The sequence below is a fragment of the Silene latifolia genome, chromosome 2, assembly GCF_048544455.1.
Source record: "Silene latifolia isolate original U9 population chromosome 2, ASM4854445v1, whole genome shotgun sequence".
In the NCBI taxonomy this organism is placed as follows: domain Eukaryota; kingdom Viridiplantae; phylum Streptophyta; class Magnoliopsida; order Caryophyllales; family Caryophyllaceae; genus Silene; species Silene latifolia.
The window spans coordinates 7785967-7858055 of record NC_133527.1 but is presented as its reverse complement, the minus strand read 5'-3'; the positions used below and the strand labels follow the sequence as shown (position 1 = coordinate 7858055).

Here is a 72089-nt window from a genome sequence, read left to right as displayed (position 1 = left end):
ATTTCTTACAAGTAAAGCAAATGAAACAATATTCCAATGCTCTTATGTCATGAAGTATGTCAAATTCAAATCCAAATTAAATCGAATAATGTTTAAAAAAGAAAAAGTTTTTCTAATGCACATCCTAAAAACATACATTAATAACCTAAATATGCAGCAAATTAAATATTAACCTGAATAAGTCTCTACAAGTTGAAAATTAAACATTACCTTGGTGAAATAGGGTGACTAAAGCAAGCAACAAACAAAGATATTTGAGAGAAAATGTCATTTGGAAGGAGATAATGTAAGCACTAAAACTTTGGAAATACGGTCACTCACTAAAATTAGTGTTTAATCTTTGTGTTTATGTTTTTTGAGTGTTATGTGTGTGTTTAAATACAATTAGAAGGAGAATCTTAAGTGCATATAGTCTGAATATATTAACTTATAACTAAGGCTAATATTGATTGATTCTAATACGTTTACTCTTGAAAAAAACATATGGTGTCCTGCATTGATTGTAGTCAAATATTGTTGTCCTTACCCCCTACAGTTAATAGTTTACGTTTAATTTATTCATTTACTTTATTCTGTGAGATGAAAATAAAGAATCGTAAACTATTAACGGGACGTAATATTTATGGCATAATATAGATTCTAATTTTATTTTGAATCTTGAAAATAAAAGTTTCATAGTAGTGGTAGAATAATTTATTTAATACGAGTATATATTTATATAAATATCAAAATTTATTTAATCCATAATTTATTTAGATATGTGTGACATTTTCAACTCTCCACAATCTTTTAATGTATCTACACCATAGTTGAACGCATGTAATGTCTAGGTATTCCTCACTAAAAATGTGTCAAATACCATCTTAAATGTAATGTATTGTTACCCAGGAAATTTATTTGTGAATTTCATTTGCAAATTCATTGTATAGATCAGAAATACACATTAACTATATAGTATATGCACTGATATTTCATAAAGTGAATGTCCCTCAAAGTCCCGTTGATTGTGTTGGATCATTTAAACTAAATGCCATGAAATTTTTGGACTCACAACATGTTCTAGAATCGATTAACGTTTTTTCTAACCTGTGCTCCAATTTCTAAGCGCTACGCATTGATATTATATAGGGATTAATTAAGGAATTGGAACATTTTACAAAATTCAAAGTTGATAAGGAATAAGTTTTACATAATCCAGCCGAGAAAAGGGAAACAAACCGAAGACAAAACGACTGATAATAAAACAATAACATTTTTTTTCATCTCGAATCATTTCAATAAAGAGTAGACAGTTTGATTCCACTTATAGAGCGGGAGTAAGGATCCTCTCCAAGAGGTTCATTACTTTTCAATGGGCCGGATTCAACTTTATTTGAAAACGAAAAGATAAATGAGTGAGAATGAAATATATAAAAGTAATGGAGATGATCTTTTTCCGAGCAGGAGGCTTTATTTTCTCTTTCTTTTACTTCACCTTGACTCGATTTTGTTGATCAAACATAAGATAATTGTTTAAGATTTAATTCCGTCTTCCTCCGTTTCATTCCTTTCAAGTCTCCCAATCCAAACAAAATAATTAAAATAAAATTATAAAAGTTCAGAAATATATTGGACTTTAGATTATGTTGGGATACTAATACAATAAAAAAAATGACTTTAAATTAAGAGAAGAGCCACAAAACACATACATATCTAAATAAAAAATAGTTCTCTAATTATTCATGATGTTTAGGAAATCGAACACATTCAAATCGATAAGGGTTAGACCGTTCAACTTTAGGTAAAAACAAGATAAGAAATAACATGAAATTCGTCTCTATAGTCGTAACGAAAACAAACCCTAAATACTAACTTTCCTTCTATTAATCTAGACGGAGGGAGTATCATGTCCTTAATGACAAAGGGCAGTAGCCCCCGCCACTTTAAAGAAAAATGACGTGGTCCAAACATAATTAAAACTAATAGACTCATGAGGGTTGATAGGTAACCCGTTGTTTACCGAACCATAAATGCCTTTAAAATCAAATAGAGCCGGGTCGACGGGCTCCGTCGACTGGAATCCATAAACTGATAATACGATTTGGCCCATTTTGCATGCGCAATTGTTCAAAACTGTCACCTTTAGTTCGGGTTTTCCATCGAAACGCTCTCCGGTTTCATCTTGAAAAACTCTTATATCCGCTGTTGAGCAGTCACTAGCGCCTGTAAATATGAGAATGTTTTATATAAAACCGTTTTACATGTAAAACCAGTAAATAAAAGGTATCAATATTAGTTACTTTAGAAATGTTTAAGTCTATTGTCTACCGGTTTTGCCCTAATCCTTATGTAAAACCGTTTTATACAGATAATTTATAAGTAATAATATATAAAGAAAATAATAATATTCGTCGTAAATACTATATATGAAAATATGAAATTAACATAAAATCGCTTGGTTAAGATTAGTCGTATGACTCATATGACTTGCACTAGTAAAAACAATAATAAGACTTGTTTACGCTCGAGAAATTATTGTTTTGATGACTCTACATGTTCTATGTGAGAGTTTGATATTGAGATTCAGTACACTTAAATCGGAGACCTCATATTATTTTTGTTGTGATATAAGATAGCCATCCACTTGTATTTCAATGCCCTAGTCTTATGTCATTATTAAGGATGCCAAATCCAAATACAATAATTTTTAAAAAATCGATTTTTCTAATGTGTACCCAAACCTAAATGAGAAGCGATAATTAATATAAATACAAATAAGTCTATAAGTTTAAAATTAAACGATACCTTGGTGAACTAGAGTGACTAAAGCTAGAAACAAGCAAAGAAATTTGAGGGAAAATGCCATTTGGAAGGAGAAAATGAAAGAATAATAGTGTATGTTTGTTTAATTTGATGTTATGTTTTTCAACGAGTGTTATGTGCGAGTTTAAATACAATTAGGAGGAGAATCTTACATGCATGTCCAAATATTTTTTTTCCTATAATTATGGCTAATATTGATTCATTCTAATTTTGAAAATAAACAGTTTCCTGCATTAAAAGTAGTAGAATCTTACATGCTTCAAATATTGTTATTCTGTGAAACGGTATACAGAGGAAAGATTGGAAAAGCTTGATTATTATTATTATTATTATTATTATTATTATTATTATTATTATTATTATTATTATTATTATTATTAGTGATATAATGTTGAAAATCTTTCCCCACTTAGCTTCTTATCATGTGCCCTTAGGGCACATGTTAGAAAAACCCTTATTATTATTATTATTATTATTATTATTATTTTATTTTTTTATTTTTAAAAAAAGGATTATTATTATTATTATTATTATTATTATATATAACAACTTATATATACCAAATAAACCCTAGAGATACATATCTTCACTAGGAGGCTAAGTATAAAGCAATTATACTCTAAATGCACACCAAATATTTCAAGAATATCCTAATTATTCTTACATATTTTATTTTATTTTATATTATAATTATGACTAATATTGATTCTATCGGGTTGTTTGGTTGACACATGAAAAACACAGGAATTGGAAAATCCCATGAATTGCAAAAATATGGGTTGTTTGGTTGCCATATTTTTTGGAAAATGGGGGAATTAGAAGTTCCCAGGAACTTCCAATGCCTACATGATGTAGGAATTGGCTTACCTACTCCCCCCTGGTCATTGGAAGTTCCCATGGAATTTAATTCCTACATGGCAACCAAACACTTTTGTCAAATTCACCCGAATTGGATGCAGGAACTTAATTCCCATGAAATTGAAGTTCCTAGGAAAATTAAGTTCCTGCACTAATAGTACTTGTAGAATAAATTTATAAAGTGGCCCATAAAAAGTTATCATAAATGAAAATAAATAACACCTCAAAATAGAAATAGGTAACAATTCATTTGACAGGACGGGGGGAGTATCACATTTACTAAAATATTAATCACGACACGTTGGTCATAAATTCATGGAAAAAAAATACTCATAATGATTAGTTAATTTGAAAAACACAAATCAACTTTAGAACTCATTCTAAAAATAGAGTAAGCCTCAAATAAAACGGTCTAACAATAAAAGTATAAAATATTGTAAAATCATATAATAAAGGCCTTGCTTGATGTGCTTATTATAGAAAATGGTGGTCGGTAAAAGTTACACATAGTGATTAGTTAATTTTGTAAAACGTCTTAATACAAGGATTATTGTTAAGAATAAGAATTAGACGACCTTACATAAATTGGATATGTGATACGGTCTTGTACCTATTTCTACCGACAAGTTATTAAGGGTCTGTTTGGCAAACAACAGAAGCATAATCATAATAATAAATAACGTTAGTAAAATACGGTTTGCAGAATTTAGTAGCAAGTTTAACTATCAAATTAAGTTAACAGAATTAGAAATGATGTTTGATAATTAGCAGATTATAAGATAATTAGAATGATTTCATATATAAATTGAGTATGCTAATTCAATATGTTGCTATTAGCAGCATTTATAAAAAATAGATTTCGACCAATATGCTATCAGAACATATTGTTTACCTTTACCAAATATATAAAAATAGTAGAAGTAGATTGATTGATCACTCTACTAATAAAGCCGAAATCCACTAATTTAACTCAATATAATCTTTACCAAACAAAGCCTAAGTTAAATATCGACAAACTTAGCCTAATGGGCTGGCTCGAGCAATTAGTGCAGCAAGTTCAGGACTCGGAGATATGGGCTTCTATTTCTCAGGAGTTTAAACATGGGTCCTGCTATACGTCGTCGACAAATTACTAAATATCGTCGACAATTAACGTAAAATTCCAAGTTTGCCCTCCATATCATGACTCCATATTGGTCTCACCAAAATGCAATTTCCGTCTCAAAACAGAAATGAAATTACCGTCTCACTAAAACACAAGTCACCGTCTCACTAAAATATTTCAAACAAAAAAAAAAAAGTCGGGTTTTGTAATTAACAACATGAACGGGAACGATTTTAACAACGATTTCAACAATGAAGATAGTAACGAGGTTAGTTTACGATTTAGTTTTGTTAAAAATTTATGTTTTATTATCGTTTGAATCCCGAATTAGGATAGATGCCATGAATGTAGACGGAATTATGATAGAATTTGTGACGGATTTATATGAAAAAGCAATTGAAAAAAAAAAAAAAAGAAAGAAAGAACACGGAACTGGGCTGAGACGTGGGGGTTCTTCGTCCCAGGCCCAGTCCAGACGAAGAAATTTTTCGTCTCATGTTGGGCTTGGACGAAGGTTTCCTTCGTCTGGGCTTGGTGTTGGACGAAGGATTCCTTCGTCTGGCCCATTGTTGTTTGGTTATTTTTTTTTTTTTTTTTTTTTTTTGTTTTAGAGTTTCTCGTTACTTTTTTTTTTTTTTTTTCTTTGTTTTTTTTTTTTGTTTCCGACTCGTTTTGTATAAAATAATTAATTTCCGTCTTTGTATTAAAATTTTTTATTTTTTATAGTTTCCGACAATTCAAATAATTATAATTAATTTCCGTTATTTCCGACTCGTTGTGTACAAAATAATTAAATGCCGTTTTTGTATTATAAAACAATTGAATTAATTAATTACCGTCTTTATATGAAATTTTTATCTTTAACATTTCCGACTGGTTTTGTAAAAAATAACTTATTACCGTGTTTGTATTAATTTTATATTATTTTATATTTACTTCGACTAGTCCCGTAGGAAAAAAATTGAATTAATAACTAACTTGTTGAAATGCGTGCGCAGGTGATTAACGATGGAGACGGTGTTGATTACTCAGATCATTTTACGACAACCAGATTTTTTGCATCTAGTATTGAAGCGTTTAATTGGGCATATGAGATCGGGGTCCGACTCGGGTTTGGTATAAAAAAAGCAAGCAACAAGAAAGTAGGTCGTAACACGAATTTGAGACAACGTTATTTTGTTTGTCGGATGGGTGGAAAAGGTCCCGTAAATAAGGATGCCGATTCTTTAACGAGGGGTAACACCGCTACCGCGTGGTGCAATTGCAAATTTGCAATGAAAGTTGTTGAATTAGAAGAGAATAAGTGGCAGCTTGTGATGAGATCCGGGTTTCATAATCATGGTTTAACGTTGTATTGTGACGGCGACAGATACTTTGCAAAGTTTGATGACGAGGAGTTGGCTTATATCGATGCCCAAGTTAGAGCTCACGTTAGACCGGCAATTATTAGTGCGGGTTTACATCAGCGGAATCCGGAAAAGTCAAGACCTAATCGGCGACAAATCTACAACCGTTCTCAGAAAGTAAGGGTCGAGGAAAGAGATGGGAGAAACCCGGCACAACAGATGTTAGCACTTGCGGTTCAGCATAAGTACGTTCATTATTGGGTCACTGATCAGGAGACCGATGAGCTAACCCACGTGTTCATGGCTCATCCAGAAGCGGTTAAGATGTTTCGATCATACTATTATGTGGTACAGATCGATTCCACGTACAAGACAAATGAATACCGTCTTCCGCTTGTTGAGATGGTTGGAGTCACACCCGTCGGGAAGAGCTTTGTCATCGCGTATGCTCTTGTGACGCATGAGTCGGAGGAGAAATATCTGTGGGTCCTACGGAAACTGAAGGCCCTGCTCAATGATGCCGTTCAACCTAATGCTATTGTTACTGATTGCGAGAGAGGTTTGTTGAACGCGATTCACATTGTTTTTCCGGATTCGTCTCACTTGCTATGTCTTTGGCATATATATTCTAACGTGGAGACGAAAGCACTTGATATCACGAGTCAGGATAAGTGGGCTAAGCACGTAACTTTTAACTTGTTTACTGCGGTTGTCGAGGCGGAGACCGAAGATAAGTTTAATGTTGCGTGGGGCATATTGGCAAGGGAATGGGCGGGAGTGGCGGCTTATATTGAGAGGCAATGGTTCCCGTACTTGGAAAAATGGGCCAAGTATAGAACGAACAACATAACTCATTTTGGCAATACTTCTACATCCCGGGTTGAGTCGGCTCATGCGAATTTGAAGAGATGGCTGAATAGCGCGAAACTGGCAGTTGATAGCATCTGGAGTCGGTTTCATTCTTTGATGGAAACGCAACATGTTGAGATCCGACACTCGTTGGAGTTATCTAGATCGAGGCGGTTGACGGGGATTCAGCGATTATTTTCCAGACTTTCTTGCAAAATATCAAAGAATGCCATCAGTGAATTGCGTAAAGAATTCGAAAGAGGTGCCAAGATGACGGAAGATGCCTTGACGATCGATTGCGGTTGTGTAAAGGCTACTACACTTGGTTTGTTATGTGCTTGTTCACTTCACCGCATTTCTAGAAACGGATCTCGGGTCCCTGTTGATGTGTTACATGCATTTTGGAGGAAGTTGGAGTACGATGGTTCGGAGGCAATGCCGACTTGTGATGATGATCGATTGGAGGAGTTATTCGATGAAATTCGGAATGCAGATCCGAGTATGCGATCATCCATGTTCGATGCCCTTTACTCTCAGATACATCCGCAAGAGGAGGATGTAAACGAGCCTCGGGTGAACGAGAACCCTAGAGGACGTCCGAGTAGGGGAACTCGTAGAGATCCGTCCGCCGTTGAGCATGCACGGGTTCGTGTTCGAGTAGGTACTCCGTCTTCCCAACGTACTCCGTCTAGTACCCCCCGTTCTACTCCGACGGTTCCTGTTACTCCGTCGTCTACTCCCCGTTCTACTCCGTCGGTTCGTTTTACTCCGTATAGAACCCCCCGGTCCACTCAAATGGGCCCCGGTACACCGTCTACCACTGCTACCACGACTACGGGGAGTTTCGGCACAACGTATTGCGCACCTCTTGAGGTCGACTACACCATTGGTGATTTGAGGTATTTTCCTTATCGTGACTTCCTGCCTTCATTTTTTCACGAGTATGTAGAAGCATGGTTTAATCCTTACGGAGACGGTCATTGTGGTTTTCGAGTTATCTCACATGTTGTTCGGGGTGACCAATCTCATTTCACGATGGCTAGAACAGATTTACTTAGGGAAATTCGTAGTCCCGATTACCGTGATCATATCTATGGCCCAGGGAGATTTGATACGGAGGTAGCTAGAATTACATTTATGGATCAGATACCGTGTGGCTCGGGTAATTGGATGGACGGTTTTGATCTATATGGTTATGCTACGATGTACAATTGGGTGATATGTTGTATTTCTGCATTTGACGATCGAGAAGGTCAGCGAAATTGGAATGGTAGTTTTACTTATTTGCCTCTACGAGCCCCTCCCGGAGTACGTGCCCCATATGGTGTCTTATGGGTATTACATGCGGGAAACCACTATTTGCGGCTCCGAGTACGCCCCTTGTCACCTATGCCTCCAATAGCCCATTGTTGGGTACATGATGCAAGCGTAGATCATTATAATGGCCTGTATCGACATCAGATCCGATTATGGCGCGATTTCGCGAGGTGTTCTTAGCTTTTATTTGTCCGATTATTGTACCTTCTATTTTATATATCTGAATATTGTACCTTATATTTTTTTTTATTTAATTATCCGATTATTGTAGTTTATTATCCTCTGCATCCGATTAATTGACTTAAAACGTAATTTAATTAAAACAATCCTTAAAACATAATTTGACATATTTTAATAAAAACATTCCTTAAAACGCGTTTTGACATACTTAAAACCCAAACCCCAAACCCTAAACCCCAAACCCCAAACCCCAAACCCCAAACCCTAAACCCCAAACCCCAAACCCCAAACCCTAAACCCCAAACCCCAAACCCATACCATAAACGATTATTACTTAAAACATAACATAATTAAATAACTACCGAACTTAATTATCTTCCGATGATGAAGATGACGATTCCTCATCTTCTTCATGATCTTGAATCTCAATTTCTTCAGGTTGGGTAGACATATATTGAGTCAATAAATCATTCAAGTAGAGATAAAGAATTCCTTGCCCCGGCACTCTACCAGCACATAAGTCTGATAGTCTTGGGTAATCAATCACGGTGAGAATGCGCTCAAAATATGTAAAGATATCACTTTTCAACCTACGAAACTCCCACATCTTCTCGTTTAGTACTTCATCAGAAACAACCTCATCTCAGAATCGCTGGAGTTAGAACATGATCCGGGTTTCCTTGTAAAATTATACAAAGGGTCCCAATTGGAGGTTCTTCAAGCATGTGCCATACGGTGTCACTTTGGGAACCACCGATTCAAGACGCTCAATTAGAATTGGTAAATTTTGAACAATTAAATCGATTCTTATTTGATAAACTCTGGTTTTTTGAGCATTTGTGAGAACCATTTTGGAATTGGATGTTGTGAGTTAATAATTAGTATTGTAGTGAGTGAAGATGATTTGGATGTTGTGATTGAAATTGACATAGAATGGCCTATTTATAACCTATTAATTATAACGGTTAAATTTGAATTATAACGGTAAAATTTGAATTATAACGGCTGTTTTTGAATTGTAACGGTTAAATTTGAATTATAACGGCTGTTTTTGAATTGTAACGGTTAAATTTGAATTATAACGGCTGTTTTTGAATTGTAACGGTTAAATTTGAATTATAACGGTTAAATTTGAATTATAACGGCTGTTTTTGAATTGTAACGGTAATATTTGAATTATAACGGTAACATTTGAATTATAACGGCTATTTTTGAATTATAACGGTAAAATTTGAATTATAACGGTCACATTTTTCCCTATATAAACATCTACATAATGTTGTAATTTTGCACTCATCTTCAACCTTTTCTATTTTCCAATCATCTTCATCATCTTCCATTTTCTTCTTCAAATCTTTACTTATGTCAACATCATCCTCAATGTGGGGAACCCGACCAATTGAAGGCCTTGATTTTAAGAATCAAATTTGTAATCGTTGTAAAAGAAACGCTATCATCATGATTTCCGGATGACTACTAATCCGAAGAAAGCTTTTTTAAGTGCGTACCTTGCGATCGTTTTGTCTCGTGGTTGACTGAAGATCATTTAACAATAACAAAAAAGTTGAATATACCATGTCAAGATGAAGGTGATGATGCATCAAGTGGAAATGTCATGAAAGAGCAAGTGATAGGTATAAAAATGGAGATTTCGGAAATGACAAGGATGATGAAGTTTTATTTCAAGTGTATCTTGTATTTGTTTGTTTTCATTATGTTGGCCATTGTCATGAAGTAGTTACTATTTCCAGAAATGTATGAATTTGCATCAGTTGTTATGTATTCAAGAAATTTAAGAAATTTAAGAAATTTCAGAATTTAAAACCGTCATGTTTTTTGAAATAAACAACGTTCAAATAGTCAACTAACATAATCATCCAACATAAAAAATGTCTTCAAAACCGTACAACATAAATGAAAACAAACACAAACTAGTTATCATCCTCTTGGTCGCTATCAGTGTACACACCATCGATCTACGCCTGAACAACATCACCGGGTGTTTGACGAGGTCCTCGCCGACGTATGATATCCCCTGACCCTCTCAATCAATGGGCCGACGTTCTTCATCATCTTGCGGAGGAAGGCAAGCTGTTTCTTGTCATCCTTAATTTTTTTGGCCTCGTAAAACTGAAACATTACAGCACGTGCAGTCTGCAAATTGACAAGAACAACTAAAACATTATAAACATTATCGAGGAACAGTAAGAAAATTAAATCGATTATTACAACAACTGTAAGTAATATTATTACCTCAGCAGAATATCAAAATCCTCATGTGGCGGGGGGCATCATGGTGGTCGGGATCAATGATGAACGGGTGAGAATTCCCATTAAACCAAGCCTCATACTCTGGCTCCGTCTCACCTGGGAAGCTAACTGGTCTCGATTTACGAGAAAGCTGAACCACGTGATCCTGCCAGCAATCCCAAAGATGATCAGTCTCCCCAACCCCAACACTAACCTCGTACCCGAAACCCGAAAGCGGGACGACGCGCCATTGTCAATCTCATAATGGGATTGGGTATGATCGCACATACCCAAACCGTCGTAAACACCGATCGGTGGTACGGCTCCGCTATGTCCATGAAACGAATACAACCGGTATACAAAGTACGAGGATGATACTCCTCCTGACGCGGCCCGTACGGATCCCACCTAATGGAAGCACAAGTAAGCCCATCCAACAACCTCCGATACTCCAACAATTTCTCCGCATTTTGAGCGAAAGGACCAACGGATCTCCAAGAACACGACCGAGGTTGAGTAGGGTCAATTGCCGAAGGTGGACCGGGTCTGAACATAGGAAAATACTCATAGATCCACGATTGCAACAAGGTCAAGCAACCACCAATAGTCTTCACACCAAAGACGTGAAGCTACCCCCAATCTGTCGGTACATGAAGGCAAGTACACCGGCTCCCCAAGCGTAGTCGTGTACACCATCAGTATCATACACTAAAGGAAACAAGCGAGGACGTAACCTATCACCACGATTTGTCGACAAAAAGTGTCGACCCCAACACCTGACCAAAAACCCCGAGCAAAAACAACATCACAATTAGCTCTCGCCGTGTCACAAACTGCATCTACCAATATACCCCCACTCTTGTAAATAGGGACCTTCTTAGTAGAGTTTAACGGCAACCTCAACTTCTCTGATGAAATCCCAAAGAAGCCACATACATACATAAGGGGATCCGCCAACGTCCCGTCATTACTCTCCACCTTACAACAAGTTACCAAGAACCCGAACGCCTAAGATCTCGCGCAACATCGTGAAGGAGTATGGACATCTCCCAAAAGGCATGTGAAAGCTGTTGGTGTCGGGTTGCCATCTCTCAACAAAAGCAGAAATAAGGGGCATGTTATAATTCTCGGCCATGGAATCTAATAGGTGAGAAAGACCAGTACCGTCATAAATAGTCTTAACGGCCGGAGGGAGTGGCCAACAACTCAACAACCTCGTCTTACCAAACCGGTGGTAACCCGTCAAAACTGGTCGACCAACCTCATTAGGAGTCGACCATATGGTGTTGGCAATGTGGCCCCCGAAGCTAGGAATCACGTGGGGAAAGTCAGGACCACCAGGAACACGATGATCGATCAACCAAGAGACATCCTTACCCGACTTCTTCTTCGGAGCCACCACACTACTAGAACTACCATCCGACCTCCGCTCGAAACGCCCCTCCTCAGTCCGTCTACGTGGCACCCTACGCACTCGCTCAATACCCGCCTCCTCCTCACCTATCACATCACCAGACCGAACCTGCTCCTCCTCCACCCGCTCATCAGTCCATGAATCGGTACTACCATCTCCAACCTCAGACTCAAACTGGAGCCCCTTTCGAGCTCGAACTTGACGGTCATTTCCTCCACCGGCCATCTATTCAAAAAATAAAACAAAGAATTTATAAATATAAGTTTAAGTAAATTAAAAATTAAAAAAAAAAACAAAATAATCCGGAACGGGGTTTATTAATAATAATTAATTAATATTTTACGTAAACTAAACGAGACGCAACAAAAATTATTTTACAACATTACTTAAATTAATAAAACAAAGAATTTACAAATATAAGTTTAAGTAAATTAAAAAATAAATATAAAAACAAAATATCACCAAAAGAAGTTTATTAGTAATAATTAATTTATATTTTACATCGACAAAACGAGACGGAAAAAATATAACAAAACAAGACGAGATATTCTAAAACAAAAAGAAAAAAAAAAAAAAAAAAAACGAAAAAGGGCCAGGACGAAGGAATTCTTCGTCAACATCCAAACCAGGACGAGAACTTCCTTCGTCCGAGCCCATATGAGACGAGATCTTCTTTTCGTCGGGCCTGGTCTTGGACGAAGAAGTTCCTCGTCCCGACCAAATCTTTTCTTTTTTTTTTTTTTTTTTTTTTCGATTAATTGTTACGATAATTGCGTTTGATTTTCGCTTAACACGCCTAAATCCGATTGAAATCAAAGCATCTATCCTAATTCCGTCACTAATTTGGCATCTATCCTAATTCCGTCACACATTTACAAACTAAGCAAAATACTACAAAAAAAAATTTAATCCCGAATCACATACCTTGTTGAATGTTTGAATTCGTGACGGAAAAGATGCGGTCGATACGTTTGTGTCGGGTTTTTTTCTTCAAAATCTGACTCGGGTTGTTTTTTTTCAAAAATTGGAATGTGATAGGTAGTTTTTGAATAAAAAGGAAAATATTAGGGGGAGTGTGAGGGAGGGGCAAATTAGGAAGTTCATTAAAATTGTCGACGATATTTAGTAATTTGTCGACGACCTTTAGCAGCCAGGTTAAACATTCCATAAGTTGTATGCAATGGGCTCTAAAGTGGCCCAAGACAATTGTATTGGGTCACATTAAATGTGGTGAACGTGTCTGACTAACCCACCTTGTTCTATAATGGATTTACGATTTCTCTTAGTGTGCACAATTTATTAACCGAAATTATTTTAAAGTTTTAACGGTTAAGATAAAGGTAGTGGTTATTAACTTGTTAGATTAACTTACAAGTGGTCAGGGGTTCGATTCCTGATTCTTGCGAATTAAAAAGTCAAACTTGGGAGGGGTCAACCCATTAAATTGCCTTCAGTATTCCGAAGGAGATTGCCCCAGCTGTCGGTAGGGGATACTCCTGGTCAACACCAAAAAAAACTTGTTAGATTAACTTGCAGTTTCTTAAAATTACAAGCTAGTTGCTACACTATTGGAGATAATCATGTAGCATGGCTTTATTTAAACAACTAGTTTATTGAAGCTTACCATTGGACATGCTCTTGTATATCTGGTTTAAAACCTTTTTTTTTTTATGGATTGAGGCTCATTTCTTTTTTGGACTTAATTTCTATTCTTATAAGTTCAATCACTTCAATTCAGGTCAATTCAGTTAAATGCAGTTGAGATTAGGTTACTTAAGTTCAAGTCCATTCAAATCGATTCAGTTCAATTTAGTTTAGTTCATTTCATCAAGTTTTAGTCCAAAAGAACAAGACCTAAGTTGTTACGACACATTTGACAAAAAAAAAGTGTTATATTTTTGTTAAAAACTAGCTTATATATACACCTAATCGTATTAATATTAGTATTTTATTTGGTTACCTTTGTGTTCTTTTATCTGCTCGATAACTACATATACTAAGACTAGCGAGATTTAAGAGTCAATTATCCGTGCATTGACCTATATCACATGCTTGGAGTAGGGCTAGACACTAGGACGGGTCAGTGCGACACTAGGTCGGGCCAGCGCGGGCTGGGTGGGTGCGGCACTGACCCAACACTAAATGAGGATCGAGTTGGGTCGGGCCAGTGCTGGGCCAGTTTTGTCTGGCACGAAACCGGCCCACTCAGTAACGGGCTAGTGCCGGGCCGGGCTGAGCCTCTCTATTTTTTTTCGTGTGTTTGGACCGGGTCGGGCTGAGGAAGTTGTGGCACTAGCCCGACACTAAGGGATGATCAGGCTGGACCGTGTCCTGACCGAGCCACCTTTTTTAGGCCCACATACCCAGGCTGGGCTAGACCGCCATGTTGTACACCTCTAGGCTGGGTTGTGGTGTTGCAGCCCAAGCACAACACTAAAGAGAGGTGGGGTGGACTCGGTTGTGCTGGGCCTCCTATTTTCTAGCCAAGGCTCAACTCGTGTAGGGTTTATTTATGTACTTTTTTTTTTTTTTTTTACCGAGCTAGGAGGGTTGGGCTAGAAATCTTTAGCCCCGGTCCAATTCGTGTAGGCTGATACATGGGCTGGCCCGCACTTTGGTCCAACTCTAGCTTGGAGTATGCTTTTTCATGACTTTTTTTCTTTTTTTTTTTTTCCATATCACTTTACTATAAATACGTCCTTAAATAAATGCTAGTAAAACCAATACGATAATAGCTATCATATATGTAAATTTACAACATTTAGTGGAGTTGTGCTATTGGCCTAGGACTAGTGCGGTGCAAATTGACCATGGTAGTCCCCTTCCAACCAAAAATAATTGCGAGCAAACTAGGGGAAGCAAATATAGTGGAAGGTTCTCAATTTAAAAAAGCAATAAAAAGGAATGAGCATAGAAGATCAATAAAGTCTAATTGGTAAATTGGTATACAACTTTTGGGGCCCAATGTCACATGTTAGGTTTGATCTTTTAACCCTACACATTGTTGGGACACTAATTTTGGGTTACAAAGTCTACATTTTGGACCAATTATTTCATAATTAGGCTCCCTCATATTGATTATGATAATAAATTGATGAGCATTAACAAAACTTAAAGTATCTACTATTGTTTTGTGGAAAATATTACATCAAGGTACCAAGTTGGTTTGGCTTCTATATCTTTGATTGAACATTATTATTACAATGATATATCATAGGTCCCAAATAAGCAATAATATGAATTGAGTATGTTATTTAAAGTGTCGGTTTGAATCGAATATTCATCTTCTTAAACTGGATAAAATATATTTGAGAAAGGAAGAAATGAAGAGGATTCTAATTGGTATTTGAGACCTAATGTAAACAATAGGTTACAACTTGGTTTGTAGAACTTATCACACACCAACCCTAACTCCCTAACGCTAGCATGTCCAATATTTATTTATAAACTATATATATTACTCAAACTCGACAATTTTATAAAAAGTATCAAGTTTTTGTCTCAATTTAATAATTATAATGTTATATTAATGTTCAAAGTGTCAAGTGTCAAACACAATCGATACACGAGCACATAAAAGTGTTGTGTGTTAGGGCAAATGAACATCCAAATGCCCATAGTATATGGACTAGTTAGCAAGAGGTTGGACTATTTGAGACCTTGAGACTACCAAGTGTTGTATTTGTAATCAGTTGGTCTTCTTAAGACAGTTATATTCATCTTAAGGGTCAAACAGGTTAAGTACTATTCCAGATAAATAGACGAGACAGGATTTTTGTCACTCTTTAGACATTCCACTTTTTGTCTCATCTGTTTATTTGACCTCTTTCTTCTTTAAGATGGAAGATGGATATGTTGCTGACGAGAACTGAATACATGTCATGAGTACCAATTCTCATGACTTTACCAGTTACGTTAGCTGATATATGCATATATCCTCTTAGATATAAACATATAGAGTCTTACCCGTCATAAACCTAGATAAATTTTAATCAATCTCCCGTAAAACTGTAACATGACTATATAACGGTTTTATTTGAAAACTTGCGAATTAGATTAGGTAAATGGTGTACTTGCAAAAATTAAAACATCCAAAAAGACATAGAATGTGAGAAGATCAGATTAGGATGCTGATTTGTTACATATGCCAGTTATGGTCCTAGCAGAAGGCAGATAACTTTAACACATAAATATTATATATGCAGTTTGGTAAAAGAAACAGTCATTACAATTCTTTTGTTTGCTTTTGTGAATGAATGGGGACGTATGTCGTTCAAATAATTGACAACTTATTGTCTTATTTTCTGCTCATTTTTGTCTAAAAAGTTGTCTTATATATAACCCTACCTTCTTGTATATTGGTACCACCTTCCTAATATAACTTGTAGGAGACCATTTCTGGATTTCATGGCATGGATTCATTAGTCCACCTTGTTAGTTTAAACCGAAAACATTGTCCACAATGCTTCTGTCTTAACCAACAAGTTAAGACAGGTTGAATCGGTACTTCTATTATAACTCATGGAAACAAGGGTTACAATTGTGAAAACATTTTGATTTTGCACTGTTTTTAACGGTCACTGTTTGAATATAAAACCGATACTGGGATTCCAACCATAGGATTATACGGTGCATACAAATGGAGCTTGTATGTAGTTTGTAATTGAGCTTTGATAGATATCTATGTTTTGAGTTGAACGTATGAATTATTATCCAAAATATACATGTTTTCATTATTGGCATGCACCTTTTTCACCATTATTTTAGATATATAAAAAAGACGGGGCTGATCTGATACACAAAACATTTACTTCGACGATTTAATATCTTACTTTTAGCATGTCAGATTGATCCTCTAAAGTAATGACAGATAATTTCATATCTAAATCGAGTTAGAAAACATGAAAGTCGATAGCTTACTTAAGCAAAATCACATGTTAAACAAGATTACTTAAGCATCTACCACAATTAGTATACTTGCAATCGAGGTTATATATAGACTATAGTACATGCACATTAATTCTAGAAATAATGTTAGACCTCACATATAATTATATAACACGTACACTAAACGTCCAAAGTTTGGCATAGTACAAATAATAAACTATAAATTAGATGATAGTGAGATTTGTTAACAAGATCTAATTATATCACAAATCAATTAATACAATTTGGTAAGATATACACATGTCAGACATACATAGTAATCTTAAACCTTCAAAAGTCTTAATTAAGAATTAATTAATTAGATAATGTATGAATTAATGATGACGATTATTAACTACTTTAATTGATGAAAGTAAAGTTGTTGTGTTTGCTTTTGATTTGACGATTTGTAAGTTGATCTTTTGTAGATATTTACAAGTATCACAACGTACACTTTTACATTCTTTTTCTAGTGTTTTTTATTCTCCAATTATTCTTTGATTCGTGTTAATCGGTTTGAGTGAACGTTAAGGTTTATGATTTTTACTAAATTACCTTACAATTATACTCTAAATAGTTATAGCTAGTAAGTATATGAAAGTTAGATGAACTCGCTTTTGGGGCGATATATCGAACATGCATTTCTTTTATATATACATCGTCTTATTATAAGATCGTACGCAATATAATTAAATAAGAATTTCAAATATCAATTAAAACTTAGGTTGATCATATGATACAGACATGATGCTAGGGCCCGACTCAGTGTCCGGTGACATCAAGTCTCGACATTCATCTTCTCACATTCTTTATGCATGTAGGGTCAATAGTTTTAATTGTGCCTATATTTTAAATGTGAACAAGTAATACTGCAATTCTATATTATTACAGTAGCGTTATCTCATTTTCTATACAGAAAATTGGACGGAATTTAAACCACAAACCAAGGAGAAAAGAATCCCTCATTATGTTGATTATTAGATGATCATATGTACTAGTAGTAGACAAGCATTTTACACCCATAATGAATGCATAAAGATTAAAGACTTATAAGAAGAAATGCACAATTGCACAAACTCCTATTTTAATCCCCACAAAATATTCTCATATTCCACAATCCCATACCATGTACAATTCTTCTTGCATATACCATTCTTTTCCATACAAAATATTAAAATTTAAAAACATAAAAAGATCAAATTTAAAACATCTTAATATACCATAAATTAGCCAATTATCTTAGGGAAAAAAACCTCTAATTAATCCCCCTAAAAAAGCTTAATTAAAATAATTAAGCTAATTAACTAAATTTTTTCCCTAATCCCCCTACCCCCACCACTCAATTTATGCATTTTTTAATGCATATTTTAAAAAAAAAAATTATTAAAATGCTTCACATAAATCTAGCAATAAGTTCTTGGTATCTTCTATATGACTCAATTTTTTCCAACCTAAATTTCTCATGACAATCAGCAATAAACATATCAGCAAGCTTATCAATTTCATTTTTATTATTTTCTTCACCATCTTTCAAATTTCCATGCTTTGCACCTTTCTCCTCTAACCATTGAAGATAACTCGAGAGCTCACTAGCATCATCTTCATCACCAACATTGCAATCGTCTTGACCGCGATTTTTGTCATCAGTCGAGTAGACTGAATTCCATGTAGAATCATAGTATATATGACTTGTACTACTATTAGGGTTTGTACTAATACCTTCAAACATAGGTGAAGGAATAGGTAAAACATGAGATGAAGAAGAACACCAATTATAATGAAGCCGAAATGACCCGAATAGTATTTTTTTTCGATATTTGTTTTTTCTCTTGCTTTGTTTTAAGTACATTAGTTGGTTCTCCCGGAAAACCTCTAGGATGACGGATTTGGCCTTGGATAGGGCTCGAATAATGCGACAAATATGCGAAAATATTAGGTTATGAATGACGGATTTTATTTTCATTGTAGTAATAGATGAAGAAGAAGATGAAGTAGAAGTAGAAGAAGTTGTAGGAGATGTTTTGTTCATAGTTAAGAAAATGTGAAGAGAAGAAAGAGGGTTTTTATGGTGAGATGGATTAACCATAATATTATTATGTTTTTTTTATGATATTTTTGTGTTATGGGGTACTAGTCCAAAATGAGATATATAAAGGGTCTCGTTTACCAATATGTTGGTAATAATTTTTAATTTAATTTAATTTTGGTTGGGAGTTGCTTTATTGTATGAGGTATTGTACATATCCACTTTTCTACCTTTGTGTTTTTATTTTTTAATTTTAATTTTCCCTCCAACTTTGTTTTGATATTGAGGGTGACATGTACATTAGATTCTTATATATTTTGAAAGTTTATACTTATCTATTAGAAGTATAGAATAATAGCTAGATTAGATTGTGTTACGTCTAAGTCTAACATTAGTACGATACCGGATTATCGGTTAATAGTTTGTGGAAAATTTTGAAACAGAATATGAGAATATTAAAATTCCAATTTTATTATCTTCGATCATAGTTATAGTATTTTGGTGTCGACCATTTGATTAAGTTCCCCGTCATGAGTTTTAACATTGTTGTATTTCCAGGGCTTGAACACAAGACCTCTGGTTGAGCTAAAATAAATTCCTTACTAGTTGATCTAAATGTTCATGAGTTCGATCATATTTATAATATGAGCTGTTAAGTTGAGACTGGTTTATCGACATTAAATACAAACTTTACATTATTTGATTACCACAAAATGAAAATAAGTAAAAAAGTATTGCTTATAATAAATGTATGAATGAATTAATAATTAGTTAGCCAACCAATAATTCTTCAAGAACATTTAAACTTGACTTAAACTCAAATAAGACTTGCATAATCCTATTCGATATTATACATCCTACTCCCATATTTAACAATTTCAATAGTAATTATCATATATACCGTGCCATATCTAACATCAGTTTTACATGAGATCAACTGTATTAAGGCGGTCTTAGGCCCTGTTCTTTCTGACTCAATTTCGGCTCATTTCAGTTCAGTTTAACTTTATTCAATTCAGTTCAACTTCATTCAGTTCAATTCAATTCTATTATATTCAGCTCAATTCAATTTAGCTTCTTTCAACCGGGAAAAATAGGAGCTATTAGACAAATTTTAACTTGGTTAACATTAATTATGTCAATAAATGTTACCCATTTGTGTTTCCTTTGGTGTAACGCTGAAGTTTTAGGACAGTAATTAAAGGCAAAGCGTATCCCAATGCAATTATAACAAGAGGGAGTAAAAAAAGTGCTATGTACTTTGATCTTGTTTAGTGATCTGACACAGTGACACTTGATTTTACAGTTTTGTTGATTTATTTTAATCTAGTGAGGGTATTTTGGTAATTTAGTATCGTGCTGATGCGCAGCCGTTTCATACATGCAATTCTTGCTTAAAAACTCTACAAAGACCAAGTCATGCTAACAACTTCAATTCAGTACACATTGGTAAGTCTTCGATGCTAAATAAGTGGAGTTGAAACTATAAAGTATTCATCAAGTCATGCATGTATGTAATTATGTATTAAGGAGTCAATTGGGTCACTAGTTAAGTTAAATGAGGTTTAATTTTGACTTAAGGACCTTCTTGTTTAACTCGATTACGAAGATTGGATAAACGGGTCAATTGATCTGGATTTGTTGTTAGGTTGGCTTAGATTTGGTTAGTTTGAGTATGAACATGACCAAGACATTTCAAATACGGACGCTTCAAGTCAAGTTATTTCGTGTATGAGTATTAATAAACTTAACAAATGAAACTTGATCCCCAAAAAAACAAATAACTGCAATAAATTTGATATGATATTTGATGAAAAATTCAAAATAAGTAACTTTAACTTACCATACACCTCAATTAACCTGATTTAAATAAAATATGAATTGAAAACATGCATACTTTAATAAAATCACACTCATGAGTCATGAATTTGAACTAGTTTTTATTTGAAACCATCTTACCGAAATATAATCATTTAAACTCATCGAATCAGTTGGATATGTTTTTTCTATATATGTTTTTCTATAGAAAATATATGAATGTATATGCATTCTGTTAAAAATTAATCAATAGTATTGCAGCTCGAATTTCATTCAATCCCACATTGACCCGCGCCATCTTATCCCGCCACAACAGCCTAAAAAATTTCCCTCGAACAATGAGTGGTCGAAATAAACTCGAATAGAGTCGAGCCAAGATTGAAATGAAGGCACATTGAGTAGGCGTATACTATCGCTTCAATTTGACTTGAGCTGATGAGTTATTTTGTGGTCTGGTTACAAGAACGTTTAAAATATGAGTCACTTTTAATCGAGCTATTTTTGGCCAATACTTACGAGTGGGTGAATAAGGTGTGACTCGGATCATTCCTTCTAACTCGAATCGGACGAATCAAGCTCGACTCCACCCAAATGCCCTTGTGATAGAAGTTGTATGCACCAACCGGCCTCATTGAGTAATCGATTAGGGCAGCTACATGCCTACATAGATGTTATTATTACTCGTAACTAGCAAGTATTGAACGTGTAGAAACGGGGTGATAATTATTCTATGCAATTCGTTACATGATCCAAACAAACAGTAAACTGACTGGTATATTTGTTTCCTCATTTTAATCAAATCAACAAGGACAATCACTAATTCACTAGCAAGTGGCAATAAATAAATCCAAATTATACACTCCTACACAAAAAAGCACGACAATAATAATATAAGTAATCAATTCGAAAAACTAGATAGAAAGTACAAAAGTGATGAATAAAATGAATTTTATCTAACAAATAACATAAATCATACAACATGACAATCTTAGAACGTAAGACGATCCTTTTATTGGCTAAATTCTCATTTATCACTAGACTGGGTAAGATTGACCTGTCCCAGTGACCCGACTCGAAATCCGACACTACAAGAAAAACTAAAACAGGCGACCGAAATTTGGCGACTGATAGATGTAGTCGCCAAATTGGCGACTGATTTTCAAATTGGCGACTGAAATCAGTCGCCAATCTGGCGACTGTCTTTTTTAAAAAGGGAATCAAACGTGGCGACCGAGGTTTTAAATTTGGCGACTGATTAGTGGGTAGTCGCCAATTTGGCGACTGAAATTCAGTCGCCAAAATGAATTTCAGTCGCCAAAATTTTTAATAGAAACCAGCGTCTCTCCTACTTTACTCTTTACGAAAAAAAAAAAAAAGGGAGAGCGACGAAACAGCGGCGACGACACAACCAACGAACAACACCACACAACCACCCTTCCACCGCCATTTCCACCGCCACATCCACCCTCTTCAATTAGGTTAGTTGTTTTTGTTTAATTTCAGTTTAATTAGTTTAATTTGTTAGATTAATTTGTAGTTAGTTTGATTAATTTGTGGTTAGTTGGTTAGATTTATTTGTAGTTAGTATGTTTGATTAATTTGTAGTTAGATTTAGTTTAATTTGTAGTTAGATTTAGTTTAATTTGTAGTTAGATTTAGTTTAATTTGTGTTTCAATTAAAAGGGAATGATTAAGGGGGTTTTTGTCTTGGTTTAGGGTTATGGGTGGGGGTGGTTTGGTGGGTGGCGGTCGGCCGGCGATCGGCCGTGGTGGGCGTGGTTGGGGTGGGTCGTGGGGTGGTGTTTGGTGTTGGTAGCTAAGTGAAACCGTCTCATTATCATTAGTATTAAGCTAAGTGGAACCGTCTTAATTATTATTATTATTATTATTATTATTACTAAGTTAAGTGAAACCGTCGTATTATTATTAATATTAAGCTAAGTGGAACCGTCTTTTGCATTAATGGAATTAGCTAAGTGGAACCGTCTTTTGGATTAAGAGAAATTAGCTATTAGCTAAGTGAAACCTTCTTTAGAACTTGATTTTGATAAATTTAGTTTGATAATTCATGTTATTGATGAATTGAGGTTGAATAACCTTATTTTTTTTATTTTTCTTTTCTCTTTTCAGGGTTGTCACCGCGGTAGCTGTTGCTTCTTGTTTTCTTTTGATTTTTGCTTTTACTTGATTAGGTAACCTCCTCTTACCAGTTACCTTTTAAATTTACTAATTTTAGTTCAAATTATGCTACGGACTTTAGGATAGAAACCTTTATTATGTGGTTGAATTGTGCTATTGATTGACTTAATTAATTTAGTACTTGATTGTGTTGTTGTTTGATTTGATGTTGACTTAGTACCCGTTCAAGAATTACTCATTAGGATTAATTCTTGAATAGTCCCCATTTTGGGACTGTCTTTGTACGTTTCAAGTCATTTAGGTAGTAAACACGTACTTGTGATTTATTAATGAGGAATGAGTTTGGTGGCGATCCCTTTAATGTTCTCCGAATACATGTATATGTGGAGTAATTAGTTATTCTACATAGATGTGTATTTGGAGAACTGAAGGGAATTGCTGCCGAATTTTTTCCTCTAATAAATTACAAGTGTGTTTGCTAGTGACTTGAAACGTACATTGACGGGTTTAGGTTGGAGTGATAAGGACCCCATTCGAAGATGGATTACTTATTGACAATATTTATATATTGTTTTCATATGTTTATTGTATAATTTGGAGTATAATGTTTATTGTATGTAATATTATTGTTATTTTTTAAAAATGTTTAAATTATTGTGGGGTCTTCTTTAGATTAAAATGAAGAGATTGGAACGTTCATGGATGTATGAAGGAAGATTAAACCATTCCAATAAGAAAAGACGTCCTACCAGTAGATTTATAAAGGGTGCTAGCGAGTTTATTGAATTTGCTAAACAACAAGATGAATATGACTTGGTAGACAAAAAACTTAGGTGTCCTTGTGCCAAATGCAAAAACCTGAAATACCAGCTTGACATTGTAGTAGAAGAACATCTCATTATAAACGGGTTTAAGCCAAATTATTACAATTGGATTTCACATGGAGAAGCATATTCTCCAATTCATGAACAAACTCACACCCATCAAATACAAAATGATGAGAACCCATATAGAGAGATGGTTGTTGATGCTATGGATTCCACTATTTTTAAAAGTGATGACCATACAACCATTTCTGAAGAACAACCGCCACACCCACAAGCAAAAGCCTTTATTGACATGTTAAAAGTCTCAGAAAAACCCTTATATTAATGAAGCAGAATGACATTGTTACAAGCCGCTTCTAGGCTAGTTACCTTGAAATGTGAGTTTAATATGCCATTTGTTAAGATGATTTGATAAGAAGTTTGGCTTTTGGTCCTTCAAAAATGGTAAGAACGTGGAATCGATACTCGGTTAATGGGTTTAATTTTCAAACATTCAACCACGGTAAAGGTAAGGCTAGGTGCAATTCGGGGGTTACTATTTCTTCTCTTGATGACAACGAATACTATGGTATAGTTGAAGATATCTTTGAAATTAGTTATAATGGATGTGACCGAGCTTATAAAACTGTCTTATTCAAGGTTGATTGGAAGGATAATTCGTATTTGGAATGAGAGTACATGAACAATACAAGCTTGTAGAAGCGAATCGTACTAGAACATACTCTAAGTATGATCCATTTATACTTACACATCAGGCTCATCAAGTGTATTTTGCTACTTATCCAAGCACAACAAATGATAGAAATCAAAATGCGTGGTGTGCAATCTTTAAGACAAAGGCACGGTCACAAGTTGATACAACTTTTTTCCAAGAAGAAAACGTTTCAAATGAAACACTTTTGTCTCCACCCGATGAAATCAACTATGAGCATGAGAATAAAGATGGTGAAGACATGGAAGAGGAAGAATATTATGATGTGGAAGAGAGACTGCCGGGGGAGGATGAGGAGGAGGAGGAGAGAATGGAAGAAGAGGAGGAGAGGAGGGGGGAAGAGGAGGTGAGGAGGAGAAAAGGAGAAGGAAGGACGAGGGGTTTGGAGATGAAGATGATTATGATGATGATGATGACGATGATGAGGATGAGGATGAGGAGGAGGACGACGACGACGACGACGATGATGAGTATGATTAAATTGGTATAATTTTGTATTCCTCAAGAGTAAATAATTAAAATTTAGAAGTCCGTATAATTTTCATTTATCATTATTTGTGTTAATTTTTATTTGTATTACTGCAGATGGCGACTGATTAGGGGTAGTCGCCAAAATGGCGACTGAAATTCAGTCGCCAAAACCTTATTCAGTCGCCAAATTTGCTCAGTGATATAGGCTACGTCACCCAAATGTGGGCGACTGATTCCACATTTGGCGACTACATTTCAGTCGCCAATTTGGCGACTACCTAAAATCAGTCGCTAATTTGGCGACTACTATTTCAGTCGCTATTTTTATCATTTGGCGACTGATTTGTCAGTCGCCAAATTTAGCGACCGTCATTAGTCGCCAAAGTTAGAAAAGGCGACTAAGGTCTGCGACTGATGTTTGGCGACTGAAATCAGTCGCCAAATTGATTTTGGCGACTGATTTTAGTCGCCAAAATCGGTCGCCTGTTTCAATTCTTTTTGTAGTGCGAACTAATGAGCCGAGCATGACATGTAACTCAAATTGACCTGACCTGAATGTTTATTATTGCAAAGTGACCATTATCCCTCCCAAAAAAACTTGATAATAACATATCCGTAAATGACCCTAACTCGAAACGAGCCAATCTGACCTGATTTGACCCTAAATTTTTCCAAACCTGAAATAACCCGGTCCGAATTGACCTGACCCGGTTACGACCCGTTTACTGGGTCTAATTTATCTATAGGTGGACCGTTTTATAGTGTAAGTAGACCTGACAATATTGACCCTGACCCGAATAACCTTTCCTGGCACCCGAACTCAAGATTCGAGTTTGACCCGAACTGGAATTGTCCAAACCCAATATAACCCAATCCAAATATTTATTGTTGCAAACTGATTATTATCCATAAATAACATTTTAATAGTCATCCTGAAAATAACCCGAGCTCGAATGACCCCAACCGAACTCCGGTCTCCGGCAAACCTGGACGAACCCAATACGAATCCGACCCAAGCTCCGGCAAACTCAGAATGACCCGATATGAATGTTTATTATCGCAAATTGATTATTATCCATAAATAACTTGATAATAACTGGCCTGAAAATAACCCGACCTTATCCGACCCAAGCTCCGGCAAATTCAGAATGACCCGATACGAATTCGACCCGTTTACCTGGTCTATATGTAAGACATTATTAATTAGAAAAGATAATGAGATCCAAAAAATGAGGGTAAAAAGTACATGTTCCAACAAAGAATCTTGAAGGGGTAACATATTCTCAAAGCATTGGTTAACGAAGAAAATGGGAGAGAGGACAGTAATTGACGTAGTGTGAGGGGTGTAGGAATTAGGATAGTATTATTAGTAGGAAGCGAGTCTCCCGCCTCTTAATACGCCTGAGCCAATACTCGATGAGCTAAATCTGCCCGATTCCTCGCCGATCTTAATCTTTCCATCTTATGTAATGACAAATTGCATGTCTCCCCTATGCTCTTCTCTTCTGTTTTAATTTGCATGTCTTATCTTCACTAATAAGATTATTATTATTATTATTATTATTATTATTATTATTATTATTTATTTTATTATTATTATTATTATTATTATTATTATTTTGCTAATGTAGTGTACTAGCGTGTAGTGTGTATTTAACCTGATCTGAACCTAACTTGTATGGAGTACTAGTCTTTATACCAAAAAAACAAGCCTAATTTGTAGTCTGATTTGAAATATATGTATCCTTAATCGTTACTCTGAGGTGATTTACTAGAGGTATAAAACATTTTTCAATCTAAATTAAATCGATTGAACCGAATGTGTGTTCAAAAAACCAAATTCGAATGAACCTCAATTCTACGTGAACCAACTTGATACGAAATACTCCGTAGACACGACAAAACTAATTACAGATTAGGAGAAAAAATTCTTTTAAAATGCTTTGACTAGAGTTGGGAAACTTCACCCGGCCCGGCCCGACAAACCTGACCGAAACCCGAAAAAGTAGCAACCCGAAACCAAGCTAATACGACCCGTTGCGATCGGATACCTGATATGACCCGATGATCAGTGACATGAACCCAAACGTGACCTGATATGAATCTAACCTAATATTGACCATTGGACTTGATTAAATTGATGACTCAAATGAAAGCGCCTTAATGTTTAGTTTGGTATATTTAACTCAATAACGAAGTAAATAAACCAAATAATGGCCAGAAACTAAACAAACTGATATAAAAACGGTTGGATTGCGATAAAATAACTAGACTTGCTAGTTAATTGCTAATGATTCGACCTAAACCCGCCTCGAACTGGTACATCAATTGATGACCTGAAAATGACCCAACTCGACTCAAAAGAGTAAGATTGACCCGACCCAAACCTAACCCAACTCACCAGCTGATTGCCACCTCTAACTCCGACTCGAGATTGAGCCGACCTCTTACTAGCCTCCCATAGTTCTATGACATAGTTTGAAAGAGATCACAAAAGTTAGGATTAGCGGTTAAAATGAATATACGGGTACACTAATAGGAGTTTATGTCTTTCATTATAAAATAAGGACTAATAATAAACTTATCTTTAGGAACTTTATTGTATGTTTTTCCGCAGCATCGTTGGTAATCATCTGACCGATAATTTTGCAACTTTTTAGGTCATTAAATAAATGTCTCATAAAAGTATGTATTTAAAATTAATCGTAAGATTTAGAAGTGATTAGCACGCGAACTATGTTTATGAAACTTTTGTGCTTGGGATTAATGTAATAAAAGGGACGTATTGACCGTCAAATTAGACCGTGTTAGGCATATGAAATCTTTATAACATCTTTGTGATATAACATTCCTAAGCTAGCTGTTACCTACTCTTCTTGAGAGGGATATATACCAAGTTATTTGTACCATAGTACCAATAATTCTTGTTTTATTTCATAGTGTCGATGGTGTTAATTCTTATTTAAAACCGTTATATATGTACAAGTAGCGGTGTATACAGCTAATCGACAATGAGCTTTAACGAATGTTGAAATTTCATAACATTCGTTTGACTGTATTCACTGTAAGTATAAAACGGTCTTACGTGAGACTTGTTGAAACTCACGTTGACACTATTTTCATTTGAGTTACCTACATAAATAGCCTTTTTAGGCAATACAAATATTAAGGGTTTTTCTAACGTGTGCTCTAAGGGCACACATTAATAATCCATATATGATAAGATTAACAACATATTCTCATTAAATATGGTAAAAATGAGAATCTACTTGAGTATCTCATGTGAATTTGTTGTTAATCTTACCATAAATGGGTTATTAATGTGTGCCCTTAGGGCACACGTTAGAAAAACCCATATTTTAATTCTACCAGGTTTTTAGCGTATTTACACTATCTATTTACACCTTCTTCTTTCTTGCTTAATTTCAGTGCATTTCAATTTACGCCAGCTCTATTCAGTTCAGTTTAACTCAGCTTCATTCAGTTCAGTTCAGCACATGTCTTAACAAATTAACTTTTACTTCAGCTCTACTCAGTTCAGCTTAGCTCCATTCAGTTCCGTTTAATTCAGCTTCTTTCAGCCGAAAAGAACATGGTCATTCTATTGTTTTAAGTAAAATATTAATAAAGCACAACAACGACGACAAAACAAAAAATCCTAAACTTGAAAGTTCAAATTATATCACAGTAATTCATGTATTCGGAACAAAGGAATAAATTAAACTGATGTTACTTCACTACTTCATACGATAAAACAATACATAAGTAATTTTGATTATTTCGTCATATTACAAAATCAGAGAATAATATTGTTTGTTGCGGAGTACTCCGTAATCCGTATCATTTAGTGATTAAATTTTTGAAAATAAAACTGAATGATAAGTGTCTTTGTAAAAAAATTTAGGCAACCGAAAGAGGATTAGAGGACACAATTAGAATTAATAAATTATTACTCAAGAAACTACAAAAGAAATTTCAAAGACAAAGACACAAAGTACATACGTAGTTGTTAGTGTGGAAGGGATAAACATGAATTTGTAGTAATTCCTACCAATAAAATCCATAAATTAAACTAGATGCTATATCCAATCTTTCTTCCATCAACCATATCCGTTTGTGTTCCTTTCAAATTTCAATTCATCACACGAATAAGATGAAAGATGATTGATGTTTTGACAAAAAAAAAAAATTGATTGATGTTACATGTACTTATCTATATGCTCAAAAGCTTTCCGATATGGATTAAGATGTCGTTCTTTTGTGCTTAATTTCAATTTCAGCAAGTTCAGACAGTTCAGTTCAGAAAATTTAAGATAAACTCCGCTCAAAAAAACAGGACCAATGTCATCACTCATCACATTACGAAATCAAATCATTGAAATTTTCAACTTCTGTCCTTGTAACTATAAATCCTAGTTCTGTCACGGTAGTGAATAAATTAGGTCAATTCTGTTCAGAAAATTCAATATAATTTCAGTCTAAAAAAACAGGACCAAAGTCCTATTACAAAATCAAGTTTCAAAAATTTCAATATGTTTATCCTTACATAACTATAAATCCTAGTTCCGTCATAATAGTTAAAAGTCCGTGAATTATCACAAAATCTCATTGAAGACGGCGATATCCGTCACAAACTTGTGACGGATACCGTTTCCTCTCACAAAATACCCATGAGAGGTGAGTGGGGAAGCACATGGGAGTGCCCCCACCTTGTCCCCTCTCCCTTTTTGTGAGAGGTCTTCAAGCAAGACGCTTTGGTTAATTATAAAGGCAGTAAAATCATTGTTATCATCATAAGAAGATTAATTAGTTGGATGATAGTGAATGTTGTTTAGGAAGTGGCCAAGTAACATTCCCAATCCTCTCTGCCGCCCCCTGATGCTCTCCGTGTTCAGCGAAAGTTAGTCACGCACGGTTTTCATCAACATTTTCTAATTTCAATACTTCTCTAGTTTTCATCATTTTATAATTATTCTGTAATATTACTCCGTATTACACCAGGTGCAACAGTTTTCAGTTGGTCTCCCTCAAGACGGTCATGTTCGTCTTAACTATAAAACGGGATACTATTCCATATAGATAGATGAGACAAAAATTTGTCCTTCCGTAAGCATTATGTTTTTTTTATCTTATCAATCTATTTGACCCATTTTATTGTTTAAGACGGATATGTTCGTCTTAAACAAGAATATGTGAGTGACATGTAGAGCCGACCACAGGTCAGGCCGGGCTCAACCTACTAAGCCCTTAACCGGCCCGTAAAAGGGGCATGCTGGGGGATGTTACCCAGACCCGGCCCGTGGTCGGTCTTAGGCGGGCCGGCGGCCTGTTTATTTTTTTTTAATTTTTTTTTTAATTTTGCCTAAAATGGTGGGTTGGGCTCAAAAAATAGAACCTGGGTCCGGCCCGTATATAGGGTGGCTGATTGTGGCCCATGAGGCAGGTCGGGCCGGGCTAGCCGCCTAGCTCGTTGCTTTTGCTAGGTCTAACGGCAGCTATTCTTACTTATGACGGTCACAAGCTTGCAACGTTTCACAAACTCCTCTTCTTTCTAACATTATTCAAAATAGTTGTGACTTGTGAGACGTCACAAGCCTGTGACCGTCTCACGAGTATCAATATACGTACAAGGCAAGTAAATTAAACGAGAGAGACATGAAAATAGTATAATTGGTGCGTACATGACAAGCAAAATTCCAGGGAATATAATATAAGATAGAAAAAACCTTTGTACAATATATAAACTCCGACAGGTCTTGTTTAAGATGGAATATTCGTTTTATAGATAAAGCAAATCTAAGTATCAGCACGGTGATATATAATAGAGAGAAAACTTTTGATATTTTCTAACTTATCATGCTATTTGGTTTATATTTGACCCGTCTTGAGATTTAAGACGGATATTTCGTGTTAAACAAATTTGAATCACCACATAGACTGAACTATCAGTGAAATTGCATGAAGTACATGATAAACGATGATGCATGGGGCCTCTTGATATTATGATCAAAGGAAGCAAAAGGAATCAAAGAACAAAGTGTAAACAAAAGAATATTTATAGAACATGAAATATTGCAGAGAACCACCAAACATGACTTTAGACTATTTACTAAAGTTACCTTGATTGAATTGTATTTTCCAATTTTGAAACTAACTTTATTTGTTACTTAAATATTCGTATAGAATAATCAATCACCATCATAGATTGCCAATATCATTTTACTGACTATGTTCTAAAGTTATAATAAATCGAGTTATTCTCTTACAAGTAAATTCTCTCGGTTTTGATTAAATGGTGAAAGTTATACGGAGTAATCAACTTTAGTATCTGATAACTACTAACTAGGGGTAAAAACTAGACCTGGTAAACAGATTATTCGGGATGTCTTTCGTGATGACAACTAACAAATTCAAGGCATAGTTCAACACGCATTTTAGCCTTATTCATGAGCACCCTATGATCAATACTTTCGACATTGTAACCCTGCCGGTCGAGTTACTAACCCACTGGCTTTTGAAAAGTAAAATGCATTGATATTGAGGAGTTACAGATTCCGAAAACAGAATAGATGTAATTATGATATACAAAACTGCTAGGATATGTAAGGCGAAGATAACCCCATGCTACTCTTTCATAATGAAAACTAACAAATTCAAGGCACAGTCCAACACACATTTTAGCCTCATTCATGAGCACCCTATGATCGATACTTTCGACATTGTAACCCCGCCGGTCGAGTTATTAACCCGCTAGCTTTCGAAAAGGAAAATGCATTGATCCTTTAAAACAATAATTCAATCTCCTAATCTTAAAAACCATATTCTCAATCCCATGGGATTTACAGTACAGAATAGCACAACAGTATCAACATCACATTCACTTTAAACAATGTTGTAAGCCACTTTGGAGCATGCCATATTGCACTACTGACATTTTATGCACCAAGAAAGTAACTTCTCAGCAGTTAAAATTATTTAACTGACATCATTAAAAGGCAAACAATGATGGCAACCCTTCAATGTCCATCTGTGTTTACCTGTTTTAACCTGAGAATTTACTGAGTATACATTAGAGAAACTTGAAGAACTTCATCTGTCATGTTCAGGTAAAAGCAAATTTTCATGAAGACATGAATTCTGAAAAAGCTGGTGTATGTTTATAATGATGTTTTTCTGATTGTTCGACAAAGACAATTGGCACTATCTCCGATTCCGTCTCAAATTTATTGTCTACGACCTATGTTGCGCTGCTCAGACTCGTTTAGAAGTGTCCGATACTGGTGCATGTTTAAGTGTTGGACCCCTCAGCCATTTTAATGAAAAATATGCATATTTTGACTTAAAATGAAGTGTTGAGGTGTCATCGCCTTAACTGAGTATCGAGTGTCTGACACAGATACGACCATTAATTTAAGTATTTAACCTAATCTACATGGAGAACTGGAAATAATACGAGCTAAAACCGTTTATATTTACAAAATATAATTTTCATATCACCGGTTCTCGGCTAAGCAGGCCGAATTCAACTCTAAAATTGATCCGGAATAATGAACTCAAACACAGATAAGAAAAGTCGGAAAATTATTGCACTGAGCGGACGTTAAAAAATTGGCTAACAGGGATGCGAGGGCAAACTATTAATACCCGGTAACATTTACCGTCAATCCAACCGAGTCTTTAGCAAAATGTAGCGACTCAACGACCATTACCGCCAGTCCGCCAACGGCCAACCCAATAAATATTGCCGAGATACAGATACCATGGTTGCGCATCAGATTTCCTGCCAGGAGTTTCCTGGTATATTTGGAGGACCTTACCTAAGCATTCCTGCTAAATACTCGGTATATGCTACAGTAATATTCATGTTTTGTAATGGGGTTAAAGGCAGAATGGAGGAATCAGAACTTCATTCTAAATTCGTTCCGTGTGAATATGGTGTGGAGATAGCATTAATGATGAGGCATGTAGATCAATCCAGCAGCCGTAAAACCTTTACGGAGTAATCACGATAAATCGCGACTATTTTAGCTGTCACGTCTTGACGCAAAATACGAGTACAATAACATTTACAGAACATTGACAGAGTAATCGTGATACGGTATATCATAGGTCAGATTTAATACAATCACCTAACCGATGAGCACGAAATTTCGAGTGACGGGATTCGGTAGAAAGTTTGCTCATGTAGTACTACACAAGACCTCATATTTCATCACTTTCTTGCTAAGCTGTCAAATGATTCAAAGAAACCAGCTTCAGATGAAGCAATTGCAAGCTGGAGCTTACGACACACGAAAATGCAAGCTGGAGCTTACGACACACGAAAATACAATCATTCATAGCAAAGTTAGCAACTCTGGCATACAAGCTATCTAACTCCGACCCTTCACTTCAACATCATATATTCATATATCAATTGTACGACACTCCAATACCTAGACATGACACGACACCTCGACACTTATTTTACAACAACAACAACAGAGCCAAAGTCTCAAAATGATTTGGGGTCGACTGACATGAATCATCATTTGAAACAAACCGTCTAGACAATATACAAGCTTGACACTTCCTTTTACATCAAAGATAAAAAACGGCCGTGTGAGACACTCCTATGCACACCGTGTTTGGGTGCAACACTTGTAGCTGAGTCGAAGTACCGTGATTAGCAAGAAACAAGTTATCAAAAGGGAGTTGAAACAACAATGATTGGCACATGGAGAAAGTAGAAGATTGATGGTAGCATGACATAGTGAAGTTCCTACTTCATTTTGCATACATAAACAGCATCATAATAAATGATTTAGTTACCAGCTTATGACCTAATATGCAAACATCATATTATGCATCTCATCTCACCAAATACTAACAGCTTACTACCACTTTTTACACCAATAATCTGAAAGCTATCGCAACTCTTGTCATCGTAAGAGATGCATTGAATTGCGATTTCTTCTCCAATGACTGTCGTACAAGAAAGCGCGAACTGTTAGATGGAATGGACCCAACCAAAGGTAAACTATTATGTAAACACATGCAAGTAGGTGAGGTACTCGACACTCATTCTCTACGATACTATAGATGGCTAATACGTAAACCATTTACCTTGGGAGCCTTGATATGAGACTAGCTAGGAAACATAACCTGCAGTGCAGACAATCTGGCCAAGTGTTCCCCTAAAAACGACGAGCTTGAGACTAGAGAAAATTGAACAGCGACCCAAAACTGAAACATACTCGAGATCTTTGGATCGGATTTGTTTCTGAATCCAAAGGACCGGGTCTAGGGAGCGCGACTAAGGCTGATTCCCTAGATAGCATGACTACTAAATAGCAGTTGCAGTTACGGAACTCTTTGGCAGCCTTAATTTAGAGCTGTGAAACTTAGCAGAATAGATAATTTGGTAAGTACAGAACATTTGAACATGGACGTTATGCTGGAGGACTTCAGTTCAAGCAAAAACCATAAAAAATATTCGTAAAATACTTTCACACATTTAAACATACATCCATGTTGGAATTACAGTTCTCGTTGCAGTCGTCGAGTGAGCGTAAGATATAAATTGCAAACAAAAGAAAACCTAATCTTCTACTTGTATTGGCCGACTAGTATTGAATAAAACAAATTTATTAGATAAAACAAATTAAGAGAGTGTTTTAGATTAACAAGCATGATTTTATATTGCAGGGTTCATAAGACCTATCCCTAAACCCTCCTAAAACCTTACCATCCTTCAAAAACATTTAACACTTCGTAATTGCTTGATCATCAGGGGAACACCGCACACCAATACAGATATAAACCACATGATATATGAGTAACTAGGCATCCTCATTGGCCCATTTACAGGTATTTCAATTCAGTATTGCTTGGGAGGGTCGGGAGGCATGGCAAATAAGTAAACTGAGGTGGTGGTGCGTATGGTGCTGGCGTAGACGCTATTGGAGGGCTAGCATAGGACGTTGCAGAAGGATATGATGAGACTGATTGGGAATAGGTATAATATGAGCTCAACCGGACAGGTTGGCCTTCTGCTGGCCCAGGTTGTGGAAATGGGTTCACCAGAGGGGGTGGTGTAACCATGGGACTCGTGACTAAAACAAGTGCTTGAGGTTGTGGGTATGGTTTCACCAGAGGGGGTGGTGTAACCATGGGACTCGTGACTAAAACAGGTGCTTGAGGTTGTGGGTATGGGTTCACCAGAGGGGGTGGTGTAACCATGGGAGTCGTGACTAAAACAGGTGCTTCAGGTTGTGGGTATGGGTTCACCAGAGGGGGTGGTGCAACCATGGGACTCGTGACTAAAACAGGTGCTTGAGGTTGCTGATTGGGTGTTGTTCTGCTTTTCGTATCAGCATACTTTACTAGGATGTTGCGGCCCTGTAAGTGATAAAGAAATCTCATTGAGTTCCTAGCAATAACACAAGAAGGCATAAGTGCATAACATGGGCCTGAGCACAAGATAACGGGACAAAACACAGGGTAGGACAAAACGGTTTCTAAACAATGAGGCCAGCAATCTATTGATTGCAAGTATGGCACCAAAAAATACTCCCCTTTCACCTACTGAGCCTCAGAGTCTCAGACTATATCTCCCCTTTACCTATCAAACCTATGACTACATCAAGTCATCAACTTTCTCACTGTCTTTCAACTGTGAAACCATATCACTGCAGCACCGTCTCCCTTTATTTCTCACCCTCTACTTCTATAGAATCTAAGAATTGTGAAGTTTGAGGTGGACACTGGTTAAGAGTGGAAGTGCGAAGATTGTTAGGCGTATGAAAGACCCAAAAAAATAAATAAAAACATGATTGAAAGCGATATAGGTCTACTTGAAAGAAGAAAATATGGCATTAAGAGACCGCAATGGATGGATTGAATTCATACGGATGGATCACAAACAAAATATGGCATTTGTCTTGTTTTATTTTAACTTTTCCATAATTTGTTTTCACCTATTTTTTTAATTTTTTCCACTGTTCTTTCAAACTTCTTTTATGATTTTCTCGACCATTTTGGCCTGTATTAACAACACAGACAAATTAAAATTGATTACAACTGCAGCCATGGCCATTTTTAAAGAGGCAACCTTATGGATCGCATAAATGAATAAAGCAATGAAAGGAAATATCCAAAATCACATACCCCTAGAATTCTGTCTGTATCATCAAGGGCCTTCTTTGTCGCCTCCAACATCTTGTACGTAACAAACCCAAAGCCACTACTCATACAGGTTAGAAAAGCATCAATCATTACGTGGGTATGCTCACATAAGAGATTTAAGGAAACGAAAATGGTTATTACCGAGATCTGTTTGTGTTTTTGTCATATACAACTGAACCCTCTACAATCTCACCATGTCTGCTGAAAAAACTGAGGAACATCTCAGTCGTCGTTTCAGGAGACAAGCCCCAAATATAGAGTTTCCTCTGTGCAGGATCAGGGGTGATGTTTGCACTACTTAAACCTTCACAAGCTAGGTTGCACTCCGTTAAACGACCCTGCAGTAAGTATTGTCAGTGATGGGAAGAGCGGATGTAAACCTTCTATCGAGTGTAGAAAGTAAAATACAAGCACGAGTAAAAATAAATAATTCATTTCACCCTGCAACCATCCGCCGAAGGATCAAAACCACAGTCAAGTTTATCTTATGAGTATCTTCGCAGAATTTGCTCTAAATTACAGTGAATAAAGTTCTACGATAAATATTTCAAGTTATATAACCAATTTGCACAACGATATGCTTCAACAGGGGCTTCTCACAAATTGCAGAAAAGAGTAAATTGCTTGACAGCAACTGATACTATTGTACTTCTTATGATCCTTCAATCGACGTATTATTAGAAACCCAGAGAAATTTCTTTTGAAGTTTTAAATCATGCTCGTGGACCATCCCTGTTGGGAAATCTACGAAAGCAAAAACAAAGCTAAAGTAAAGAGTTCGCAGACGGCGTAAACTGAAATGGAAACTCACATCAATATACTTGCTTGATGCTCCAAGAGCCTCTTGAGCTGACTTCATGTTTCTTGTGCTCACCAGAGGGGGTGGTGCAACCATGGGACTCGTGACTAAAACTGGTGCTTGAGGTTGCTGATTGGGTGTTGTTTTGCTTTTCGTATCAGCATACTTTACTGTGATGTTGCAGCCCTGTAAGTGATAAAGAAAGCTCCTTGAGTTCCTAGCTATAACACATGAAGGCGTAAGTGAATAGCATGGGCCTGAGCACAAGATCGAGCTGGGTGGGGTAAATACAGGTTGAGACGGGACGAAATAAAGGGTAGGACAAAACTGTTTCTAAACATTGAGGCCGGCAATCTATTGATTGCGAGCGTGGCACCAAAAATACTCCCCCGTCACCTACCAAGCCTCAGACTATATCTCCCCATTACCTATCAAACCTATGACTACATCAAGCCATCAACTTTCTCACTGCCTTCCGACTTGAAACCATATTACTGCAGCACAGTCTCCCTTTATTTCTCACCCTCTACTTCTAATATAAGAATTGTGAAGTTTGAGGTGGACACTGGTTAGGAGAGGAAGTGCGAAGGTTGTTAGGGGTATGGAAGACTCAAAAAAAAAAAAAAAAAACATGATTGAAAGCGATATACGTCTACTTGAAAGAAGAAAATACGGCATTAAGAGACCGCAACGGATCGATTGAATTCATGTGGATGATGGTATATGTCTTATTTAATTTTTACTTTTCCATAATTTGTTTTCTCCTATTCGTTTTTCCCATGTTCTTTCAAACTTCTTTTTATGATTTTCTCGAAATCGGAAGTACGCGTTCTTACCATTTTGGCCTGTATTAACAATCACATAAACAAATTAAAATTGATGACCTGCTGCAGCTATGGCCATTTTTAAAGAGGCAACCTTATGGATCACATAAATCAATAAAGCAATGAAAGGAAATATCCAAAATCACATACCCCTAGAATTCTGTCTGTATCATCAAGGGCCTTCTTTGTTGCCTCCAACGTCTTGTACGTAACAAACCCAAAGCAACTACTCGTACGGGTTAAAAAAGCATCAATCATTACGCGGGTATGCTCACATAAGCGATATAAAGAAAGCAAAAAGAAATGAAAATGGCTATTACCGAGATCTGTTTGTGTCTTTGTCGTATAAAACTGAACCTTCTACAATCTCACCATGTCTCCTGAAAAAACTGAGCAAAATCTCAGTCGTCGTTTCCGGTGACAAGCCCCCAATATAGAGTTTCCTCTGTGCTTGATCAGGGGTGATGTTTGCACTACTTAAACCTTCACAAGCTAGGTTACACTCCGTTAAACGACCCTGCAGTAAGTATTGCCAGTGATGAGAAGAGCGGATGTAAACCTTCTATCGATTGTAGAAAGTAATATACAAGCACGACTAAATATAAATAATTCATTTCACCCTGCACAGTCAAGTTTATCTTATGATTATCTTCGCAGAATTTGCTCTAAATTACAGTGAATAAAGTACTACGGTAAATATTTCGAGTTATATAAGCGGTTTGCACAAAGATATGCTTCAACAGGGGCTTCTTACAAATTGCAGAAAAGAATAAATTGCTGGACAGCTACTGATACTATTGTATTTCCTATGAACCTTCAAGTAACGTGTTATTAGATACCCAGAGAAATTTCTTTGAAGTTTTAAATCATGCTCGTGAACCATGAGACCATCCCTGTTGGGAAATCTACAAAAGCAAAAATAAAGCTAAAGTGCAGAGTTCACAGACGGTGTAAACTGAAATTGAAACTCACATCAATATACTTGCTTGATGATTCAAGAGCCTCTTGAGCTGACTTCATGTTTCTTGTGCTCACCAAAGGGGGTGGTGCAACCATGGGACTCGTGACTAAAACTGGGGCTTGGGGTTGCTGATTGGGTGTTGTTCTGCTTTTCTTATCAGCATACTTTACTGTAATGTTGCAGCCCTGTAAGTGATAAAGAAAGCTCATTGAGTTCCTAGCTACAACACATGAAGGCGTAAGTGCATAACATGGGCCCAAGCACAAGATGCGAGCTGGGTGGGGTCAATACAGGTTGAGACGGGACAAAATACGGGGTAGGTCAAAACTGTTTCTAAACAATGAGGCCAGCAAATCTATTGATTGCAAGCATGGCACCAAAATACTCCCCCGTCACCTACCGAGCCTCAGACTATATCTCCCCATTACCTATCAAACATATGACTACATTAATTCATCAACTTTCTTCCGACTGTGAAACCATATCACTGCACTCTCTCCGTCTACCTCTATAGAAAATAAGAATTGTTAAGTTTGAGGTGGACACTGGTTAGGAGGGGAAGTGCGAAGATTGTTAGGGGTATGGAAGACCCAAAAAAAAAAAAACATGATTGAAAGCGATATAGGTCTACTTGAAAGAGAAAATATGGCATTAAGAGACCGCAATGGATGGATTGAATTCATGCCGATGATGGTAATTGTCTTATTTTATTTTTACTTTTCTATAATTTGTTTTCACCTATTTTTTTCCTATCTTCTTTCAAACTTCTTTTATGATTTTCTCGAAATTGGAAGTACACGTTTTTACCATTATGGCCTGTATTAACAACACAAACAAATTAAAATTGATTACGGCTGCAGCTATGGCCATTTTTAAAGAGGCAGCTTTATGAAGCACACAAATCAATAAAGCAGTGAAAGGAAATGTCTAAAATCACATACCCCTAGGATTCTTTCTGTATCATTAAGGGCCTTTTTTGTAGCCTCCAGCGTCTTGTACGTAACAAACCCAAAGCCACTACACATACAGGTTAGAAAAGCATCAATCATTACACGGGAACGCTTATATAAGAGCTATAAAGAAAGCAAAACAGGAATGAAAATGGCTATTACCGACAACTGTTTGTGTCTTTATCATATGCAACTGAACCTTCTAGCAGCTCACCATGTCTGCTGAAAAAACTGAGCAAAATCTCAGTTGTTGTTTCCGGTGACAAGCCCCCAATATAGAGTTTCCTCTGTGCTTGATCAGGGGTGATGGTTGCACTACTAATTCCTTCACAAGCTAGGTTGCACACCGCTAAACGACCCTGCAGTAAGTATTGGCAGTGATGGGTTAGAGCCGAAGTAAACCTTCTATCGAGTAGAAAAAGTAACATACAAACACCAGTAAAAATAGATATTTCATTTCACCCCGCAACAATCCACCGAAGGATCAAAATCACAGGCAAGTTTATCTTATGGGCATGTTCGCAGATTTTGCTCCAAATTACACAGAATAAAGCTCTACAATAAATATTTCGAGTTATATAAGCTGCTTGCACAAAGATATGCTTCGACAGGGGCTTCTTACAAAATGCATAAAAGAGTAAATTGCTAGACAACTACTGATATTATCGTCGTTCCTATGATCCTTCAAGTCAAGTGTTTTTAGCAACCCAGAGAAATTTCTTTGAAGTTTTAAATCATTCTCGCGGACCATCCCATTGGGAAATCTACAGACTACAAATACAAAAATAAAGCTAAAGTGCAGACAGCGTAGACTGAAAAGGAAACTCACATCAATCAACTTGCTTGATTCTCGAAGAGCCTCTTGAGCTGACTTTATGTTTTTGTAAGTAATAAAACCAAAACCACGACAAATTCCAGTGATTTTGTCATGGATCACAGCACCTTCCTCAATTTCTCCATGAACTTCAAAAGCCTGGCAGTAGAACGAAATTTTATAGTTCAACCAAAGAAAAAGCGTAATAATCCATGAATGTGATATACAAAAGTGCTACAAAAAAAATTGCAAATTTCTCTTTAAACAATAGGCATAGTCACAGACAAACAAGCAAAACCAATCAGCAGACAAGCACGCACTCACAGCACACAATTTTTCCGAGGAAGTGTTCCATGCCAACCCACGAACAAATAGCCTTCTGTGTACACGATCACCACTTGCAGTATTCATAATCTCTTCAGCTATATAAGAATATTTGGACCCCCTTCATGCCACAACATGCAGGCAAGCACACACATGCATGAAGTTAATACATTGCACACAACACAAACTCACGAAAAATAAGAATGCTCCTTTACTGGTATTAACATTATAGTCTAGAAGTCACTATGGAAGGAATTAGCAGAACAAATATTTAACATTTGATATAAAAAGCGTATAAACAAAAGAATTTGATTAAGACGATGTTAAAATATGAACAATATTTAACATTTGATTAGGAGTAGAAGCTAACACAAAATTGCACAAGTCAATTCCTTACTCTAGAGCTCCGACAAATGGCTTAACTAAGGGGAAGGTAATAAATGACTTACTCTTGGTGTCACTAACCTCAAATATCAGTAACTATTACTCCCTCATCTCGGTGAGAAGTTATCTACTTCTGTTCTGGGTGTATTATTCAGTAGTAATCTATTTCCATTTTTGACAAGTTTTTGTGGGTCATCTTCCATGTGCAAACGGAGTTAATGTGTTTTGTGTGGTAAAAAATCATTCATCTTCCTTCCCTTGATCTTTGTGCCAAAAGCAATAGATAACTATTGACCGGAGCGGAGGGAGTATAGTAGTATATGAACACAGTAAACTTATAAAGTCATTAAGAAAAGATAGTATGTGTTATCCCTATTGTTGTTTGCTAAATTTCAATTTATAGATTATGTAAGGAAAAGCAATCTTTATGTAAGCAAAAGCGATCTGATGAGCGTTAATCGCAGGAGTTAATAGAGGGGGAAGGGCAAGAGAACGGAGATAGATAACACATAATAGTTTTAGGTTTTGGGAACCCATGCCGGAGAGATTTAGAGGTACATTTAAAGTTAAGAGTGTTGTCTTTCTCAAGACCCAACAAATCTTTGATTCAATATAGTGCAAATCAATTGACCTCCGCCAAACAACCTCTATAGTCTACTGTCTACCCACGCCATTACAAAAAGTTGAGAAACATAAACCAATAACATTTTCGTAACTGTACATCAACTAAATAGAATAAGGAATAGTAGTCGATGTTGTTGTCTTGTACTCCGTATATACTTAAAACCATTTGAACATGCATCAACAGGATAAGCACGATTGCTCATAGCCTCATACTATCACACTCGGTGCTCTCGCACTCCACCAGAAACCAAGTGACAATAAGAGGTGTGACAATCACAATAAGTAATCAAACTAACCAATTTCATTTAATATTGCAAATTTAACTGAAACAGACACCTTAAGTCCATGAGCCTTCTCGCAAATCACGTGCATGAAATAGAACAAGAGTGAGCCCTAGGAAACAACAGTAAAGGCTCACTAGGATTGGAGGCAACCATTACAGTGGTAATTAAATTCAAAATAGAAAAGAAAAGGAATAATGTTAGTGAGGAAGACGCAAGGGAGGATAAAGGGGTGGTGGGGAATTGTACTTCGATAAGAGACTGTAACCTGTAACTACTATCTCCTTTATGGATAACTATTACCCTTTCTTCATCTCCTTCCTCCATTGATCCCCGCCGTTGCCTCCTACTTTATTTTTACATGCATTACTTGCATCACCTTATATAGAGAGGTGATCAGATACGAGCTTAAGTCAGACCCAACGTGCATCATGCGTTCCATGGACAAGCGGGTTAACAATTTGGAGACGGTTCATCAGCTGTACCTTAACTTTTAACAATCCATTGTTCATAAACGGTTTTTTTTGGTGGGTTTACTATGCCAGATCCTATAGGCAGAACAACCAATGAACAACTCTATCCATGTCAATTACACCATTCAATCAACCTCATCACAATAAGTATGGTCTAAGACTGTAAACTCTAAAGAGAGCATCAATGGTTCTTGCTTTCAGCTTTTCCGAAATAGCAAGCAGAGTTCTTCTTCTTCCTCAACAACAACATCAGAGTCTTAATCCCAAAATGATTTGGGGCCGGCTGACATGAATCATCCTTTAGAACCGTCCATGGGTGAACGCACACCTCAAAAATGCGAAATTATAGAATTCCTCGCCAACAATAACAACATTAAATCCAAACTATCCTACGATTGGTGCAGTAGAGAACCCAAAACAACACTTACATTGCATGCAACTCTACAAACGAACATGACCATCAGACAGCTATTACTCACTTATTTACAAACTCGGAAAACCTTAAAACTTGCAATCCACCATAAAAAGATGTAATTATTAGCTCAATTATCCTCAGTAGAATGGAGCTCAAATACCGAGAACACAACCAACCCCTAAATGTAAAAACTAGTTACCAAAAGACCCGTTTTACAATAAACTTGTGCAAGACCGCCTCACACGATAAATAGTTCAATAGCTCTAACAAATTAACAACAAACAGCAATATGAAACATACCCATTAAAGAATAACAATAAATTAACAAATACAATAACAACGAAAATTGTAACAGAAAAAAGGCATACAATTTGGCAAGAAGATCAATTAGCTGGGGTTTAGCGAGAGGTTCAAGCAAAGAACGCAACGTTTCTTCAGAAACGTCACTATTATCAACCTCTTCAAGTTTCCTTTTCTTTAATTCCGCCATCGTTGCTACTTTTTCTGGCGTTGGTAACAGTTACCGGCGCTTTAGAACGAACGTTGGAAAGCGTCAGAACTCGGGAGTGTGAACAGTGTTTGAAAGCAATGGTTTGCACTTTGCAAAGTTTGGGAGGAATTGAATTTTATTTGACCCGTCACAAACTCGTCTTTATTCAATTGAATTCTATTCCGCCATAAGCTCGTCTTTATCCAATTGAATTTTATTTCACTCGTTATAAGCTTGTAACGGATATTGTCTATCACAAATTGTATTTGTGAAATTCACTCCAAGCATTTTATCCGGGCTTTGTTAGCAACTATAAGTAGGTTCGGTTCTTCCGATCGAAACCGACTTATTTGAAGTGAACTGAAATTAAGTTCGGAAAAAATGCCTTCTAGTTTGGCTTTTTTTTTTTTTTTTTTTACTCGTTAGAGCTGATAAACCGGTCAACCGGATCGGCTTTGGGGCTGATAAGTTCGGGTCAGAATATTTCAAGTTTATAAGAAATCGAGTCATGACGGGTTATTTCGGGTTCAAGTTTGCTATCACCAAGTTATTTAATATGAAGCAATGTTTAGTTTGCAACAATAACCATTCAAGTCGGTTCATTGCTTTTGGTCGAGTTGGATTACAATCAATCTTTCGTCCTGGGCCGGGTCAGGTCAGGCCCTTCTTATGATTTGGTTATGAAATGAAATTGGCCCATGGGCTAACCCATTAATGTTCTTGGTTTTGTTACTATTTGTTACTATTGCAAGTTTGCAACTATTGATTGTCAACTCATGTTATCAATTTATGATTGTAAATTTGTTTTCTAATTTTGAGTTGTAATGTTACTCCTCCACTGTAGATTGGTATGATTGTAAATTTGGAGGAGAGTTTCTCTCCATTTTCTAAAAAGAAATAGAGAGGCTATTTCCTTTCGATGGTCCAGATCGTATTCTAGCATCATCGAACGGCTCAAAATTTATGGGTAAAAATAAAGGGATAATGAGGTTTGGTGAGAAAAATATTATTCAATGAAGGTAAGAGAGGAAATGGAGAGAAAAAAATAAAGAGGATCAATTTCCGTAAAATTGTAACTACTCCGTTATACATATTCCGTACCTTAGAAGAAGTCAGTCTTCTTGACAACAAAAGGAACAAGAGAAAAAGCAATAACTTGAAACATTTTCACTTTCAAAATGCTTCCAAAATGTGATTCCATCAAACAATAATTAATCAATTACATTTCTGCATTTAGTATTATTTTTCACTCCCCTTCATTTCCCTCTCTAATATAATCTCGAATAAACCGACTTCATTACACTTTAATGATGATTAAAGTCACTCAACTAAATGTAAGCTATCCATGGTTCTCAATGTCATCTTTGATTGTGCTAGATAAGAAATAAGGGCAATACAATAAAAAGAACCACGGAAATTTGAATCTGCGACCTATTAACTACCTCTGTCTTACCAGTTGTTAGGTTAAGACCTCTTCGACTAGGTACTCCTCTAGTGATCATGAATCATTAAGTGGCTCAGACTCTTTAGTTGTATACCGTAAACCTTCTTGACAACTTGAAACTTCGACACTATATGATGGACCATCATTTGGTGACAAATGATCCGAATTGTGAGTACTGCCAAGACTTTCTTTACCCTTTTGTTGTTGATCAAACATCATTTTCAACTGCCTTCCTTGTTCTTCAATTCTTAGCTGAAGATTACGTTGAATCTGATACACAAACAAGTCCAATTCAAAACGCTACATTAAGATCCAATGTTGTACTGTATATATATTGTACCGTGACAAATGGTCTCTTCTTATATTATTAGGTTTCTTCACAGTCTTAAACAAGAATTTGCGTTAATAGGTAAAGAAATATAATGTACCTCTAGTTGTTCGTGGAGACGCCTTTGGACATCTAGTTGAAGTTGTAACGCCTCTTTAAGTTGAATTCCACTACAAAGCGAATCAAGGAAATAACTTAAATGATCATGAATTACAAGAATTTGCGAGATATAGATCGATATATACGAGAGTATATATATAGTGATTAATCAGATTAATTACGTTTTCATGTCAAGCTGTGTGACATCAGTTAAGCTACCTCTCTTCTGATCTGATTTTCCTGCAACAAACAATGCAAGGTTTTAATAGAGATCAATCGTTAGTAAATCGGATGTATAAGAGTACAATCATATTCGTCTACAAACAATCACACATCAATCGAGAACGTTACTTCTATATCCGGAGGCCTACCGCCTATAACAGGGTTTTAATAGAGACTAAGTAAACCGTTATAAGAGTACCATCTTATTCCCTTATATAAACAACGATAACATTACTTTAGTGACCCGAGGCTCTCAGAGTCTCAGCTTAAATTATAGCGGGTTAAGAAGAGATTAAAGAACGTAAAGACACTCAAAATTTTTGATTTCGGGTAGTATTATTCATTTTTTCTTATAGATCCATGAATCCATCGAAAAATTCCTTTCAATTTATATGCATAATATAAAAAATTAAATAGTTGATGCGTAGAGATGATAATAATTTGGTCAAGTAATCAACTACACTAGTATGTCATGGACTCATGGTCACATGCCTACGTAATTTACCTATCAGGGCTCGAACTGGTCAAACATAAGGGCTGGCTCGTCCCGACCCATCTCTCAGGTCAAAATTGACCTGACCTACACGCATCCCAACCCGACCCGCTATCTATCCTAATCCGGTTATGGATTTAGAAAATTAAACTCGGCCGCCCCCAACCCGGACCCGCGCGCTCTAGGCCCGCCATAAGCCAACCTTAGCCCACCCCTCGGGTCACCTTTGCCCGACCGACCCGTCCTCTATCCCGGATTCCCCAAGCCAAGCCCGGCGCGACCCTAACCCAACCCAACCCCAGTCGCTTATTTGACCAAATTACTCCCTACATTTTTTTTTGGTTTTGTCAAACTTTTGTACTAAAATAACTTAAAATAATCTATATTATATATCGAATATACAAGTAGTTATATGAGGCAGTGTTAATACAACTTTGTAAATCATATGCCAATTCACCCAAATAGCATTATAATTATTCTATGTAGGAGCTTTCACAAGTCAAATAAATATAACACAATTCTACATATAAAACGGCACCAACATTTTTATCGATAAAATCAACATCAAAATTGTTTTAAGTCCACTTACGAGTTATGACACATTCAAAAAACACAAAATACAAATACAAAATGTTATAATTCTGAAAGAGTCTTGAAAGCTTATCTATTAGTGTACATTTTATACTATATATATTATGTTACATATTCATACGTGTTCATTATTAGCTTTCACTTTCTTCAAATAATATAAATATTATAATTATAATAATATAAATATAATAATTGTAGTATTAGACGTATAGGGTTAAGCTAAATTAGGTAATGTGTGAAGCACTAACTGCGCAAGTAGTGCATAATTTATTAATTTTAATGCGTTTATGTCCGACAGCTTAAACTAATTAATTTACTAATTTGACTTTATTAAATATAACCTGCTGACTGTGCTTCCCAACATGCTGCAGCGCGAATCTTTGTTTTCCAGAACACACTTTTATTTTTTGCATTAATAATGTAGACAAATCTCAATAATGACGTGAGGGTTTTACCCTTTATGGTATGGTTATACTTATACATTCCATTTATTGTCATATTACTCGTATTAAATAAGGTGCGTAAATTATTACGAAGTTAAAGTACACGTGAAATTGTGAATAAGTAATAATGTCGAATGTTATACAACGATCTTATAAAATAGAGCACTGGTTAAAGTTTTATATACATATTTTACTTCAAATTATATTTGATGCCAAGACTGTCAAGTCAACATGACCTGGTATTAAGGGATCCACAAATTACAAATAAGGCAGGTCATGTAATATTACCCTTATGTTAACAAAACATAGAAAATACATCCAAAACAATTTGTGTATAAAAAGATGTTAACAAATGATGCAAAACGAAAATTGTACCAAAATTACACCAAATAATTGTTGTTTCACAATTAATAAAAAAGAAAAAAAAGCCTCGTCAGCAAGCTAGTAAGTCATTTTCCTTAATTTAACCGTAATTCAGAATTACTTAGTAGTAAGTATTTAATACGGAGTATCTTAGAAATGGAAAAAATTATTGACATTAACACAAAACTAATAAACGGATTTTTTTTAATATAAAGAGAGTACCTTTTTTTTTCAAAAAAAAATGGCAAATCAAAAGCGACCCAACATAAGGAATACTTCTTCTCTCAAATAAAAAACAAAAAAGAATACGTTATGCATGGATTTAAATAGGAGATGATAGAACAACATGCATTATTTTTTTACGTTAGACAGAGAAAGGTCTTGATTCCCGAAACTTTGAGACTAGTTTTTAAACTCCTGAAACCCCGTAACGGCATAACTATAACTTCTCTAAGATGCAAAAACTCGAACAAGAACATGTTGACTATGCACTACTTCTCTCACACGTAAATTGTAGGCCTATATGAATAGAAAAAGAAAAAAAAATTGTATAATAAAAAATAAAGGGATATAGAAATGGAAAATGAAATATCGTCACCAGGTGATATCGATTCTTGGTAAAAATAACATAATCCTCTCGCATACATCATGTATGATCCATTTTGGAAAATGAAATATCGTCACCAGGTGATATCGATTCTTGGTAAAAATAACATAATCCTCTCGCATACATCATGTATGATCCATTAAAATAATAGGTTGTTCGAGAAGTAGGAAAGATAGTGCCCTAGCACTATCCTCTTGAAATATATGTGAAAAAATAGTATTTACAACTCCGTATTTAATTAATGGGAAATGATAAATACAACTCAATCAATGGGTTGTATTTAAGGAACTAAAAAAGGAAATAAATACTTAATACTGTACCTGCATTAATTGCATTGATTCATGTGTATCAATATGTTGATCTAAAAGAAATTGGATCCTCTTTGTGGGTTTATATGTTAAAAAATTGTAGCACTATTAATATTTTTGTGTGTTTAAAATACGGAGAAAATGTTTTCAAATAATTCGGGATAAGTTTGTTTTGACCAAGTACAAAGGACAAGAAACATACATTAAACATTAGATTATCGAAAATGTTAATACTTTCTTTAATCTATTCCAATCATTTATTTGATTGTTTTATTTCTGTAAGAGATATTTTAATCAAAAGTAAACAAATTAACGAGACTGAATGAATGACGATTTGTTTCCTATAAAACCACTAAGAAAAGAGAGAGGTCACACATTGTTTATACTAAGCATTTTACAAACCAAATCAAAATGCTCAACTTAGTCACTTTCTTCCTAAAGGCTTATTCACTTTATGCATGCATCTAATGGTACTAATAATAGTGCACCATGCATTGTTTTGCATTAGGATAGGGAAAGGTATTCTATGAATTATTAAACAAGGCATATTAATAATTAGTGTGCAGAAATATTCAAAATTAGAGTAAGACATCTTCCAATAACACATCAAATGACAAATAATTTATATGATTATTTGTTTAGTGTACACCATGTAAGTATGTAACTACCTCTAGCAAAGTTTCGAAACTCCTCATGGTTTCGAAACCCCATGACTACTAATTCTTCCATCAATTATTCTATATGTTATAGGTCAAATCCTAGTGAAATTTCACATAAAATAGTTGCAAGTCAAATCACTAATAGTATGAGACGTTTTTTTACAGGATAATACAAGTTTTAGAAATTATATGATAGTACGATAAGTATTCCTTAAATAACTTATAAAGTTACCGAAGAAGCAAAACTCAAGTAGCCACGTGTATCATAATGGCATAGTCCAGAATCGTAGTTATTTATGTATTTTAACACACTTTTATGCAAAATTTGTGTCAACTTGAAAGTTGTAATATTTGCATTATCCGAAGCAAGTGTTAATTATCAAATATATAGGACTAATTCGCTCAATTTACAAAAGGTTAAGATTGTCTTGTTCGAGATTTACTCAGTGAAAATCATTTTGACAACTAACAACATTTAATAATCGGATGCTCAAATATTCCTGCTTATGAAAAAGCAGATTCATTTTACGCAACTTTTGTAAAAATTTAAGCCAATAATAAAAGTATTTTTACCAATATCCGACCTACTCATAATAGGAGGAATCAAAGTCTAATGAGCCATTGGTTTTTTTCATTGTATATGAGTATATCAAAATAAAGAATATTTGAATCTAAAAAAAAGATTATATGAATGCATAACTCATGCAATATTACAAATTTACTAGTAAGTGCTAAGAGAACATACCCATCCGAACCAATGAGAAAACGACGCATGTTTACCAACTAGTCTAAGTGGAAAGCTTTACCAAAGGAACAATTGCTATAGTGACTGTACTATTGCATAAATTCTTGTTCAAATCTTCTTCTTTTTCATTTGTTAGTTAAAAGATCCCAAAATGCCATGTTCAATAATCTTTTAATCTAACCTAATATATATCCGCAACATTTAAGTGGCGCGAAATTAGGATTTGGAGTTAGTGAGGATGACAGAATCTTACTGAGTGCCTACTAGTAATAGCATAAGACGACAAAATAGTATCGAAAATTTTAACTAAAAAGTTTTACGTTATTCAGTTAGGGTGAATGTTTATTATACTTCTTTCAAATCCTACCTAATCCTGAAAAGTGTACACTAGACTATCTATTGTATGACATACAACCCGTATCTTATTTGATTATACATGCCAGTGATTAGGTTATTTCTTTTATAATAAGATGGTTTTATATAAGAATATGCACATACAAATAAAGTAATGGCATAATTCAAAATTTAAAATATATATAATCTAGCCTATAAGAATCTATATATAGTGAAAGTTAAACTTTGATAACTAGCTAGGATTTTTACATCAAGTTGTACTTAATAACATATTATATATTTTTATATAATCCAATAAAAAGCATTGATTCCGTTTTATCTTAATATGTCCGAGCACCAACAACATTGATTTAGACATTTTCCATTTGTCAAATTGCAAACTCAATGCCTTTCTTTTTTCTTTTACTTTTTTGTTTTTGAGTGTCAAGCTATAAACTAAGGATTTTGGAATTTTATATTGATTAAAATCCCTTTATATTTATATTGATTAAAAGGGGTGAAAAAACAACCACCTTTATAATTGTAACGATAGAGATTAGACTGTTACGACTAATTTTGGAAATAAGATATAGTTTGGTATCTTATATTGTTATATTAGCCCTATTGATTAAGTATATGACACCTTTATATCCTACATTGTAAGTTTATTATTATTACATCGTTGCATGACCTAGATAAAAGTTTTCGCTCTAAAAAAGGTAAGGGATTTGGACACGCCATATGCATCATTTACCTTAAGAGGGTATTCTCTAGCGGGCCTTATAGAAAATGAGACAACATAGTGTCGACTAATTTAAATATTGTGAACCCAATGTTCCACATATAAAAACAAGGAACACATAACCTAACACTTAACAATACTTGTAAATTGATTGAAGAACAAAGTTATTACCTTCATTGGAATCATGCATAAGTTTTGCCATCCTATATTTCTGCAAGTAGAAAAGAAAAATAATCATAAATCATGAAATGTAGTAATTACAAAGAAATTTACAAAAACGTAAACAATTCAATGGAACAAAACATATAACAATAATGCAATATTACTAGTATAATTTATACCTGAAGGTGGCTTTTGACATGAAAGATAGTCAATCCATCGGCGTTCATAAGCTTCAAAATAGCCTTAGGGGTCGCCTCTGAAAACCAAAATAACGAACAATAAGTCTTCTGAGAGAATGTAAGACCATTTAACAATTGAAATTAAAATGGAAACACTTACTGTCGGCCCCATTAAGACGATTAACAGATTCTACAAACTTTTCATGAAGTTCAGTGGTCCATCTAATTCGGCCTTTACTTGAATTGGTTGCTCCAGACGATGTAGAATTACCCGAATCTAGTGGATGGCTAACCTCTTGGGTCCTTTGAGCCGGGTTTCCTGGCTGCATCGAGAAGTTCAGCTGACCATGAGCCGATTCATAGGGCTTGTCACAAAACTGTGACAAATAATGATTAATGAACCGAAATAAATTAGAAAATATACTACTTCTATATCCATATACCATTTAGCTCATTTATCAAGTGATATTATTCACGAAATGGGTTCAAATTCATCTAACACGAAAAATGTCCTTAAGGGTCATTTTTCAATAAAAAGCTGTTAAGGGTGATATTCGTGAGTTGGGTTCAAAACCAATCAGCATTAAAACTCGACAAACACAAAAATGTCCTTAAGGTTCATTTTTCAATAAAAAGTTATTGAGGGAAATATTCGTGAGTTGGGTTCAAAACCAATCAGCATTAAAACTCGACACAGAAAACATGTTACACTACTAAGAAAATAATGCTTACCCTGAAATCCTGCTTCTCATTCGTCGAAAATGACAAGTTTCTTCCATCTAAATCAACATAATCAAGAAGCAATTTATTTTGAAGATGTTGATTTTGATCATTTCCTGAATAATCTCCAAATCCTCCAGTCGCGGCTGTACATGGAATATTATCATAGCATTTTTCAGAACCATAGAAATTATTTTGATTGCCATAAAGCAGAGCTTTTGCAGCTGATTGCAGAGTTCCCCGCGACTGAAAATCCGACCCATTTACAGAAAACCCGTCTCTAGAACACGGGTACTGCTGCTGATAACTCGGGTTATTAATATTAATATTATTATAATTCTTGGAGCTTTGTGCTGCTGAGAAAGTTGGGCTGCTAATTTGATGATCATATGCTGGAAGGCATGTATACCGGTCATTTGGACCGATACCAGGAACAACAACCGGTGTAGTAATCCGACTCATATTAGCTCCAGGAACCGGGTTTAAAGCTCCATCACCCATGGACCATGGTTGCCTGATATTGACATAACCCGAATCTCGAGTCGCAAAATCAGTTGTGCAATCAGTGATAATCCCATTCATTTGGTGAACTACATGACTACTAAAGTCAACCCTTTGATGGCTCATTGTTGAATGCCTTTTAAGAAACTGAAACACCCAAATAAGCAATTTTTTTTAAACAAAATTTAAAAAAATCTTAAGAACTCTTATCTATATCGAAATTTCTTAATCAAAAAATCGATTTTGTTTCACTATATAAAATTCAAGGCACTCGAAGAACACGCGTAAAATCGATAAATTGTTATAATGTTTCATGAAAGACAAGTCTTCAAAATTATGTAACAAGAGAGCATATATAACATGAAGGTGTTGGCCAAAAGAGCTATGGTCTTTGACAATGTTTCATGAAAGACAAGTCTTCAAATTAAAATATTTAGCAATTGGGTGATAATATATTGAGAAGAATCATTCTCAAGAATTTAATATGTATAAAGTGTGAATATGTTAAAAATCAGCTAGCCTTCTTTAAGACGGAGGTATCTATCTTAATAATAAAGGGAGTCAAATATCATTTCACATGAACATATAAGATAAATCTTTTGTTTTTACTAATGTAATATGCTAATCTGCTTTTAACATGTCTTAAGCTTAAAACAGATGTACCCGTTTTAAATGAGAATTGTTGGTAAAAATATTTTGTACTCCCTCCGTCCCGGTCAATTGTTATCCTTTTGTTTTGGTATAAAGACCAAGGAAAGAGGAAAGGACCAATGGCTAAATGACAAGTGGAACAAATTGAATGAGAATGATCAAATTACTCATCAAGTCCATTCTTAAAATAGAAAGGACAACAAATGACTGAGACACCCAAAAATGAAAAAGGACAACAAATGACCGGAACAGAGGGAGTAATAAGAAAAGAAATGGAAGATACAGATAAGAAAACACAAGGAATATGGGTGGCAGAGTATAAACATTTTAAAGTCAATTTTTTTTTTTGTTTGGGTGTTGGAAGGTCGAAGAATCTTTTCAGGGGGTAAACATAATTTCTGATAATGGTATGAAAGATACTAGTAGCATTTATTCACTTCTAAATATGACCTTTTGATTATGCCGTTTTTGGAATATGTATCATGTCTTTGCTCCCTAATGCATGGATGAGAATTGGAATGACTAATCTTGACAAAAATGAAGGCTTGGAAAAAGAATTTCAAATTTCTTTTATACGTTTATAGATGACAACTAAGTTGATCGGTAAAGTAATGAGTAATTCGACTCATAATCTGCCGATCTAACTTCAAATTTCATTGTAACATATTGACCTTAGCTTGTGGCTCCATGTTAAGCCAAGTAAGTTTTTTTTTTGTACTCATACATAATAGTCTCTATCTAGATAAAGTTATTTGATTAACTTTTAATTTGATTAAAAAAAAAAAAAAAACTACTCTCGGCGTTGTGGAGCTTGTATTGTTGCCCCCACGAGAGAAACATATAAGGGTAAGCAAAAAGACAGCCATAAATGAAGGAATTTCTCATGGATAATGCCTTATTTAGTTTATGTGTAATCAAGGACCATACTTTCGAATAATGCCTTGAATTTGATAGTTTCCGCTTCAAATGAACCTAAACAATTTCCGATTAAGGCTTTCCTAATCTGTTTGGGTTTGTTCTTATGGGCTTTACCATAATTCTGATTAGATTTTAGGGAGTACTCGCGTTACCTCATCCTATTAGTTCTACATATCATAACTTATGTCATCCGGATCCAAAATCTGTAACTCCTCAATATCAATAAATATCTCACTTCTGCCGGTGGACGTAATTATCACATCTATAGTGACCCACGTAAAGTAGCTATCACATCCATAGTTAATTAAGTAAATCCGTTTGTCTGTTTCTTGTTTGTTTTTTACGTTTATTTATCTTTCTCGTATCTAACCTATACCAACCACCAAAAGTACAATACAATCTCCATTTTTTTTTTTAAGGAAAGGAAACTAAGGATTAACCTATAACATCCTCGCGGATGAAACGGTAAAAGAAAGCCGACGACTTTCGAATTACCAAGAGAGTCGAGACAACAAAGGGCAAAGAAATGACTTTCTCGAAGAAAGTCTGGAAACAAGAAACTGCCCAAAAAGAAGGAAAAAAAACTCACACAAAGAGAGGAAGAATAAAAGCAAGATTCAGGCCTCAAAGAAAGCAAATTAGGTACACTAACTAAAATTTGTCAAAAAGACAAGGAACTAACAAGTAACAGCATTAGAGATCCAAAGAAAGGAAATTAATTCCAGATCTCAAATTTGGAAAATTCAAGAAAATAACATTTTTAATGTCAAAACTTCCGTCTTGACCATTATTAGTAACAAAAAGTTGAAACCAATCAAGCAAATCAACACCGTGGTTTGCATTATTTTGCTACAATTCATACATGAGAATAAATCTAAAAAAAAAATATATATATATCTTACAACTTCATAAATCAACAATGTTTTGGTCGATTTATGAGGTTCATTGTTGAATATTGCTAATAATTCCTTGATTTAAACCTCCCTTAACTAAGACATTAGACTGAAAAAGCTCTCCTAGGCTAAAATGGAGAGCAATTTAAAGTCGAGTCATTAAGAAGGAAAAAAATCAAGAAATAAGACTGGAAATTTTTCTTTTAAAGGACTAAAGATCTACCTAATCATGAAGAATCTAGAAGAATATGATCATGATAAATGATAGTTGAAGAAAAAGGCGGAGTGTTGGAAATATGGGCTTGTTATTGATGAGTCATATTATATACATATTTATGTCTCCCCTTAATTACTTTTGATACGGTTTTCGTGCTAGTTTATATCATTTACATGCCTTTTATGTTAGAATGTTGATACTTCCGCCTTTTGATGTTTAATGCATGAATGATTGAGGAGCAAATGAATGAAATGGTCATCGCGGAGTGAGCATGAAGGGATACACGAAGCATGGCACGAGAATCCATAAGAATGAAGGAAGAGAAGTTAAGAAGAAAACACGAAGAAAAGAGCTTCTTATTACAAGTGCCTACTTTGAAGAACCATATCTCGAGTTCTAAAACAGATTTTCAGGTGATTCTAATTTGAGGTGAAAGCTTATCTTCTTAGCTTTCCAACGCCGCAAAAATCGCTTATTTCTGACAAGTAACGAAGAAATGGCGGTCGTTTGAAGTTCAGTGCGCGAAGCAGGAAATTGGTGCCTCGATCGAGTCAACCTTGGCTCGATCGAGGAACTTCATGCTCGATCGAGTCACCTCTCGACTCGATCTAGGAACCAACCTAATCAATAAACTTTGCAATGTCGAGAGTTGGGGTATCTGGGAATTGGTGCCTCGATCTAGTGCACCTTGGCTCGATCGAGGAACCACTAGTTTCCGCAATATTCCGCAAATTTCCTTAAGTCGGTTATGACTACTATAAATACCAAAACTCGTACTGTAGGTTAGATTATGCCTTTTTACATAGGTTTAGTATAGCTACCTTAGAAAACTCTCTCAAATACTTAGTTTAGTTTAATTATTGTTCGGATCTATTGCCTTTAATTACGGTATTGTTCTAATCTTTTTTCAATTATTATTTCAATTACTTGTTTATCTTTATTATTGTTCATCATGTTTTCTATTACTATTATTGTTATTCTTTCTATTATACGTAGCTAATTTTCTCATCTAGGATGAAGGGGATCTAGGTTAATTAAAAGGGGAAAATTGATTAATTGCTAGGGAAATCATATAAGTTGTCGTTTGATTATTGTTCTTATTCTTGTTAATTAACTTAGGCCTGAGTTGTTAATTAGTGTAGTGAATTAATCCTTTCACCGACCGGGTTAGAATTAATATAGGCTGCGATAATCAAATAGATTGTATCTAATTATAGCGACCGCATGTTAGAATCGATCTAAAGGGCATAATAGAGTCGACCGATCTTATGACCTTAGACAGCTTGACAGATCTAGCAATTGATTAATAGACCCCATATAATTGACCTAGTGAACCGGAAATCCTAGACCTTTAATATTATTGTTATTTGCTCTTTAAATTACTTGCAATTAGTTGGTTAGCATACAAACAAAACAAACCCCCACAATTGGTTACTTTAAGACAGATTTAAATATAAACAAACTAGATAATCACCGCCTCCCTCTGGATTCGACCCTGACTTACCGCTAGCTATTTTGTTAGTAGTAGTTTAGGTTTACTTTGATTAAGGTGATACGACTTTAGCCTTATCAGTTATGCCTTTGTAGTTTTTCTAATTTGTCCCACATTGGTAGAATATAGTTGTTGTCATGTGTTTATATATGACCACACTCCTTACCATATCACTAGTGGGTCATGGGAGGCTTTTGTGGAAGCTTTGCGAGGTGCTTAATTAAGCTCGCACACGCGCGCGTGCCCGGCCCGACCGGATCGGGATTCGGGATTTGGCAATCGCCTGCGGCGGGCTGTGCCTATCTTTTTGGGCCAGAGCTGCGTGTTTTGTTTGGATGAACTGACCTGGTACATTCATAGAGAAGTGTCCAGGTACACAGTCAATATTCTGTAATTAAGAGCTGTTAATACTCTTAATTGTGTAATTAAGAGTGCTCTTAATTGCGCCTTTGACTGTGCTGCCATTTTGGCTCTTCTGCTCCTCTCGTTTTCCTATAAAAGGAGCTCTCTTCCTCACTTCAGAAACATAACACAAAAACTCTTTCTTCCTCTCTTCTATTCTCTATAATTTCTGGGTAAAGATATATTCTATCGTTCCAATGCTCTCAGTCTCGAGTGGGCGTGCCTGAGTGCAGTAGTGTAAATCCTTGGGGAACTACCGGTCAATTGCTGATCGCCACCACGGTCGTACCGGAAATAAAGTTTTCAAGGCAGTGGCTCTCATACCACGTCACTACGAATCGGTTATCTATTTCCTTTTACATTGTTACTGCTATTTTATTCAAACACGCAGAAGAGAGCTTGGGAAGGAGAAAAGAAAAAAAAAATCAGATCCCCTAATTTTCTGATAAATGCAAAACCATTTTCTCTCTAAAAAACATTAAAGGGGTTGTTTGGTTGACACTTGAATAATACAGGAATTGAAAAATCCCATGAATTGCAAAAACATGGGTTGTTTGGTTGCCATATTTTATGGGAATTGGAGGAATTAGAAGTTCCCAGGAACTTCCAATGCCTACATGATGTAGGAATTGTCTTACCTGCTCCCCCCTTGGTCATTGGAAGTTCCCATGGAATTTAATTCCTACATGAACAACTGATGACCGGGTTTTGCCGTCACTTCCGGTACCAAAAACAATTTATAAAGAACCCAAATAAAAGTAGTATTTAGTCGGGTGTCGAACACAAAGATGGCGGGGGTTAGATGCTTAGTCCGTTTTAGTCCCAATTTAGCCTAATAATGAAAGAGGTTTGATTTATGATAAACTAAGATGCAAATAAGGAATAAAATTAAACTAAATGCAATTGTAATTGATCAATATGAGAAAGACTAGAGCTTTCGGGTTCACTCGGGTCATTGGGCATGAAACAAGGCAAATATGGGGAATAGGTGATTCAATTAGTCAAGAAATTATGCCTAATGTCTTAGGGCACCTAGAATTCGTTAACCCACTTTCATGTGATTAACTAAAACCCGTCACACACATACACAAAGATCATCCAATAGTCTACACACCAAGATTGTTCATCCACTAGTATAGACACCAAGACAACTAAACATGTGAGAAAATACTCAAACTTTCATAGGAGCAATTCTACAAACACTTCATGTGCAAGAAAGTGACAACCAATAAAACACTCAATTCCTTATAATTCTAACCCAAAATCGTACCCATAATAGACCCGAGATCTCCCTAGGCCCTAGAGGAGAATTACTCACACATGTTCATGGGTGAGAAATTAACAATAACATGGAACAATACACACACAAACATGCTAAACATAATAAAGATAGAAACTTTGAATGAAAACATTAAGTAAAGAACATAAATGTAAACAAATGAAAATAAATGTAAATAAAAGATGAGAATTGTACCAACAAAGAGGAAAGTAACAATCTTGGGCAACAATGGAAGAATGAATTTCTTCTAATCTTCAAATACAACCCAAAATACTAATAGTATACTAATGAGAAAGGAAGAACTTGCATAAACAAAAGAAAAATTAAACTAATAATTAAAGAAAGATTACAACTTTTTATTGAATGAAAATGAGGGAGGAAATATTAGGGTTCTACAATATTTGAGAGGAGAGAATTAACTAGTCTAATTCTATTCTAGGCTTAGGTAGTGGTGGTATTGTGTAAACTAATGAGTCCTTTATATACTAGGCTAATAATAATCCAACTAATAATAATAATAATAATAATAATAATAATAATAATAATAATAATAAATAATAATAAAACTCTCCTCCTCACAACATTACACGACTCAATACATACACACAATATAACAAATCAAACAAAACAACAAAAAAGGGAAAAGGGCAAACGACGACAAACGCAAATCGCAGCAACAGGGGTCTGTGCCGGCTCACCGGCGGCCGGGGCTTGTCACCGGTAGCGAGTAGCGTCAAAAAAAAGGAGGAATTAAATGGGCTGTAGGTGGCTGCCGGCTAGTCGGCTGCCGGCTGACCGGTATAGAGAACAAGAAATTGATGCAAGGTGGATTGTGGTGTTGCGTGCCGGTAGCCCGGCTGCCGGTGGCTCTAACCGGTAGCGAGGCCTTCACAAAAGGAGTAAAAAAAAGTGTGTGTTCTGCCGGTTGAGGGAGTCGACTGCCGGGGCACCGGCAGAAAGTACATATGCTTCAAATCAGCTCAGTTTCGAGCTCGAGGTACGAAATGATGATGTAGCAGCTGCTGGCGTTGTGATGCGTGGTGGTTAATGGCGGTTCTGATGGTGGAGTTGTTGGTTGTTGTCGACATTGATGATGATGAAGGCTGAAATGATGCAGGTGGAGATGGTGATGGTTAATGGTGATTAAGTTGGTGCAGGTGAACTTTGTTGTTGATTTCGAATTTATGAATTATGGTGGTGAATTGTTGCGGGTGGCGTTGATGGTGACCTCAACTCGGGTTTTGATTCCGAGTTTGCGAGTTTTGTATTGATTTTTGAATGGAAGGAGATGATGGGTTAATGGTGATGGTGAATGGAGGTGAAAGTAATGACGAAGGTTGGAGTGGTGTTTGCAGTAATGGCGGGTCAGGTTGAACGGAGTTGTTGCTGCTGCTGTAAGTGGTTGTTAATGGTGATGGTGGTGAGATGGACGCTGGTGAGCTTTATTGATGGTGAAGGCGAGTTGTATGGTGATGCAGGGGACGAAAATGGCAGCCATGGTTGCCTGATTGCGGGTGAGTTGCTAATGGTGAATTGGGATGTGATGGACGAGGTTAGTGATGATGGTGATGAAGATGATGAATGTGAAGGATGAAAGGAGTGGAGATGGCAGGGGAATGAAACGATGATGAAGATGCAGGGACACGTGATGTTGAAGAATGGAAGCTCCTTTCTTTTTTTAGTCAACGTTTTGACTTCGGTCTATTATGTTGTTGAAGCTCCTTTGTTTTACTTCTAATGGATCCGTCTCAATCTCGTCTCGCTTCATTTGGTTTGTCTTTATTCACGAGTCGGATCCTACAAAATTCAAACAACCAAAGACAGTTTCCATTCTTCAAAATATGACAATTTATTCGCAATAATTAAACTAAAACTAATTATTTCTAATTAAATAGTAAAATGAGCTATTAATCGACTAAAGCACACAAAATCGATTCGGAATAAAGTATAAATGAGGGGTAAAATACGACTAAAATACTACTCATCAACAACCAAACACCTTTGCCAAATTCACCCGAATTGAATGCAGAAACTTAATTCCCATGAAATTGAAGTTTCTAGGAAAATTAAGTTCCTTGATCAACCAAACGAATAATCTCATTTTCATCTTTATGGAGCAACCATCAACCCGTTTTAGTGATGATATAAAATTATAAGCTTGAAAATCATTTATGAACCTCCTATTATTAACAATAATTAATAAGTGATCATTTCATCCAAATGTCTCTCTCTCTAGGTTTTCTCTCACTTCTCTCTACACAAAAAAATCCTAAATCTCTACCTTGATCCGCCGCCTCCTCTTTCCACACACTACCTCCCTTTCTCTCTCATGATCTTTCGCCGGAGATGGGCTTTTCATTGGGCTTATCTCCGGCGAAATCGGCACTTCCCCTCTTTTTCTTCCACGTGGCTCTCTGTCCGTCGCGCGATTGACGATCGGACTTGTTGATTGTCTGATTGACTGTGTTCGTCGAGGTTGTTGATTCACATGGCCACCATTTCCTCCGATTCTCCGCCTTGTCTGCGCCGGTCTTGCATTCATCCTCGGTCAGGGTGTGTTCCCCCCTCCCCTCGCCCCTTCCTCCACCCCCTGGTAAGGCCCTTTGTCCTTGGTAGTTTTCTGTCTTGTTGGTCGGTGTTGGTGTTGGTGTTGTTGGTGTCATGCCTTCCTTTGTTGTGATGTGCTTGCTTGTCGGGACGGTTTTGGGACCGATTGGTGATCCCCCTATTTCTCCCACCAATCGGTCTGGTGTCTGGTGAGTCCCTTGTGTCAGGTGCAGTTTGAGACCGATTGGTGATCCCCCCATTTCCCCCACCTATCGGTTTTCTGCCTTGTCTGTCCCTTGTCCGGTTTTTTGGTTTTTGTTTTTGGGTCTCGGGTCTGTATCTTCGGTGGAATCTGTTGGTCTTGTTGCATGTCAGGCCGTGGTCTCGGGAGGCTGTCTTTGAGGATTGTGGTTTGGTTTTGGTTTTCGTGCGGTCCCTTTGTCTGCCTGCCAGTTTCGGTGGTTTGTGTGATCGTTGCTTTTCGTGTGATCGTTGGGTCCGTCTTTCCGGTTGGATCGAGTCTACGGTGGAAGGTTCTTTTTGGTTTGGGTTTGTGAAGTGTCACGGTTGGGTTGGGTAGGGGCCTGGTAGTTGTGTTGATTTGGTCAGATGCGGTGGTCTCTTTTGCAACCTTATGGTGTGTAATTTTTCTTTAAGTAGTTTCATGTTAGTTCCAATCATTTTAGCCATTCATTCAAGGATGGTTTGGGTGTCCTGTCCCTGTATCCTTGGGTTTTTGGCGATCGCTGTCACTTCACCGATGTCTCGGGTGTCCTGTCCCGATATCCGTGGGGTTTTAGTTAGTTCTAGTTAGGGATGGCAGTGGGTCGGGGACCCGACCCAGACCCTGAGGGTCGGACCCTAACGGGTCGGGTATGGGTCTCATTTTTTCAGACCCAATGGGTATGGGTCGGGTATGGGTCTTAAGAAAATATTTCGGGTCCGGGTCCGGGTCTAAGTTATGAGACCCATACCCGACCCTTAGACCCTTTATTAAAGAAAAAAAAATCAAAATTACAACTTTTCTGAATTCATAATGGCACACTGTAGAAACCCAACTAAAGTCTCTTTCTCTTCCCTCATCCCATAAAGTGATAAAACCCAACCAAACTCTTCTGACAATACCACCACTCCACCACTGACACAAGAAAACCACCACCACAGCACTATTACGCGACTGACAACCACATCTCTAATAGCCGGCCGGCGACCGACAACCACCATTAACGGCAGATTAATAAACTCATAATGTTAAAGTAGTATGAATTTTTTTTTTAATATTATAGACCCAATAACTGTTAATCTTGTTACTAAAGTGGCTGAAACTCGGACCCGCGGGTAGACCCAGACCCTACCCTTACCCATAGGGTCCGGGTATGGGTCCTCAAATTTTAGACCCTTGCGGGTCTGGGTCGGGTACGGGTCCAAAGGAAAAATCTCGGGTCGGGTCCGGGTCTAGGCGGACCCTACCCAGACCCTACCCATTGCCATCCCTAGTTCTAGTTAAGGAAGACTGGTGTCTGGTTCGGGTTGGATCCGTCGGTAGACGTTGCTTAAAAGCAAATTGGACAGAAGATTGGATGAGGGGTATTTCTTGATGTGGTTTGTGTGCGTGCTGGGTTTGTTGATCCGCCGGTCGTGTGATAGTCGAGTTCGTTTGTCTTGGTGTAGGAGTCCATACTCCATCGGAATCAGCCTTTTGTCTGTTTTCCACCATTCTTTTCTACGCTCTTGTGGCGTAAGTACACCACGCCATCGTCGCTCCCCTACTCACTCGCATCGGGGGCTTTTAGGAGATTTTAGATGCTTGCAGGACATGGATAAGGAGCCTCGCCCCAACTTTTTCGTACTCCACCAACCTGATTTTGCTTCTCGTCAGTGTCTTTTGCTAGTTCTTAATAGTTTTATCGTAGTTATGTTTACTTACGAGTGTAATAAGGGCATTATATGACCGAACATTATGTAGGTATGCCTTTCTTTACTGCTGTCAAAAAAAAAACAATAATTATAGTCTTTATTTTTTTCCGGTGCTGGAATAAGGAGGGGCAGTTAACACTTGCACAGCCGCACACACATAGTATATGATTAATTTTACCCTTTTTTGTTACCTTTTGTCATTCTTTCAAGTTTACCTTATTATATTGAATTCTATTATATTACTCAATCAACACCCAACTACCAAACTTGGTTATACAGCTACTTTTAGCCCTAAATTTGAGATTTAATTAGTAATCGGACTTGTTTTTTTTAGAGAATTGACAACCTAAAAAGTTTTCACTTGTATAGCGATTTAAAAATGGCTTATGAATGTGTATGAGAAAGGTCGTCTCGAATATCTTCACTTTATTTCGTAGGATATTGATTTGTGTTGATGCCAAGATTAGAAAATTGGGTTGCATAGATCGAAGTAGGGTGTATGTCACCATTATGGCTTCGAGTTGAAGCTTTCAACCCTTCTATAGGCCTCCAACAAAATCAAACAAGCCGTAAAAAAATTATGATTCTCTTTTGGAACATCCACTAAGCAACGTTGGAGTTAGAGGAGGGTTAGAAGGTACACTCTCACTTCCACTGAACAATGAAAATATTAAATTTTTGAATTTTTTTCGAGTGTTTTTTATATTATATTACCCGTTTGTTTCCTTGAAAGTTTTCATCGTTATTGTGTTCAAATTCTGACTCTACCATTGTCGTTGAATATATCACTCAATTTTTCACCTATTGTACCAAAGATGACTTAGTTTAGTGGTTAAAACTTAAGACGGAGGTAATTTGGACAATATGTCCAGGGTTCGAATCTCCTTCACTCTATTAAAATGCGACTAAATACGCGTTTTGATTGAAAGAAAAAAAAATAATACTAGACTTATAGGATCTAAACTGAACTTATAAGATCTGAACTGAACTGAACTTATAGGATCTGAACTGAACTTAAATTAAGTGACTTTAAATTCAAAACAAGAGGGCCTAACCTGTACACATGTAAAACTAGAGCTAAGAATAGTGAGGACTGATGACCAAAGAAGGAATCTTCACACAAGCAAAGTAAAACTATAATCTATGAGAAAATCAAGAATAAAAATCATTTGAAAACAAAGGTAGTTCTGCCACCTGCTTTGCCCAAGATAAATTAATGTGAACGTCTCATAAACCCATAATAGATCATGCAAAGAAATACCCAATAAAAAGCAGAAATAATTCAAGAATCTATAACAGGAAACTTCATTTTAATAAGGGGTTTTTGTGAGAAAGTATCTTTTATTTAAGCTCATTTGTAAATGACTATCTTTCATTTTATTTTTGGCATTCAGCTACCTTTCATTTTTTCATTTTGCGAAAGACTACCAAAAATTCACTTTCGGCAAAAAAAGTCAACTTTCCGACGTTGACTTATCATTTCATGTTGAATCTAACTTTCTACTTCATAATCCTAATAATCGATGAAAAATATTGATTAAACCCAAAATTAATCACCCCAATTTGTCTATCTCTTACCCGAATCAAAGTCCTAATTACTGAAATAAAATCATCATTGATATTAATCTTAACATGGTAAATAATTTTTCAACAATAATGATCTATTATGGTCTTGTTGGCAAAATTAACTCCGAGTGTTAACTATTCGAAAATAATCATGGATTTACTCTTAGGATCACTTGTGTGCTACTATCTCACTAGTTTTCTTATAACCACCATCTTACCATGAAGAGAGAAAGAAGGTGACAGTGGTAGTAAAGGTGACGACGGAGATGAAGATTGAGAATGTTGATGCGTTGGTATTGCTTTGAACAAACTTTTGATAAGGTGTTGGGCATGGAGATTAGCTTTTTCAGATTTTGTTGGGTGAACAAAAGGAGAAATATGGGTTATATGTGTGAAAAGGGGGAGTAAAGAGCAAGTCAACGCTGGAAAGTTGATTTTTTTTCGCCGGAAGTGGATTTTTGGTAGTTTTTCGCAAAATGAAGAAATAAAACGTAGTTGAAAGCCAAAACTAAAATGAAAGGTATTTGTTCACAAATGACCCTAAATAAAAGGTAATTTCTGACAAAAAACCTTTCTAACAAACACAAAAATGTTATCACCATGGTTTCATATGGTATCAGAGCCCATGACTAAACACCCGAATTTGATGATTAATTGGGTCGTTGTGTGTCAGATGGGTGAGGCTTTGTGTTATGTGTACCTCTTATTCGGCCCAGTTTGAGCTTGTTTGCAGTCGGAGAAAAGTTCATCCGTTGATGGCTCTGGTCTAGGTCTCACATGTGAGGGAAGTGTGATGAAACTCAATAAGCTCCACGTATGAGTATCCCATATTGATAAGAGTATAAAACATCTAAGTCATGTCAATTGTCGTGGGTCGGATTATGTACCGTCTTTAAATGAATCATTATATCCCTAATACAAATCCGAGTTAATTACTTAAATATGTTACTAAAGTCAATTCAAAACCATTCTATTTGTTTTCTCAACTTCATACTCAATTTGCGTAAACCATTTATCTTTAAGACGCTTAATTTTGTACCACTTAATTCATCAAAACTGGTGAATATCAAAATTGTTACTCTTACTGTCAAAAAAAAAAAAAAAAATTGTTATTGCGATTACATGTTAATTAAGTCTACCTTTGCTCTTAGTTTCTCCTTCTACTCGAGGTCTCCTCTCACGATTTTTAGATCGTGAGACTTGTTTTTTCGTTGTTCGTTTTGTTGTTTGTTGTTTTCTTTATGCAGGGTCAGCGGAGGAGTGGATCATCGGGTCAGACACGGAATGGGAAAGAGCCTCTGGGAGAGGGGGGCAGTCACGCAATTGAATGGGACGAGGATATTGATACAGTGGAGGATAGGAGTAAGCTGCTGTTGGTGGGAAGAATATGGGCGTCGAAATCGATCAATGTGAGAGCGGCAATTGATACCATGACCCGTCTTTGGAATCCGTCACAGCCGATTATAGGGAATGTGGTCGATGCTAAAGAGAAATTATTCGTCTTCAAATTAGGTGCGGAAAAAGACAAAGCTAGGGTTTTGGAGGGCCAACCATGGCACTTCGACAAATTTGTGTGGTGTTTCAATGAACCTAATGAGCAAGGTAAACTTACAGACGTGCCTCTTTTTCATTTTCCTATATGGGCTCGGGTGTACGATTTGCCTATTGGTGGAAGAACTAGTGTGACTAATGCCCGAAACATCGGTTCATGCTTGGGGACCTTTATCAATGCGGAGTTTGGACCGAACCCTGAAATCGATAGAGCGATACGAATTCGCATCCTCCAGGATGTAAGGCAGCCATTGAAGGACTCTATCCCAATAAAGATGAAGGGAGGGAAAGTGGTGGATTTCACTGTCAAATATGAACGGCTCCCAATCTTTTGTTACGGGTGTGGGGTTATGGGGCATGGGGAAAAAGACTGTGAGGATGGACCGTATGATGAATGTGACCTGAAGTTCGGGGAGTGGCTTCGGGCCTCGCCGTGGAAAGTTACGAAGACTACTCCGGAGGGGTCAGGGAAAGCGAGAAGGGATTTGAATGCGGAGTTTGATAGGATGGGGAGGGCTGAGGAGGAAGTTGAAATCAATAGAATGATCGACAAGCTGCAGTCGATTGCTCTTAACTTTAAATGCAAGAAAGGCGGGAATGGGGAGGGAAGTAAGCAGCTGACTTCGATGAGTGGGATGGAAGAAGACAGGGGAGTTCTTAGTGGGGGGGAGAGAAGATGATGGAGATGCAGGAGAACAGTCTTGGGCAGATGAGCAGTGGAGAGGAGATGGGGGTGATGCAGGATGGGCAGGAGCAGGTGAACAGGAGTGGGGTGGAGAATGGGAGTGCGGTAGGGGGAAGAGCAGGAGGGGTAGGCGGGGTGCAGAATGCGGAGAGGCAGGCAGGGCAGAATGGGGGAGAGGAGAACGATATGGAGGGGAGGCATCGTGGAATTGTGGGAAAGACATGGCGGAGGTTTGAACGGGCAGAGATGGTGGAAGCTAGGGAAATTGCTGGGATAAGTGGTGGAAAAAGAGGGAGAGAGGAAGAGGACGAAATGGAGGGGGGAAAGAAATCAAGATTGCTGATAGACGGGGGCGTCTTAGTACCTGAGGCGGAGGTTGAGGGAGCTCAACCCCGCCCGGCAAAATGAATATCTTAAGTCTCAACTGTCGGGGATTGGGCAACCCCGACACGGTTCGTGCCCTTCGTGAGTTTGTGCGAAGGGAAGCCCCGGCCATACTTTTTCTTTGCGAGACAAAATTGTGTGGTCGTGATATGAGGAGGGTGAGGGAGCGGTTAGATGGGTATAATGGGATGGAAGTGGACAGTATGGGTCGGTCGGGGGGTCTCGCTTTTTTGTGGCGTCGTGATATCCAGTGTCAGTTTATGTCGGCTTCAGTCCATCATATGGACTTCACAGTGAAAGAGGAGAGTAGAGAGTGGCGGGTGACGGGTTTTTACGGATGGCCAGCTGTTTCTGAGCGCCACCTGTCTTGGGAGCTGCTTCGGTTGCTTCATACTAAATCGAATCTACCTTGGCTTTGCATTGGAGACTTTAACGAGATCTTGTATTCGACTGAGATGAAAGGAGGGAGTAGACCGCAGTGGCAGATGAACAATTTTCATGCAGCTGTGGATGAGTGTGGGTTGAGGGATGTGTTATGGGAAGGGTATCAATTCACCTTCGACAATGGGCAAAGTGGGGAAGCTAATAGACAGTGTGTGCTAGACCGAGCTATGGGTACGAGTGCATGGTTCGAAATGTTTCCATATGCTAAGCTTTTCCATCTAGTTCGTGAATGGTCGGATCACTCACCAATTCGGCTTGTTCTTGACCGCGTGGAAGAGGATAGTGGCCCAAGAAAAGTGTTTCGATTCGAGCAGATATGGGTAGAGGAGGAGGGATGTGAGGAAGCTGTAGTTAGGGGAATGGAGAAAGGAAATGGCAATCTAGGGGGCATGCTTAGGGAATGTGGGAAGGAGCTTCAGGCTTGGAAGAAGACTAGTATTGGGAAGATTGGATGGTCCATATCGCGCAAACGTAAACAGTTGGCTCGGTTGGATGAGGGGACTCGAACTGAAACAGAGGTGCGACAAAGGCGAAAACTTGTGGCGGAAATTCCGGAGTTGGTTCGGCAAGAGGAACAATATTGGCGGCAACGCTCACGGGCTCTATGGCTTCGGGATGGTGATCGGAATACGAAATTTTTTCATATGAGAGCTGGGGAGAGGAGAAGCAAGAACTTCATTGGGAGCCTTGTCGATGAAGCGGGAGTAACTCGGACTGGGAATGAGGATATTGGGAAGGTGGCCATGGACTATTTTCGTGACCTCTTTGCTACGTCGAGACCGTCACAGTTTGATGATGTGCTTTATGGATTGGAGGGAAGAGTATCTGACCGTATGAATTTGGTGTTGCGAGCTGAGTACCGTGAGGAGGAGGTGGTGGAAGCCCTTAATCAGATGCATCCGCTTAAAGCTCCGGGACCGGATGGAATGAACGGGTTATTTTATCAATCATATTGGCATCTCATCGGTCCCAATGTGGTGAGTGCTGTTCTCGGCATTCTAAGAGGGGAGGCTTCAACAGCTGAGTATAATAAGACTAATATTGTCTTGATTCCGAAGAAGAAAGCACCGGATAAAATGCGGGATTTTAGACCAATTAGTTTGTGTAATGTGGTCTATAAACTCGTCTCTAAGGTTCTCGCCAACAGAGTGAAGGTTTTTTTGGGAGAGATTATATCAGACAACCAGAGTGCCTTTACGCCCGGAAGATTAATCACGGATAATATTTTAATTGCCTTCGAAATGTTTCATTATATGAAGAACTCCAGGTCGAGCGAGGGACATATGGCAATTAAACTGGACATGGCAAAAGCATATGATAGAGTGGAGTGGGATTTTTTGAGACGAGTCTTTGCGACTATGGGTTTTGATGGGAGTTGGGTATGCCGTGTTATGGATTGCGTGACTACGGTCCAGTTCGCAGTGCTTATTAATGGGTCACCCACGGAGGTTTTTTGTCCGGAGAGAGGGTTACGACAAGGGGACCCGCTATCCCCCTATCTCTTTATTTTATGTGCGGAGGCCTTATCAAATTTGATGCGACGGGCGGTTGAGAGGAATGCTCTCCACGGCATTAGAGTGGCTACTAATGCACCTGCAGTTTCTCATTTGCTGTTTGCAGACGATAGCATTTTCTTTGTTCGGGCCACTATGGAAGAGGCAGATATGGTCAATGATATTTTGAGACGGTACGAAGCAGCTTCGGGTCAGTTAGTGAGTCTTGACAAAACGACGGTTTCGTTCAGCAAAGGAGTTCCAGGAGGGCAGAGGGATATGGTGGCCGAAAGACTTGGGGTAGCTGTGGTAGAGGAGCAGAAGCGTTATTTGGGGTTGCCGACCGTTATTGGACGGTCTAAAAAAGTAATTACCGATATCATCCGAGATAAGCTAAGCAAGAGACTTCAAGGGTGGCGAGAGAAAATATTGTCGAGGGCTGGTAAGGAAGTTCTTATAAAGGTTGTGGCCAATTCACTTCCTACCTATGTGATGAGTGTGTTCAAAATTCCTTCGAACTTTTGTGACGAACTTAGATCGATGGTATCGCGCTTCTGGTGGGGGCATGGAGAAGGACAAAGGGGTATTTCTTGGGTGGCATGGAGGAAGATTTGTACACCAAAGGGAGTGGGGGGTCTTGGCTTTCGGGATTTTCATTTGTTTAATCTTGCTTTACTTGCCAAGCAGGCTTGGAGATTAGTAACGTGTACCGACGGGTTATGGGCGAGAATTATGAAGGCTAAATACTATCCGCAGGGGGAGTTTATGGGAGCGGGAATTGGTCATAACCCGAGTTATGCGTGGCGTGGTATTGTGGAGGCCCGAGGAGTGCTAGAAAAGGGGATGAGGAGAAGGATAGGAGACGGCCTGAGTACGTTGGTGTGGCAGCATGCGTGGATTCCGAACACGCAAACGGGCAAGATTATATCTCCGTGTGGCAGCGGGAATGAGAACATGATGGTGGCGGGTTTGTTGAACGGTGCTGGGACGGGATGGGATGAGGGGAAGGTGACACAGCTGTTTCTACCTTTTGAGAGGGAGCGAGTCCTTAATATTCGGTTGAGTCCGAGGCGTTGCCCGGATATGTGGTATTGGGGTTTGGAGATGGACGGGTTTTATTCGGTTAAGACGGCGTACAGAATGCTAGCAGGGGAGGGGATGGATATGGAGGAACAATCGAATGGAGAGAGGGGGAGGTGGCTGTGGAATAAACTCTGGAAAATTCCGGTCTGGCCCCGTGTCAAGCTCTTCTTCTGGCAGCTGTGTAAAGAGGCCCTGGCAACGAAATCGAACATCATCACTCGAGTTGGAGGTGAGTCTTCTTTCTGTCCTTTTTGTCAAGTTTTTAATGAGACTAGCCTTCATTTGTTTCGAGATTGTCGGGTGGCACGCTGGGTTTGGGAGGGTTTGGGGTTCGAATGGGAGGGAGAGGGAGAGAGCGATGTACCGCAGTGGGTGGAAGCCAAATGGAGAGAGCTAGGAGAAGAGGAGTGTGGCAAATTCATGGTGGGCTGCTGGGCGATTTGGGAGCATCGTAACAAGGTCGTCTTTGATGAGGTCGATATTGAACCGGATAGAATTGTGAGAAGGGTGTGTGATGTGATGAGTGAGGGGGTGGGAGATATGGTGTATGATAGGGAGGGGCGACGCAGTAAGGGACAAAACAGGGGTGAGAGGGATGGTGGTGGATGGACTACGGCACCGGAAGGGTATGTGAAGGTTAACGTCGATGCCGGGGTGAAAGAAGGGGAGGGAGTAAGTTCGGGGTTTGTTTGCAGGGATGGCCGAGGACATGTTCTGTGGGGTGGAGCGATTGTTCGAGAGCAGCAGTGGGAGCCATGTATGGCGGAGGCGGTAGCTGTTCTTGATGGTCTTCAAGCTGCACGGGATAGAGGGCATCGAAGTCTGGTGGTGGAAAGCGATTGTTTACAGGTGGTGGATATGTTGCGGGAACGAAAGCAAGGAAGGAGCATCCTCTCGCAAGTTATAGACGACATTTTAGATCTTTGTCGATTTTGATTCGTTTTTATGGTCTTATACATCTAGAGTGAACAATTGTGTCGCGCACGCTTTAGCGCATCTCACGCCTCGGGTTGTTGGTAGCTCGACTTGGGCGAATGTTTTACCTTCTGTCGCAAACAATGCTGTAATCTTTGATCGATCGTTATTAATTTAATACCCTTGCGGGTGTTTTCCTCAAAAAAAAAAAAAAAAAGTAGTTAGTGGGCCTTGTTCCAATTAGGTCAGTCTTACGTATAAGACAGTTTCTACAACAATTTGTGATTTAAAAAATTAATTTGTTTTGGGCCCTTTGAGTTGAATAATCGAATGGGCCGTAAGAGATGTATTGATTCACTTAGGCCCATTAAGATAGTGCAAAGCTCTGAGACAATTAAACGGGCTGGATTTTCACAAATTGTTGTATCGTGGACAATAGGTCCCAATTCAAATTTCCCCCACTTCTATTGTAATGCGATTAAGTGCACGCTCTCTTAAACCAAATAAATAAATAAATAAATAAATTGTTGTATAAGGCGGCGTTATACCATAAAGCCACCCAATTTAAAGCCCAATCCACGTCATCTGATTTCCAACGCCTCGACCTACAGGCTAGTTATATTGTTGTCGGCCAAAAAAAAAATAAACCTCCCACGCCCTTTCTCTATCGCACGATCTAATCTACCATTTGCATATCTCATATCTTTGATTTCTTCATTTACTTCATTTACACCCGTCTCTAATCGATGAAGGCAGATAAACCCTCACAAATATCATCTCAAGGACATGAATTCTTAACTTAAAACACTAAGTTTTCAAGCTAAAATTACAAGTTGCTAAGCTAAAAAACCTCAATTAACAAAAATAAGTAAATCCTTGAGCTTAAAATGAAAAGGAAGAAAATGTTAAAACATATGCTGAGTTTATCATGCTTATGTGAAGTTTTCAAGTTAAAATAGTGAGTATTCAAGTTAAACTTTTTATTGTTATATAAGCCCGTGAATAAGTTCAATAAAACTTCATAGTTTTAAAAAGTAAAGATCTTAATATAAAAACATGAGTATCCAAGTTATATCAATTACTTAAGTGTTTCAAGTATTAAACCCAAAAATTTAATATCTGGATTTTTGAAGATAAAACTCTTAGCCTGTTTTTGTGGTAGTTAGCG

At 37.0% G+C, this 72089-nt stretch overlaps 4 protein-coding genes and 1 long non-coding RNA gene across 8 annotated transcripts; 1 reads left to right on the top strand and 4 right to left on the bottom strand.

Moving 5' to 3' along the window:
* Positions 1–6330: 6330 nt before the first annotated feature.
* On the top strand, positions 6331–8457 carry LOC141633168 (uncharacterized). The gene has a single exon (XM_074445621.1). It carries the CDS (start codon positions 6331–6333, stop codon positions 8455–8457), a length of 2127 nt encoding a protein of 708 aa, XP_074301722.1.
* Positions 8458–18116: 9659 nt separating this feature from the next.
* On the bottom strand, positions 18117–19184 carry LOC141642185 (uncharacterized). The gene has a single exon (XM_074450899.1). The coding sequence runs from the start codon at positions 19131–19133 to the stop codon at positions 18441–18443; it is 693 nt and encodes a 230-aa protein (XP_074307000.1). The 5' UTR covers positions 19134–19184; the 3' UTR covers positions 18117–18440.
* A 2446-nt stretch (positions 19185–21630) lies between these two features.
* On the bottom strand, positions 21631–26378 carry LOC141642186 (uncharacterized). The gene is made up of 2 exons (XR_012543197.1): positions 25552–26378; positions 21631–21976 (listed from the first exon to the last, which is right to left on the bottom strand). It is a non-coding gene; the product is annotated as an uncharacterized LOC141642186 (long non-coding RNA).
* Positions 26379–33167: 6789 nt separating this feature from the next.
* LOC141642170 (uncharacterized) lies at positions 33168–43732 on the bottom strand. 3 transcript variants are annotated; one of them, XM_074450883.1, is made up of 12 exons: positions 43424–43732; positions 40879–40999; positions 40570–40713; positions 39903–40099; positions 39732–39807; positions 38802–38975; positions 38150–38346; positions 37980–38055; positions 37018–37191; positions 36348–36544; positions 36189–36264; positions 33168–33268 (listed from the first exon to the last, which is right to left on the bottom strand). In XM_074450883.1, the coding sequence occupies exons 1-12, from the start codon at positions 43543–43545 to the stop codon at positions 33221–33223; spliced, it is 1602 nt and encodes a 533-aa protein (XP_074306984.1). In that variant the 5' UTR covers positions 43546–43732; the 3' UTR covers positions 33168–33220. The 3 variants fall into 3 exon arrangements, with proteins under 3 accessions (XP_074306984.1, XP_074306983.1, XP_074306982.1); XM_074450882.1 differs by lacking the exon at positions 33168–33268 and adding an exon at positions 33769–34004; XM_074450881.1 differs by lacking the exon at positions 33168–33268 and adding an exon at positions 34652–35420.
* Positions 43733–44740: 1008 nt separating this feature from the next.
* LOC141628108 (uncharacterized) lies at positions 44741–52897 on the bottom strand. 2 transcript variants are annotated; one of them, XM_074441289.1, is made up of 7 exons: positions 51996–52897; positions 51424–51640; positions 51264–51340; positions 51094–51133; positions 45599–45656; positions 45418–45487; positions 44741–45259 (listed from the first exon to the last, which is right to left on the bottom strand). In XM_074441289.1, exons 1-7 carry the CDS (start codon positions 52608–52610, stop codon positions 45044–45046), a joined length of 1293 nt encoding a protein of 430 aa, XP_074297390.1. In that variant the 5' UTR covers positions 52611–52897; the 3' UTR covers positions 44741–45043. The 2 variants fall into 2 exon arrangements, with proteins under 2 accessions (XP_074297390.1, XP_074297396.1); XM_074441295.1 differs by having other exon boundaries at positions 51424–51586; positions 51996–52880.
* Positions 52898–72089: the final 19192 nt, after the last annotated feature.

What these genes read in the sequence shown, in the direction of transcription:
- LOC141633168 (XM_074445621.1), top strand. Translation starts at nt 6,331, where the DNA reads ATGTTAGCACTTGCGGTTCAGCATAAGTACGTTCATTATTGGGTCACT.
- LOC141642185 (XM_074450899.1), bottom strand. Translation starts at nt 19,133, where the DNA reads ATGGTTAATCCATCTCACCATAAAAACCCTCTTTCTTCTCTTCACATT.
- LOC141642170 (XM_074450881.1), bottom strand. Translation starts at nt 43,545, where the DNA reads ATGGCGGAATTAAAGAAAAGGAAACTTGAAGAGGTTGATAATAGTGAC. An exon ending in AAAGACACAAACAGTTGTCG is followed by an intron (nt 39,808 to 39,902) that starts GTAATAGCCATT and finishes CTGTATGTGTAG; the next exon opens with TGGCTTTGGGTTTGTTACGT. An exon ending in ATACAGACAGAATTCTAGGG is followed by an intron (nt 35,421 to 36,188) that starts GTATGTGATTTT and finishes TATCACTTACAG; the next exon opens with GGCCGCAACATCCTAGTAAA.
- LOC141628108 (XM_074441289.1), bottom strand. Translation starts at nt 52,610, where the DNA reads ATGAGCCATCAAAGGGTTGACTTTAGTAGTCATGTAGTTCACCAAATG. An exon ending in TCGTCTTAATGGGGCCGACA is followed by an intron (nt 51,341 to 51,423) that starts GTAAGTGTTTCC and finishes TTTGGTTTTCAG; the next exon opens with AGGCGACCCCTAAGGCTATT. An exon ending in ATGTCAAAAGCCACCTTCAG is followed by an intron (nt 51,134 to 51,263) that starts GTATAAATTATA and finishes TTCTACTTGCAG; the next exon opens with AAATATAGGATGGCAAAACT.